The sequence below is a fragment of the Salmo trutta genome, chromosome 11, assembly GCF_901001165.1.
Source record: "Salmo trutta chromosome 11, fSalTru1.1, whole genome shotgun sequence".
NCBI classification, from domain to species: Eukaryota; Metazoa; Chordata; class Actinopteri; order Salmoniformes; family Salmonidae; genus Salmo; species Salmo trutta.
In genome coordinates this window covers 16,273,341-16,345,429 of record NC_042967.1, presented here as the reverse complement: position 1 = coordinate 16,345,429, position 72,089 = coordinate 16,273,341, and the positions used below count along the sequence as shown (strand labels likewise).

At 44.0% G+C, this 72,089-nt stretch overlaps 1 protein-coding gene across 6 annotated transcripts; it reads right to left on the bottom strand.

The window, feature by feature from the left end:
• Window positions 1-28,843: 28,843 nt before the first annotated feature.
• Window positions 28,844-60,431, bottom strand: LOC115202314 (CXXC-type zinc finger protein 4). 6 transcript variants are annotated; one of them, XM_029766390.1, is made up of 4 exons: window positions 59,946-60,431; window positions 56,955-57,950; window positions 54,477-54,554; window positions 28,848-31,722 (listed from the first exon to the last, which is right to left on the bottom strand). In XM_029766390.1, the coding sequence occupies exons 2-4, from the start codon at window positions 57,816-57,818 to the stop codon at window positions 31,678-31,680; spliced, it is 987 nt and encodes a 328-aa protein (XP_029622250.1). In that variant the 5' UTR covers window positions 57,819-57,950; window positions 59,946-60,431; the 3' UTR covers window positions 28,848-31,677. The 6 variants fall into 6 exon arrangements, with proteins under 6 accessions (XP_029622248.1, XP_029622246.1, XP_029622247.1 ...); XM_029766391.1 differs by having other exon boundaries at window positions 59,950-60,431; XM_029766388.1 differs by lacking the exons at window positions 54,477-54,554; window positions 56,955-57,950 and having other exon boundaries at window positions 28,844-29,497; window positions 29,528-31,722.
• Window positions 60,432-72,089: the final 11,658 nt, after the last annotated feature.

Sequence of the window (72,089 nt, the reverse complement as noted above, 5' to 3'; positions counted from 1 at the left end):
AACCCACCCCCTCCCCTCCTCACCCACAGCCCTGCATCCAGCTATTCCCCCCACCTCCCAACCTTCCTCACAGACCCTATCTGAAGTAATGTGGATGCTGGTAGTGCAGAGCAGCAGTGCCTTGCTCTGAGCTCAAAGCCTTCACTGGTCGCCTTGGATGATGCCAACCCCGCCATCCTTCCCCTCCTCCCCCCCAGCCAGTCAGTCGATAAGCAGAAAGCCCATTTAGAATTTCAGGGCAGGCTGGGGATGGACGGCTGGGGAGAACGTTGGACGGCAGCCGGGTCACCTGTGATACAAGTCAGGATTAGACGTCTATCCATGTCTGAGAATGTTGGGAGTTTAGGTAAAAACCAGCCACTAGGGGCATCAGTGCGCAATGCTAGCTTCAAGTAGGTTTTGGTTTTGCTGGGGCATAAGTATCAGCCTCTGGTACAAAAGGTTGCATGTTCGAAATCCAGCAATAGAAAGCTGTTTTTGAGATTTTAGTTTTAAGCCTATCCAACACCTTAACCCTTACGTTATCCTTCCAGAGTTAATGCTTAACCTTAAGAATTCAGAGTTAAGGCCTAAACTTAACCTTAAACACTTCGAAATGTGACTTTGGAAGAACTTCGAAATTTGACGTTTGAGAAACATGGATGAATGTCTAATTCTGACATGACACTGCGAGAGCTGGTTGGGGACAGACAAGTGTGCCAGCAGCAGCCACACTCCAGCTGCCTCCCCAGCCAATCCTAGACCCTGTATTTTCTTAAAGGCCCAGTGCAGTCAAAAATGTGATGTTCATGTGTATTATATTTCCACACACTAGGTTGGAATAGTACTGTGAATTTGTGAAAGTAATGATAATGCCCTTTTAGTGTAAGCGCTGTTTGAAAAGAACACCTGAAATGTCAGCCTGTTGTGGTGGGATGGAGTTTTGGCCTGCTTGGTGACATCACCAGGTGGTACATTTAGTTAATAGACCAATAAGAGAGAGTTTCAAACTCTCTGCCAATAATAGCTCGTTTTCAGTTTTCCCCTCCACACTCAAACCACCCCCGGCAGTCCTAGCTAAGAAGCTATTTTTGTTTTCAATAAAAATGGTCAATATAGAAACAATCACAGTAAGGTACTTAATTGTTACGCAGAAATGATTTGATATTGATATTAAACAATTGCATTGGGCCTTTAATGTTTATTTATTTTTTACATGGGGAGTGATTACTTTAAAGAGCCAATGGCTGAGTATCGTAGGGCTCTGGTCAAAAGTAGAGCACTATAAAGGGAATAGGGTGCCATTTGGTACACAGCCAATAAATTGGAGTGTGTGGTGCCTAACTTGGTGATTTATGCCGCTCATTCCTTTTGGCAGATATTGAAGGCGTCAGCGTTTTAACCTTGTGGCCTCTTAATGTGATTTGATAGGTCAGGCTGCTTTGTTGCCGGGCGCCCCTGCCAGCGCCTCGAGTGCTGTTGCCGTGTACGCTCGCCGCCCGCCGCCTGGTCCCACGGCCGTGACACTTTCCAATTAGTTTATCGGTTTTCACCCTCTGAAAAAAAAACAAAAGAGTGAGAGACAAAACGGTAGAGAAAGAGAGAGACAGAAAGAGAAGGGAGGGACGGAGAGAGAGCGAGAGAGAAAAAGAAGAGAGGGAAGAGGGAGAGAAAGGAGAGGAAAGTGTCACAAGACCCATTTGAGGATATAGAATACACAGGGTGGAGTATTATTGTGAAACAGGGATCTGTCGCCCCCCCCCCCCCCCCCCTCCTGGTTATGTAAGCGGATGGAGAGAGGAGAGGAGGTGGAGAGGAGGTTGACTGAGTGAGAAACACACAATGCTCACTGTGGCTGGCCCAGAGCAGAGAGAGAGAGAGAGACACACACACAGAGAGAGCGAGAGAGAGAGAGAGAGAGAGAGAGAGCAGGACAGAGAGAGACAAACACAGAGAGAGAGAGAGTGAGGAGAGGTTTGGAGAGAGAGAGAGACAGAAAGACAGAGAGAGACTGTCTGTCTTTTTGTATGGACCTGGTTCATGTTACTGTTACCAGGGTCACATTCCAACAAGCTCTCAATAGCGAGAAGCCAGAGAAAAGAAAGCTTGGCCTCCAGCACAGTTATTTCAAAAGAACCACACACATTAAGATTAAGCAACAGCTGAGCTGTCCAGGAAATTCATCCTGTCATTATGTGTGGAGATGTATGATGTCTCGCGGAACAGCTCAGCTATCCTGATCAGTCTGGACTGTGTAGCATTCAGATTTAGTCTGCATTTCACTTCCTGCTTGGATGGATAACTTCGAGACAGATCACCAAAGTTCCTAAAAAGTGATTGCCTGCCTGACAGTATTACCACATAGTAATCACGAGAGATGATAGCCAATTATCTTCCACTACCACCCTTTATACAGCATCTCCTCAAAGAACACTCATCTGACGATTCCCATTGGCCATAGTGTAGGAGTTGCCTTTCAACGCAGAATCAGCCATTGGCCAATAGGTGTTGCCTCAATCAAGCAATAACCCACGTCGCCGCGGTGACTCAACGCTAATCATCTAGTGTCTATCCCAATCATGATACCAAGGTATAGAAGCCTGGGCAATTCTCCAAACGAGCTATCGCCCAAATGCGTGCTGATGGTAATGAAACGATTATTTGCTCATCAGTGGTGTGTGTGTGGGGGGGCCGCCGTCGTCGTCGCTCTGGTCACGTCTCACTATGATAATAAACCCCGGAGCCGTTGTTACCGAATCAGAGGCCTTCTGCGCTTCGGCTTCAAAGTACAGCCTCCCTATTTAAAAGGAGGCTGGAGACATATTACTGGGAGAAAGATGGAGAGAGAGATAGAAGAGAGAGAGAAATAAGGAGAGGGAGAGTGTATATGTGTATCTGATATCTGTGTATCTGATATCAAAAGCGAGACAGAGAGTGAGTGAGAGAGATGGAGAGATGGAGAGAGAGATAGATAGCGAGAGAGAGAGAGAGAGAGAGAGAGAGAGGAAGAGATGGAGCCAGCCAGCAGTGTGGTAGCAGAGGAATTGATTTGAAAAGCTCTGTGGAAAGGCTGTGTTTACTACCCTCCCTGGCCAGCCCCTGACAGCACCACTAGCATCAAAACAACATTTGTTTTTCTTCCCTCCTGAAAAAAGAGAGTGGTTTTAGGAAGGAAGGAAAGGGAGCGAGGTAGTTGTTCGACCGCACAAATAATGGTTTGCCACTCGGGTATGGCCAAATGATTAGTATTTCTGGAAACTAGCTTGTTGCTAGTCGAGTAAGGCTGTGTTATGTTTATCAGATGTTGCTTCTGTCTCCAAAACTCGAAGTAGCCTATCTGTACTCTGGAATGAAAGAGATTTGATTTTCTTATATGGAATAGTATAACATTGAGAGAGACATCTAGATTCTGTCTTACTCCAACAATATATCACCGTGTAATGGAATCGGCTTGAATTGTCCCTAATGGGCTGCAGGAATTTATTAGTGGTGGTTGTTTATGACTTGGACATGACAAGCGCCAGATTGACTGGGGTTTGCAGGTTTCTACCATTACTACGGTTACTAGAGCAGACAGGCCTTTTAACCCTGGTGACATAATGAGGAACTGACAACCAATCAGTAGATGATTAGATAGTGGTATTTCAATTAAACTGACATATACAGTAACGTTATACAGGTTAAGACTACCGTAAGAGAAATGCTTGAGAAGACTGATTTGTTGAAATTGCAAAGTAAGAAAATATGTATTTATTTATTGCCTTTTTTTTATGATTCTGTACAGCAAAGCAGACAAGTTAAAACAATATATAGAAAAGATTAGTTACAGATCCAGGGGCAACAACTGCCCTAATTTGGGCCAATTCTGGACTTAGATCCCCTGTATCCATTAGTGGACTTCTAATAATGTTTTGTGTTAAAGGTCCCGAACAGTGAAAATCAAGTTTTTCATCAAATTGGATGATATTTGGATGAATCCAGTTAATAGTAGGTTGACCGAAGTATGAAACATTTCTGTAGCTGGTAGATTGACAAAGTTGATCATAAAGTTACTGGCCATCTCCCCCCATGTCAAACGCTTCGATTCAGGAGGCAGGCATTGCTACCGGCTTTATGCAACATCACGTAAAGCCGGAAATGTTATACACCAATGGTAGCTTCTTCTAATCGTGACTAATTCAAATATGCAACGCCTTAAAACCGTCATCACATGTGCGCATCATATGGCTTGGTTCACAAACCATAAGATAGCTGAAGCATGTGTCAGAACGGTACTGGTAACTAACACCTTCATCTGTGTGTTGACTTTTAGCTAGCAGACTACTTACCAGCATGCCGGAAAAGCACACTGTTGTGACTGGATGCAATGGTGTTGATTTCACGTTACACTATTTCCCAACACTTGCGAAAAAAGATTGCAGTCAGATTACAGTATAACTGCAGTTAGAGTGCATTATAACCGCAGTATGCTGCAGATACTGCATCCAAAAAAACACATTTTTTTGCAGTGTATCTGCAGTTAGAGAGCAGTATAACTGCAGTTCAACTGCAGTACGCTGCAGTTATTTTGTAATTACTTCATCCAAAATACCACAGTCGGCTGCAGTTACTGCACTTTTACTGCAGTTTCAATACTGCAATCTTTTTTTGTAACGGGAAGAATGATGACATCCTACAGCAGGGGCTGCATTCATTTCGGGTGGACGGGCTGCACCGAAAATTACAGTCATGTCGCGTGTGTGCAGTGCACATTTGGAGCGAAGTTGCTTTACCAATTGGGGAGAACATTCAATGGGTCTTGCCAGGAAACTAATCCCGAAGACGGATGCTGTACCATCACTGACAGTGGATCAGTGGCTCTTGCAAGCGCCGACCATAATATAAGTATCAGAGTTTGATGAGTCAGACACAGTGGCTTTGGCCGTAAGTGAGGCTACTTTGATATGTGAACGGTTGTTGTCCTTCCATCCCTAAGCCCCCTACATTGAGTCTTAGACCACTGCAGCAGGAATGTTGTGATACAAAAATCAGCTTTCCCAAGGCAAGGAAGGGGGGATATGCAGTGAAGCCTGTGAAGACAGACCCAGCATACTGTAAGTCATAGTTATTCATTTTAAACTAATTGAGCATTTCACGCACACCATTTTAACTACAAACATTGAAAAGTTACAACCAAATATTTCATATTTCAAATTGAGTACTTCAAAAACACCAGAAAACACATCGTAGAATGAGTAGATCCCTACATCAATTGAACAGTAAATAAAAGGAAATTAAGTTCCCTACGTATTTTAACAAACATTTCCCTTTTCAAAAACATTACAGGCCACATAGACAGGCTCCTGGATCTCTTCTTCATTGTGGTCACCCTTGATCCAGCACCATATGTGGGGAAGCTGTGCTAGCTGCCCATCCCAGGACCCCTGTCTGCCCAGTGTGAGAGGCCTGACAAGGAAGAGGCCATAGCTGGATTGGTCTCCCGCTTCAATCTTGGGGGTGACTGAAGCCAAGTGGGTAACTGAAGCCTGCTTGATTGAAGTGGGGTACATGACTCCCTGTCCTCTCCCGCTCCCCTCCCCTCCCCGTCAATCTCTGTAGTTGCTTGCATTTCCTAAAGCATAAGTAATTCACTTGTACGTGATATGATATCACTTTGTTACTTTGTATTGTTTTTTTCAAGCATTCGGACTGGAGACGAGTGTTACAAATTGTAAGATTCAATGGGGTCCTGCACACTGTAGGACAATGCAATTGTGTATTGCTGCTGTTTGTCTGATATCCAACAGTCCATGTTTAGCTCTGTTGACCATGATGGATTCTGCAGAGAAAATGGGTTGAGGCATACTACTTAAGCTCGAAATGACATGGCCCATTGTTTACCTTGTTACCTGGCAACGACCACAAGGGAGTTTCAAAGAGCTGCCAGTCAAGGCGAGCTCATGAATTTAAGCTCCCCGCCCACTCAGCCTGTTCTTTTAGGCTTTCTGATAGTTGGAGATTTCTTCAATTCTGAGCATTTTAATAGTGTACAAATATATGGGTGATGTTTGGGTCATTCAAAGGCAATTTTTACTTGGGAAATAGGATGACTGTGCGGGACCTTTAAATTATTTTATTTTATTTACTAGTGAGATAATTCACATTAAGCAGCCCATTCAGAGATCTCTATTACATAAAGCCATACAGTCACCTATTGGCCCAAATTTCCCCTCGCAATGTGAAAGAATCAGCCCTTAAATACTTAACCCAATTTGGAGGGGTGGGAGAAAATTCCTTTTCGTGCCGTGGCCACGCTCATAATTAACGGATTGCGGCTGAGCATTAGGAATGTGATTTATTTTTCAGTGGCAATTTCGATGGGAGGTTTTCACCCTGGCTACGGACGTGTGTGAACTGCACAAGTCTGCGGGTAGGTTGCTGGGAAGAGAGAGAGAGAGAGAGAGAGAGAGAGAGAGAGAAAGAAAGAGAGAAAGAGAGAGGGAGGGAGGGAGCAGAAAGAGACAGGAAAAGAAGAAGAAAGAGAGAGAGAAGAGAGAGCAAAAAGTGACAGGAAAAGAAGAGAAGGGGAGAGAGAGAGAGCCAGGCAAACAAAGCCTGCCAGGGAGACCCCTACGCCACTTGTTAAAGGAAGTTTAGCCTCCCCGTGCCTCCAGCCATGGCGTTAATTATTAACAACATGGCTTCCTCTGAAGCGGTTCAGGAGGCAGCGAGGGACGGGCAGGCGGCTCTCTGAAAAAGCTCTGTGGAGAGCAAGCGAGGGGAGCGAGGGAACAAAAGGAGAGAGGGTACATTCTCTGAGTACAGAGACCCTCAGTAAATGGATGGAGGAAGGGAAAGGGTTGTGAAACTGTGTTTCTGTTGTGTTGTTTTTTCGCTCTCCCCAAGATGAACTTCTGGCTGGCTTGGTAATTGCCCCCCCCCCCGCTGCTTGTAAACACACAGCGACGACTTGACGAGGCCACGTGATTGGATGTCGTTTGCTTTACTCACGTGTAGGGCAATTATCATCATCTATTCAGCTGTCAGCTGATGTCACTGACATTTTGTGTTTTTGGAGAGAAAATCTCGCTTTGAGAAAATTCTAGAATTTCTATCAACATTTACCTAATGGTGGGCTAGAGATTGAGCTCTCTAATCAACATGGTAGCATTGGTTGGATCTTCCTCTAAGAGGAAACAGGAAGTCGTGATCTTCCTGCCCTTGTGGTACACTGTAATGAAGCTGTCTCCAGGTAGCCATGGCCCTGTCCAGAAACAACAGCTAGACCCTATACTCACCTAGACACTAGATCTAAAATAATTGGATAAATGGAAACAATATGGCAAAATCTTCACCCAGCCTATCAGAAGACAAGATGGAACTATTGCCAAAGATGGTGGATAAATGAAGATGTCCCACTGAGGCCGTTTACCATTGAAACAATGGTCAGTTCCGGTCTGCTTAAATGTCTCTCCTATAGTCACCAATGCATTAGCAGGTGGGTCTGGTCTGCTTAGTTCATTTACTGACCAACAGGAAGTGCCTAGGGGAATTCTACATAAGCTACGGTTTCTGGACAGGGCCCATTTGTTCCTACTATAGGTGTTCTGTCAAAAACCTTCCTCCAGGAAGTAACTTGTGTTCCACCATGTTATTCTCAAAACTATAAGCCTAGTCGTGTTGTAGCATCAACAGCTAGCTAATAGAATGGGGGTGCTAAATAGGCTCTGGCATGTAATCAATACATGTCTGTTTTCATTTCAGTTGCATTGTAATTATCTGACAGTCAGTCCACCATAATTATCAATTACAAGATTGAGTTACCGTGATAATTAGCCAATGGGATCGAGTCTACCCCTTGGCGTTAAAGGCACAATCTGGTACATTGTGAAGATTATCTCAATTAATGATATGAACCAAGTGTCTGTGCTGCCGGTGGACTGCTTACTAAACAGACTCAGGATTGTGGCTTTAAAGCAAGATTTGGGTCAAGGTTTCTTAGTTCCTCGACACTAACATAGCAGAATCTATTTTGATCATTATTGTACATATACTACAATGGAAAACTCACAAGGGTCCTTTGGGGAGTAATTGATTGTGATTCAAAGCAGACAGCTGCCCTTTTAAAGGTAATTCCAAATGGAGAGTCTTCTCATTCGCATCAAAAAGAGTTCATCAAGGGCGTACCTTTTATTCAAGGACGTGAAACATGAGCAAGTGCTTGTTCAAATGTTAGATTTTTTTTCAAAGAATTAGTGGCGAAATTGCTATCTTTAAGATTTTCACAGAAGTGATTAACGTACAATGATTAGAGATACATGTTGAACTGAAACAAAAGGTGAAACAGCTAAATCCCTGCAGAACTCCCAATTTGCAGACTGGCTCCCCCCAAGCAGACAGCAAATTACTGGACGGGCAACAACAACAGCTACAAACTGAACACTCCCTTGACACGCACAGGCCACTATCAGAACCCTCCCATTCCATACTTCCCAAACGGATCAATGCACACGCCATATAGCCCAGAGGCTGTAGAAATACCTTTCTCTCAACTCTAAAGATGTATTTTCTAAAGCTGCCACTCCAAACCATGTATTGTTGTTTTGTATATATTGCATATTTTAACATCGTATAATATTTAAAGTGTTTTGCTGGTTTAGGATTTGACTATTTGATAATGATTTATGATTGTTGTTATGATTGTACATTTGTGTATAATTCAGTCTATGACTGCAAGAAACCAATACAACTACTGTTGTAGTCTACTGACGTGCTACCTGTCCCAGACCTGCTGTTTTCAACTCTCTAGAGACAGCAGGAGCGGTAGAGATACTCTCAATGATCGGCTATGAAAAGCCAACTGACATTTTCTCTTGAAGTGCTGACTTGTTACACCCTCGACAACTGTGAATATTATTATTTGACCATGCTGGTCATTTATGAACATTTGAACATCTTGGCCATGTTCTGTTATAATCTCCACCCAGCACAGCCATAAGAGGACTGGCCACCCCTCATAGCCTGGTTCCTCTCTAGATTTCTTCCTAGGTTTTGGCCTTTCTAGGGAGTTTTTCCTAGCCACTGTGCTTCTACACCTGCATTGCTTGCTGTTTGGGGTTTTAGGCTGGGTTTCTGTACAGCACTGAGATATCAGCTGATGTAAGAATACATTTATAAATAAATACATTTGATTTGATTTGAACTACTACAGTTTAGAAATAATCTGATTATTGAGGCCTTAGTTTTATGTTGACTTTTATTTTGGCATATTGTATTGAGTCATTGTTAATAGACTTCTCTTTCATCATCAGGGACTTTAGTTTGGTGTGTCTATAGCCGTCACTTCCTAAATACTAACCCAAATAACTCCAATCCCCACAAGGCATTGCTGATTGGGTGCGGGGCTCTACAATCAGGAAGATTCGATACAGGTGTAATATCCACGCAACAAGAGATGGGGAAGATCTCAATTGCCTACTACTCGTGTCCTCTCTCCTCGTCTTCTTCTCAAAACCTATTTGATGAGAAAGCCAGAGGTCCCACCACTCTGACCTTCTCCTCCAATGGGTTTTGAAAAGGAGACGAGGACCTGAGGAGTATGCAATTGAGATCGTCCCATGGACATGCAGCCAAGATAAAGAAGTCAACACAATGCACATTAGTGATATCTGATGGTTAACAATAAAAAGCAACGTTTGAATATTTGATTTCCACAATAAATAAAAAAATCCTAAGTACATTCGTCAGTGTTTGAAGCAACTTGAAGCAACATGGAATCCAAGAAAGCTCCAGAAGGACAGCGAAAGCAGTGGGATCTCGCATTTTTCAACCCACTGTTTGAAAAACCAAGTTATCAGATGAAGCTTCACATCATTGATCACGTGATAATGTTACTTTGTAATGAGCCAATAAGCTTTTTATTGGCTGCGTTTCAAACTCATAAAAGACACACCCTCGTCCACTTACCCTCGCCTTATGCCCTTGGGGGAATCCCCGTCACCATCTTGGACGTCGGTCCAAATGATTAGCCAAACAAGGGAAGTTTGCAACGTAAGCCCATCAGCCCTAATTTTTGATTGAGTTTGCGAGTTTACAATTATGTTCACTTCGGGGCCTGAAACGCCCCATAATTAAATTCACGATGATTGTACATCCGCTAAGAAAAGTCTGCCAAAAAATAAAACCTCAACGTCAATATGGATAAGTCAACATACAAGTGAAGATAAAAATGTATGTAAAAAGGTTAGAAATTGTGCTACTATTGCACATGACGGCACAAACACATCTCATAAAAGTAATGATGTTTTTGTTTGGTTAACTTTTGGAAATTGTTTAAATAAAAATGTGTCCTTCAGAAGTTCCAGCTAGGCAAGCTAACGTTAGGTAGCTAATTAATTACTAGTTATCATACAGTAGGCAAGCTAACGTTAGTTAGCTAATTAATTACTAGCTATCATACAGTAGGCAGGCTAACGTTAGTTAGCTAATTAATTACTAGCTATCATACAGTAGGCAAGCTAACGTTAGTTAGCTAATTAATTACTAGCTATCATACAGTAGGCGTATATTAATAATTATATAGTTGGAGTGGAGTTGCTGTGTGGGAGATAGAATGATGGTCAAAGATAAAAGTATTATTTTTTTTTTAAAGTCTAAATAAAACAAGAAAAAGTATGTTTGAATGACAGTAAGTGGCAGTGTTTTTACAACTAATGCCGGTTTGCCTGAGGCTGATGCTGTGCAGGCATTTGTACACATGCATATACACACACTCTCATTCAAATAAGCACATACAAGAACACACACATACATGTAATAGTGCCAGACATGCACACAAACATATACAGTTGGCATTGCTGTTATGATTTTAGTTGTCCTTGATGTCCTTTGTTTTAAATGTTGTTTTATAATTTTTTTGCATTGTTTTCTTCTGTCTTCCTTTTTTCTCTTTTGTTCATTCTCTTGGTTGTTGGTGCATTGGGGGGTTCTTGGGGGTGGGGAATGGAATTAATTGTATTTTTTATTTTTCTTCCTGGGGGGACTGTGGGAGGGGTCTCGAATGGTTGAGGGACAGCTATTGGGGAACTGTGGGGGGATCTTGGAGGGATCGGGTTCACGTTTTTTGGCCTGGTGGTAGATCGGTCAACGTGCCCTTGAGCAGGGCATTGACCCTGGATGCTTCTGTGTGTCGCTCTGAATGGTAATCTGTTGGATGACTGGTATGATGTAGTTGTTGAGAAACTTCACTGCAAGTATATTGTATGTTTTGAATATTCAATAAATAAAAATAAATAAATAATAAGAATTGTATAGTTAATATAAGTAGACATGCAATCATAATTGACTGTAGCGCATACAAAGCACCCACAAGCTACCGGTAGCTGAAAACACAATCATTTCCGGTCAAGGACTGTCCATTTAAAAATCATTCCTTCCTCCCTCGCCTCTTACCTTGCAAGTGTATACTCGTCAGACGTCATGATATGAATGATATATCATTAGAAGTGTCCACTTAATCTGAGGTCTGAGGTGATAGGGTGTGTCTTTTAACTGTTTGGAATACAGCCATTGTGTCAGATCAGTTGTGCTTTGAAAACTGCATCGAAGTATCGGAGCTCCGGTATCAATCGTCCCATCACTACTTATGTGTAATGCTATCTTACCAATACCCCTTTTATTTCAGTTATTTAAGTCTTTAGTTGGTGTCCTCGCCCCTTGTCTCTCTAAGTGGTTGTGCCCTGAGTTCCTTCCTGTTCATTGGTGATGTTACGTTTGATACCGGACCTCCAAGGCTTGTGTCGAAATCGCTAAGCAGCTAACTTCGAAGTAGTGTGTGAATGCGTCTATCACTTTATCAGAAGTACGTCATCAATGATGTCCGACGCTTTGTTCACATGCTTTTTCAAACTGTGGGCTGCAAAGTGCGAGATCACACTGATTTTGCGGGGGTTCCAGTGCGTTCTTCGATTCCAAGCTGCGTTCAAACACCAACCTCTACTGGACACCATACGTACAAACATAGTTATAATTTTGTACTAAAAGTTTCACCTGACTGGTAACTTGTCAAGTAGAGTAGGGAGTTAGGTAACATTCAGAAATGTGAAGGTCTGAGGTCAAATCCTGTTGAAAATTGTTTATTTGAAACCACACTTTCTACACTGTTGTTCAAATAGATATTTTAATTTAGTATGGTATAAGCTTCTGTCTTAAGCATCCTAAATAATGCCCTAGATTCAGTTTTTGAAAAATAGTAAACTTGAAGGCAAAAAATGTCCGCAACCTAAAGACTCCAGTTCCAATAGTGCCTTGCTGCTGAGACCAAGCTGCAAATGGTGCCGGAGAAGATGCCAGATGTTTTACGTGCCCACAGCCGATTGTGCTTTTTTGTTTGCTTATTGGCGTTGTTTGTAACTTATTTTTTTACTTATTTTGTTCATAATGTTGCCGCTACTGTCTCTTATGATCAAAAATAACTTCTAGACATCAGGTCTGTGATTACTCAACACGGACTAGCAGAATCCTCTTTTTCCTTTCACGACTCTGACGAGCTCGACGCGAAGAATACGCTGCTTCCTCAGGAACAGGCCCCGATCCCCCTGATCTGCATGAAGAGGAGGCGGGGAAAGAGGGGTCGAAGGTCCGGCTGCCTTCTGAGAATTCGCAGGCGATCGAATAAACCCCCACTTCCCTCCATTCTGCTAGCAAACATGCAATCTTTGGACAATAAAATCGACGAGTTACGCAGAAGATTAAACTACCAATAGGACATTAAAAACTGTAAGATCTTATGCTTCACAGAGTCGTTGCTGAACAACGACAACATCAACATACGGCTGGTTATACGATGTACCGGCAGGATAGAACAGCGGCGTCTGGTAAGACAAGGGGCGGAAGTCTATGTATTTTTGTTAACAACAGCTGGTGCACGATATCTACCTGAGGTAGAGTTTCTCATGATAAGCTGTAAACCACACTACCTACCGAGAGAGTTTTCATCTGTATTCTTTGTAGCTGTTTACATACCACCACAGTCAGAGGCTGGCACTAAGACAGCATTGAATGAGCTGTATTCCGCCATCAGCAAACAGGAAAACGCTCACCCAGAGGCGGCGCTAATAGTAACCGGGGACTTTAATGCAGGGAAACTTAAATCCGTTTTACCAAATTTCTATCAGTATATTAAATTTGCAACCAGAGGAAAAAGAACTCTGGACCACCTATACTTCACACACAGAGAAGCATACAAAGCTCTCACTCGCCCTCCATTTGGCACATCTGACCATAATTCTGTCCTCCGGATTCCTGCTTACAAGCAAAAATTAAAGCAGAAAGCACCAGTGACTAGATCAATAAAAAAGTGGTCAGATGAAACAGATGCTAAGCTACAGGAATGTTTTGCTAGCACAGACTGGAAAATGTGCCGGGATCCTTCCAATGGCATTGAGGAGTACACCACATCAGTCATTGGCTTCATCAATAAGTGCATTGACGATATCGTCCCCACAGTGACTGTACGTACATACCCCAATCAGAAGCCATGGATTACAGGCAGCATCCGCACTGAGCTAAAGGCTAGAGCTGCCGCTTTCAAGGAGCAGGACTCTAACCCAGAAGCTTATAAAAAATTCCGCTATGCCCTCCGACGAACCATCAAACTGGCAATGCATCAATACAGGACTAAGATCGTACAACACCGGCTCTGACGCTCATCGGATGTGGCAGGGTTTGCAAACCATTGCAGACTACAAGGAGAAGTATAGCCAAGAGCTGCCCAGTGACACGAGCCTACCAGACGAGCTAAACTACTTCTATGCTCGCTTCGAGGCAAATAACACTGAAACATGCATGAGAGCACCAGCTGTTCCGGAAGACTGTGTGATCATGCTCTCCGAAGCCGATGTGAGTTGAGAGCATCCTGACCGGTTGCATCACTGCCTGGTACGGCAATTGCAATTGCTCGGCCTCCGACTGCAAGTCACTTCAGAGGGTAGTGCGTACGGCCCAGTACATCACTGGGGCAAAGCTGCCTGCCATCCAGGACCTCTACACCAGGCGGTGCCAGAGGAAGGCCCTAAAAATTGTCAAAGACCCCAGCCATAGACTGTTCTCTCTACTACCCCATGGCAAGTGGTACTGGAGAACAAGTCTAGGACAAAAAGGAATCTCAATAGTTTTTACCCCCAAGCCATAAGACTCCTGAAGAGGTAACCAAATGGTTACCCGGACTATTTGCATTGTGTGCCTCCCCCAACCCCTCTTTTACACTGTTGCTACTCTCTGTTTATCTTATATGCATAGTCACTTTAACTATACGTTCATGTACATACTATCTCAATTGGCTCGACCAACCAGTGCTCCCGCACATTGCCTAACCGGGCTATCTGCATTGTGCCCCACCACCCGCCAGCCCCTCTTTTTACGCTACTGCTAGTCTCTGTTCATCATATATGCATAGTCACTTTAACCATACCTACATGTACATACTACCTCAATAAGCCTGACTAACCGGTGTCTGTATATAGCCTTGCTACTCTTATTTTCAAATGTCTTTTTACTGTTGTTTTATTTCTTTACTTACCTACACACACACACACACACACACACACACACACACACACACACACACACACACACACCTTTTTTCGCACTATTGGTTAGAGCCTATAAGTAAGCATTGCACTGTAAGGTCTACACCTGTTGTATTCAGCACACGTGACAAATAAACTGTGATTTGAGTAAGACCTTTAAACAGGTCAACATTCACAAGGCCACAGGGCCAGATGGATTACCAGGACGTGTACTGCAAGCATTTGCTGACCAACTGGCAAGTGTCTTCACTGACATTTTCAACCTCTCCCTGTCCGAGTCTGTAATACCAACATGTTTAAAGCAGACCACCATAGTCCCTGTGCCCAAGAACACTAAGGTAACCTGCCTAAATGACTACCAACCCGTAGCACTCACGTCTGTACCCATTAAATGCTTTTGAAAGGCTGGTCATGGCTCACATCAACACCATTATCCCAGAAACCCTAGACCCACTCCAATTTGCATACTGCCCTAACAGATCCACAGATGATGCAATCTCCATTGCACTCCACACTGCACTTTCCAACATGGACAAAAGGAACACCTATGTGAGAATGCTATTCATTGACTACAGCTCAGCGTTCAACAACATAGTGCCCTCAAAGCTCATCACTAAGCTATGGAACCTGGGACTAAACACCTTCCTCTGCAACTGCATCCTGGACTTCCTGACGGGCCGCCCCCAGGTGGTAAGGGTAGGTAGCAACACATCCGCCATGCTGATCCTCAACACAGGGGCCCCTCAGGGGTGCGTCCTCAGTCCCGTGCTGTACTCCCTGTTCACTCATGACTGCACGGCTAGGCACGACTCCAACACCATCATTACATTTGCAGATGACACAACAGTGGTAGGCCTGATCACCGACAACGACGAGACAGCCTATAGGGAGGAGGTCAGAGACCTGGCCGTGTGGTGCCAGGACAACAACCTCTCCCTCAACGTGATCAAGACAAAGTTGTTGATTGTGGACTACAGGAAAAAGAGGACCGAGCACGCCCCCATTCTCATCGACGGGGCTGCAGTGGAGCAGGTTGAGAGCTTCAATGTCCTTGGTGTCCACATCATCAACAAACTAACATGGTCCAAGCACACCAAGACAGTCGTGAAGAGGACATGACAAAACCTATTCCCCCTCAGGAGACTGAAAAGATTTGGTATGGGTCCTCAGATCCTCAAAATGTTCTAGAGCTGCACCATCGAGAGCATCCTCACTGGTTGCATCACTGCCTGCTATGGCAACTGCTCAACCTCCGACCGCAAGGCACTACAGAGGTTAGTGCGAACAGCCCAGTACATCACTGGGGCCAAGCTTCCTGCCATCCAGGACCTCTATACCAGGCGGTGTCAAAGGAAGGCCCTAAAAATTGTCAAAGACTCCAGCCACCCTTGTCATAGACTGTTCTCTCTGCTACCGCACGGCAAGCGGTACTGGAGCGCCAAGTCTAGGTTCAAGAGGTTTCTAAACAGCTTCTACCCCCAAGCCATAAGACTCCTGAACATCTAGTCAAATGGCTACCCAGACTATTTGCAGTGCCCCCACCCCCTCTTTACACCACTGCTACTCTCTGTTGTCATCTATGCATAGTCACCTTAATAACTCATATAACCGGTGCCCCCGCACATTGACTCTGTATCGGTACCCCCCTGTATATAGTCTCGCTGTTGTTATTTCACTGCTGCTCTTTAATTACTTGTTACTTTTAACTCTTATTCTTATCTGTATTGTTTGAATCTGCATTGTTGGTTAGGGGCTCATAAGTAAGCATTTCACTGTAAGGTCTACACCTGTTGTATTCAAAGCATGTGACTAATAAAATTTGATTTGATTTGAAAGGTGATGTTCCTGATTTTATTAGCAGTGAAGCCTTTAATTGAACCCACTCAATAAAGGTGTGGGAGCCAGAAGGAAACTACAGCCAAGATAGAGATGGTAACTTTGTACCTCTGCTTTATATGCTGGTTGATCAAGAGCTTTTACGTTTAATTGAATAAAGTCTTCGTTTTTATCTCCATCCTTGTCTCTCTCGGTGTTCATGGTCCATTTGGCCCAATCCTGTGTAGATTTTCTTTTTTCACACTAGCTTATAGAGATTTAGGAGCAACCTTACATTTGGGAAGACATTTTTATTATGGTGCTGATAATGGTGTTTAGATAAAAGTAAGATTTTCTACAGCAATCTGTATGTTCCTTACAGTGAAATGCTTACTTTGTGATAGCTGTAACTGTTTTATCACTACCACGTTTATAACATCTAAAACCACTAAATGTTGTGCAACTTTCATACTGTAGCAGCATATTCCATGTAGATTCCATCTGCAGGTTCACATAGAATGGTTGTATGTTGAAGTAGATACAGTAGTGATGTGTCAACACCAGATAATGGCCTAAATGTAGTTGCTGTAAAAGGAGAGTGGTAAATAAATACAATAGACCAGTGGTAGTGTGGTAGCGTGTGTAGTTATTCATCAGTGGTAGTGTGTATAATTTTAGAGTACAACAGTATGAGACATAATACCCATAAAACCTAGCGGTCAAACAGGGAAATGGTTCCAATCGTTTTGCCACTATAATTTTTTCCCATAGGGGATTTTAGAAACACTTTAAAATAAGGGCTGTGTTTTGTGTAGGCTTACCCTTACCATGTAAATCTCTTTCGGACAAGGTGACTTTATCAATACATAAGCCTGTATTTACCCCCCGAAAACGAAATGCTAATTAGCTGCTAATGTGGCTATGATAAAGAATTACAAATACCATGATGATCTGGACGAGACTGCCGAATTGAGGCAAAGATAGGAATCTCTGGATTAACCTTCTAATGTTAGCTGAATGTAGTAATTAATAAATAGGCTACATTTCTTTAAATGGACAAATGTGAACTGTCTTGTGCAAATTTTAAATTGACACAATACTGTTAGTAAAGGTATCAGCTAGAGATGACGTGCTGGAGCTTGCAGGAATTTGTGGTTTTGCATGCTGTCTATTGTGTTGCTAATTAGCATTTCCGAATCTGAGAGTAATGAGAGACGAATATATTGACAAAAAGTCCCCTTGTCCGAGAGAGATTTACATGGTTATCAAAACGTCATACCAGAGTAAGCCTACACTAAATACAGCCCTTATTTTAAGTGTTTCTAAGGTCCCCTATGGGAAAAATGATTGGAACCATTTCCCTTTTTGACAGCTGGGTTTTATTGGCAAGTTTCATATTACCTCCAACTTCCTTTGTAGAATAGAAACTGCATATTGTCCACTTCTGCCAGCCATTTGTGGGTCCATATTTCTGCACCTCTGGGTCCATATTTCTGCACCTCTGGGACCATATTTCTGCTCCTCTGGGTCCATATTTCTGCGCCTCTGGGTCCATATTTCTGCACCTCTGGGTCCATATTTCTGCACCTCTGGGTCCATATTTCTGCTCTTCTGGGTCCATATTTCTGCGCCTCTGGGTCCATATTTCTGCTCCTCTGGGTCCATATTTTTGCTCCTCTGGGTCCATATTTCTGCTCCTCTGGGTCCATATTTCTGCGCCTCTGGGTCCATATTTCTGCACATAATGTGCACACTAATAAAGCAGCTTGCTGTTTGCATTTTTTTCAGAAGACCAATTAAAAACACAGGGCAGGATCAACAAGGGAGTCACGGTGTAATGTAAGCACCCACGTCCTGGGGTTGAAGATTGACTGAATGATAGATTTGGGATGAGGAAATCAGGAAATGTGAGCAAGTTAAGATCTTAGATTTTTTTGTGTGGTGTATACCCAGCATTACTACATTTACATTTGTCATTTACCAGACGCTCTTAACCAGAGCAACTTACAGTAGTGAATGCATACATTTTCGTACTGGTCTCCCATGGGAACTGTGGTGTTGCCAGCACAGTGATCTACCAACTGAGCCACACAGGACATCAAAGTGAACCAAAGTCCTTTGTTTAAACAAAGTTCCATGGAACTTGGATAGTCTTCAGCTGCTCTCCGTGTGGAAAACCACCAATGCAGCCCAGGTGCTGTTATTTTAAACCATAATGAGGCCACTCAGGCCAGGTGACCTGTAGAGCAGGTGGTTATGGGCCATGTAGTCTTTACCATGGGAGCCATCTTAGGCAGTGGTGTAAAGTACTTAAAAGTATTTTTACTTAAGTACTACTTAAGTTGTTTTTTGGGGTATCTGTACTTTACTATTTTTACTCCTTACATTTACCCTGACACCCAAAAGTACTTGTTACATTTTGAATGCTTAGCAAGAGAGGAAAATAGTCAAATTCACACACTTATCAAGAGAATATCCCTGGTCATCCCTAGTGCCTCTGATCTGGCAGACTCACTAAACACAAGTACTTCATTTGTAAATTATGTCTGAGTATTGAACTGTGCCCCTGGCTATCCGTAAATTAAAAAACCAGAAAATCATGTCATCTGGCTTGCTTAATAAGACATTTTAAATTATTTATACTTAAGTACATTTATAACAAAATACTTTTAGACCTTTTACTCAAGTAGTATTTTACTGGGTGACTTTTACTGGAGTCATTTTATTTTAAAGGCATCTTAACTTTTACACAAGTATGAAAATTGGGTCCTTTTCCACCATTGATCTTAGGGTAGACACCGCCTGTGACAGCACAAGGCTTACTGTGTGGCATGCCCACAGGTGGAGGGGCTAGTCACGTGTGTGTGGTAGTCCAACAGCATGAGACAGACAGGGGTTTAAGCAATAAACATTTTACTTTAATAACAATTTAAATTTGATTTATTAGGATCTCCATTAGCCGACGCCAATGACGACAGCTAGTCTTACTGGGGTCCGACATATATCATTTTTTTTTTTTTAAGATTACAGACAAAATACTTTACAATTTACATACATTTAAAAACATGAAATGTAGTGTGTGTATGCATCTATCAGTTCCACATACATGTCAGTACATTACACACAAGTAGGTCACATGGAGGAGAGGCGTTGTGCTTTATTCGTCTTTTGAAACAAGGAGTAACTCAAAGGTAAAATGCATCTCGGAACGACAACTTTGGGGGAAACTAGGGCAGCTCCCTCTTACCCCACGCAGTCTTCTATACAGGGGGAGCTCCCTCTTACCCCACGCAGTCTTCTATACAGGGGAGATCCCTCTTACCCCACGCAGTCTTCTATACAGGGGGAGCTCCCTCTTACCCCACGCAGTCTTCTATACAGGGGGAGCTCCCTCTTACCCCACGCAGTCTTCTATACAGGGGGAGCTCCCTCTTACCCCACGCAGTCTTCTATACAGGAGAGCTCCCTCTTACCCCACGCAGTCTTCTATACAGGGGAGCTCCCTCTTACCCCACGCAGTCTTCTATACAGGGGGAGCTCCCTCTTACCCCACGCAGTCTTCTATACAGGGGGAGCTCCCTCTTACCCCACGCAGTCTTCTATACAGGGGGAGCTCCCTCTTACCCCACGCAGTCGTCTATACAGGGGGAGCTCCCTCTTACCCCACGCAGTCTTCTATACAGGGGGAGCTCCCTCTTACCCCACGCAGTCTTCTATACAGGGGGAGCTCCCTCTTACCCCACGCAGTCTTCTATACAGGGGGAGCTCCCTCTTACCCCACGCAGTCTTCTATACAGGGGGAGCTCCCTCTTACCCCACGCAGTCTTCTATACAGGGGGAGCTCCCTCTTACCCCACGCAGTCTTCTATACAGGGGGAGCTCCCTCTAACCCCACGCAGTCTTCTATACAGGGGGAGCTCCCTCTTACCCCACGCAGTCTTCTATACAGGGGAGCTCCCTCTTACCCCACGCAGTCTTCTATACAGGGGAGCTCCCTCTTACCCCACGCAGTCTTCTATACAGGGGGAGCTGCCTGTTACCCCACGCAGTCTTCTATACAGGGGGAGCTCCCTCTTACCCCACGCAGTCTTCTATACAGGGGGAGCTGCCTGTTACCCCACACAGTCTTCTCCTATGCAGGGGGAGCTCCCTCTTACCCCACACAGTCTTCTCCTATGCAGGGAAGCTGATGTAGCACATGGGGATGTGTGAAGCCCCAGCCTGAAGTGTCCCCACTTGCGCCGCCGAATAGCTAGCTTTTCGCATGTGGCAACACGCTTCGGGAGAGAGGTCACATGTGCTAGTAAAGCAGAGGTCCTGGGTCCGAGCCTCGGTGTGAGCCAAATCAGGAGGAAGTGGTACTCGCTAAGCACCGTGACATCCATTATACTAACCCCTGTAAAGCTGTTTGTGGCTGCTGGGACAGGAGTCTTCTAAATGTAGCTCACAGCAATAGCACCCACTAGGGCTTTTACTAGCAGTTCCAGTCTTGTGTTGGCAACCCTTGATTGCAGCCAGGTGTCAGGGCTCCACAGCTGCAGTCAATAAGATGATTAATTCACCAGAAAACCACACCCCTGGCTACGTCCCAATTCTCCCAAATAGTGGCTAAGGAGGGTGTGAGAGGCACTTCCCTATCCACACACCCCTCAAGATGCCACAACTGAATGTGGAATAAGGCCAATTCTATTTGATCCGGGAATTAGTGCGCTTGACATTTACAGGTAATTTCAGATTGAGCCGACATATGCAGTGTTTACCATGAATGTGGTCTCCACGAACGCGGGAACATTGCCTGTAAAAGGTGCATAGCCGAAAAGGGGGATATCGGATTAAATACCGGCCTAAATGTATTAACTGAGTCACTATAAATAAGGACATCTACTAAATATTACTGCCGTTATATTTTACCCAACGTTGGGATGTTCCTTCTCTGTGTTATTTTGCTTCTTTTAATACGCTGTCATCCAGCCAATTATCGCGTTAAGACAATGAGACTCTGTGACCTTTACACCCCCCTCTTTTTATTCCCCCTTTTCTTTCTCACTCTTTTTCTTGCCCTCATGCCCCTGGGGAGCCTACGGTTCACCGACGTAAAGCATCCCTCTCTTCTGGATCATCACTCTTTACTTCTGTTCCCCCCACCTACTTATTATCCTCCCCCTCTCCTTCTCTCCCCCTTCTTCTCTTCCTTCCTTCCTTCCCTCCCCCTCCTCTTCTCCCCTACTCTTCCTCCCCTCTCCTCCCCTCTTGTCCCCCTCCCCCTCTCGTCCACCCCCTCTTCTCCCCCTCCACTTCTCTTCCTCCCCGCTTCTCCCCCTCTTCTCCCCACATATCAGGAATTCAGCAGCCTTCCACCTCCAATCACATTTTAATGGGATGCCGATATCCTTTTCCAGAAGAGGGTATCTGGGTCAGATGAGTCTTTCCCACACACACATACAGAGACACACACGCATGCGCACACACACACACACACAGCCCAGTGGAGCTGCCATCAGTCAAAGCGGCACGGTGGGTCTGGGGGCATTTACATAGATAGATGATGGAGCGATTACAGAGCACCAGGGTTATTAATCATGCTGGTGGGGAGAGCGAGAGGCCCACTGTGCTCCTCTATAGGGGTGGATCTCTACCTAGGGTATAGTCTCTACTGTAACTCCTGAGCCTGGGTCTATGTGCCTAACCACTGTGTTTGATATAAGGCCTAGAAATGCCCTGTTTCTTTCACCATTAACCACGTTTCCATCCACAGTTTTATGCCAGTAAAGTCATACCGTATCAAAAGAAAATCATGACAGCTATGATGGAAACAGGAAGTTTCGGTACAATTGTATAAACGGCGACAGATCATTTGTTTGTTCGACATGGTGGGATCTTTTAGTGCCGGTAAAATGAATTACGTGAGAAGTGGTGGTGGAAATGCCTTTATTCCCAAATTTTGATATAAGAGCCATCGTATGGAAGTAAACTTGGAGTCACGCGATGATATGGTGTGTGGTTTTCTCCTAGGGAAACCATGCAGTTTATTAGTCTACATATGAAATCATTTATGATGAACTTCCCAGGGGGGTGAAAGTGCACAGGGATGATCTTGATGGTCCTTTCCAATAAATATTGAGGGTCTGATTCTGGTAACATGATGATAGATGCTTGATAGATGCTATGACTTATCCATAATAATCTCATCATGTAGACTAGCCTTTCAGCACAGCCTAACTGTACTGTATCTGCCAGCTGTTGGCTAGAGCGCACGTGGCAAGACCAGAGTAGGCACATTTGCTATTTAACGTAACAGTTTCTGTGACAAAACTAGAGTTGAAAATGTGATGGAAACATATTTAACTTTAGATTTGTACTCGGTACATGAAAACTTAAGCGAAAAAAAACACATTTTGTGTGCACTACATCTCATCGCACGAGGATTTTTATCCGCAACATATCCGTGTAGAAAATGTGCATATTTTCTTTATGCGAATTCTAGAATATTCACATGAAAATTTGTCGCCAATCAGAGGGAAACCTAACTACTGAAGTACTTAAATGTCAGTTTAATTTAATGTCAGTGACAATTTTTTTATGGACATTCTGAAAATTCTGAAAGTCGTCATATGTAATGTTTTCACATGGAGCGACCCCATGCTTACTGTAAGTGTACTAAAACATGCAATCTTCAGCACTTTAACATTTCATACCACCCTAGTTTCTGGTGGTTTTATGAATTTTGAATCGTGAATATGACGGGCTGGGGGGACGAGGTGATGGCCTAATCTACAGAGACAGGTGAAGTACTCCACTCCTCCTGGCCGTTTGGTGAATGTATCTGCCATCCCGTGACCTCAATGGGACGTGACACATCAACCCCCACCCCCCACCACTATATCCCACCACCATGTTTCTAAGAGGGAGACCAGTGTTTTGGCTATATTGCTCCTGATCATTCTTTAAATGGTCTATGTCTTTATCTCAACCATGTTGTGAAGCCAAAGGCACATTTTCACATGTGGACAATTACGTTATTCAAATTCCAATGTATTGAATCCAATTTATTGTATTCTAATAACTTATTCTATCCAGTCAAAAATGGCTGCTAGGCCATGCCTTAACAGACATTGATAATGTTATGAATATCCAAGAAGGGTTGTCTAATATAGACGGACAGATAGATGGATGGATGATAAACGAGTGGATGAATGGATGCATGGGTAGGTGGATATAGATGGATTGACGTATATCTTGGTAGATCAGTCACAGTGACAACGCTCTGTGGAGAATGATGCATATGGGCTTCTGGAAATGAAAATGTGATGACTCGGAATTTACATTTGATCCAGCTGGCGAGATTATCAGTCAAGGCTGCTGTCACAAACCAGCGTACGGTCTCCCCACAAGCACAGCTGTGTCACGCCACAACAAGTCAACACATTCATATAAACATAGAGGTTTGAGGTGTGTGGGAGTTATGCGGTAGCCGATTTCATTATTTTAAATGAGTCGGATCCACATCCACAGCGAGTTTATCACCACGTTTTAAAAAGATTGCTGTAAATAATTGAATATGTTACTTGGGGAATTTTTCTAATTTGATGAGTGTAGATATGCGACTTGTCACTCTGCCAATCACTCCATTAGCTCTGAGCCTTGGTAGCATTGCCCGATGACATCATTCTGTGTCCTTTTGACACAAGTCAATTTGATTACCCTAGGAGGCTTAAAAAGATTGGAAGCAACACAATGGTCTCAAATGATATTGTTTCAGAACACACAGATGGAACATTAATCTACTTAACACCTGCCTTCCTATTACGTAAGATTAGATTTGAGTGGTTAAAAACAGAAAATCAAAACTGTGTCCAACCTCAAGCAAGGCAACACTTTGTCTTGTCTACAAGATACAATATGAATGCTATATGAGCAGTTCCTTTACTAACTACAGGACATTCAGTAATACAGAAGAAACATAAATACATTTCTTTGCATCCTGCAAGGCTCCTTTCCTGTCTTCCATGATGTCCAGCCCCGGTCTCTATTCCAACGTCCACAGGCCACAATAACATACAAATGAGTATGAAGCCATATATCAGAGATGCATTCTAAACCGCGGACATTGGAACACAGCCTCCGTCTGCATAGCGAGCCTCAGTGCTGCCGCCCTGAAATACACCTCCAGTGAGTGACTTTGATTGGCTAATTCCTCAGTGGTCAGTCTGGGGCCTGCCACCGGGGGGAAAGGAGGGTTTAAATGATGTGGAGAAATGTCAGTGGACGTCAGGAGGCTCACCACCCCGATCAATCAATCAGGCTGGCCTGATCCCCCTGTGGTGTGTGTGTGTGTGTGTGTGTGTGTGTGTGTGTGTGTGTGTGTGTGTGTGTGTGTGTGTGTGTGTGTGTGTGTGTGTGTGTGTGTGTGTGTGTGTGTGTGTGTGTGTGTGTGTGTGTGTGTGTGTGTGTGTGGAGAGATGGTGGGGGGCGTACCCTAAACATATTAACTTTCCCCATTCATCAATTACCCTGGAAACTGGAGTCTGTCAGAGGGATGAGCAGATGGTGTGTGTGTGTGTGTGTGTGCGTGTGCGCGCGGGCAGGAGAGAGAGAGAGACAGCAGGGTTCAGTACGCTCACTCAGGAGGCTGCAGGATAACTAATCAATCTACCTGCCTCAGAGAGCAGGAGAGGAACAGGGAGAGCCGATGAGCAGAGAGCAAGCCAAGGAGGTGCCTGCACATTCTTCAGAAAGGGGGTGAAAATATGATTCCCTGCATCCTTCTCAAAACACATTGGAGAAGGTCTGCGCTTCCTCCCTAATTTTCTCCAATGTGTTAGAAGGAGAGGAGAGAGAATGCAAGGAATTGAGGCAAGACTTTTGAGATTCACTCAGCATCTAAAGAGTCTATTAAATCAAAACAGAATGGGAGCCTTCAGAGGTTAAAACACAACAACATTTCTTCTGACGCTGCATGAGTACACATCAGATTAATTGAATTGATAAAATCATGTTTATTGTGAGCAGCAAATAGTGAACTGAATATTAATTCAATCAATCAATCACACAGCTTGGAAAGAGAACTGAATGGTCTCCCTCCGCAAACATCTGGATATCGGTACTGATTGAATATAGTAGTCCCCAACACTGTAGAATCCCTTTGTCAGTTTCGGCCAAACTCTCTCCACCTATGTCTTGTACAGTAATACAGCTACAAATAATTGAAAATGTTAATGCATTTATGTGTGTGGGCTATAAAACATTTAAGAATTTTGAGGCCTACAATCAAATGCTCAAACATTCAGGCAAATGGGTAGGACCAGAAGTAAGTAGTCTCTCCAAGTGCCTGATTTCAATCACTATGGTAAGCAGGAAATTAACTGGCCTTCGAAAGTCCTACCTTGACCTTCTAAGGTCTTTCCTGTTACACCTGCATACGGGTAGCTGAATCTTGTCTTGAGGAGACTTCATAACCTTAGAAAATATGAGCCCAGGTGATTTTTCCTCCCCCCCAAAAAACGTTTTGAAGTTCCTTAAAAACACTTCTCACCCTGAAGACTAAACTACAAACTCCTTTCAGAGGGCAGATGTGTTTTCTCTCTCTCTCTCCCTCCTCCTCTCCTCCTACCTGCTCTTAAATGTGTACCGGCGGGTCTAGGCCTGTCATATAGCATCAGCGCTCCGCTGATTACTTCCACCTTGTCTCCCTCGTCAGGGAATGATTCTGACACGCACTCACACCCTGCTTTCTCCGCATCAATATGCGTGCGACGGAATAACTGCAGACAGTAAATAAATAATGAAAGAGGAGAGAGAGAGAGAAAGAGAGAGAGAGAGGGAGGGTGGGAGAGTGACACATCGAGCTTCCCTCTCTTTTCTCTCTGTCTCGCTTTCCTCTCCTGTGTGGTGTGACTCACCCAGAGTGGCCAAGTGTTATGTCGTGCACTGGGGAAGGCGCGCACACGTGTGTGCGCACTGTGCATACATGAACGATCGCCTCACAGACGGAGTTGGATGTGAGGGTGTAGGTTTGATGGGTTTTGTTTGGAGAAAGAGCCCATTTAGAAAACACATTAGGATTAACATAAAACGGGTAGAAAACACAGCAGCTGCATACTTTGAAATGAATAGCTAGCTAGGCCCATCCGTGTACATACAGTACATTAGAATGATCACATGACCTGGTCAGGAAAAACTCTTGGCCCTAAACCACAGCCTGTAGTGATAAACAAATGTCTGGTCAGATCACGTGATGAGGAAAAACACCTGGCCCTAAACTAAAACATTATTTTAGATGAGGTTGCAGTTAAAGATGCACTATGCAGAAATCACTACGCCAATTTCTGGTTGCTAAAATTAATAGTTTGCCTAATTTCTGTTTATGTGAAAAAAGTAAGTATAGTGTAGAGAATCATTGTACCATCTAACCGCTGTGAAATATATTTTCTATAACCAACAATATAGCATTTTCAGCTGTTTGAGGCTGGTGAACAAAACCGAAAGTAAAAGATGCAAAAATATTACTTAAGAACGGGAAGCATAGAAATAACGCATATAGAACAGCTCTACTGCTTCTTATGCATGCTTTCAATGAGAATGAATTATCTATAAATCGTATTTCTATGTGAATTTGGTCAGGTCGCCCAAAAAGTGACATATTGCAGCTTTAAAGGATGAAAAAACCTGTACTGACGCATCACTTCCGCCCAACTAGAAACTCCATATTTCCCATCAACAACATTCCCATTCCCTGAGCAGCGTTCCAGTATTCATTCATTCCAAGAAAGTGACTGTGCGTTTTCCCTGTGCTAGTCCTGTGTGCCAGGGATAACTCCTTAATGGTGTGAGCATCCCTCCCTCCCCTGCAGTCAGAAATCCCTAAAGGGATTACCAGGAGGACCACAAGGACTCCAAATCTCAGTGAAGGGCATGGTTGGGGGTAAGCATCTAATCTCCTGGATGTATTCCCCCTGGAAGATAAAATGGCATCACCATAGAAATAGAATCCATAGAAAGGGCTTGCAACGTCCACTCATTATGCCATCATGGATTTAAATGGAGAAGCCTGTTCTATATTCTGTTTCTATGGGCATCACACAGTAAGGCAACTCACTAATTATAACAGTGTACAGTTAGGTGGTGTAGGTTTGTTGTTTAGGTCTGGTTTCCTAGACACAAATTAAGTTTGTATTCTGGACTAAATTACATACTCAATTTGGAACGGAATGTCTTTTGTGTATGTTTTTGGGCCATAGGTCTAGGTTTAATTTTGGTCCGGGAAAACGGACGTTAGAGTTTCCATCCTATGACCCAACTACCCTAATGAAATCCTATGAAGGGGGATGGAAATTATTTTGAACTTTCTAAAACCAGATAGAAAGTATTTAGAAATGATAATCAACCTACATATTTTTAAACACCTGCACTTTTTTCTGGCACCCAAATTGCTTTTGACAAACAAACCGGTCCGGAAAAAATGTGTGGCCCTCTGCTGATTTTTAAAAAATCCCCATGTGGCCCTCGAGTCAAAATGATTCCCCACCCCTGCTGTATAGAGTCCTCCTGGCACAGCCTGTCCCACCAAGTCCCCCTCCCCAGCTCCATCCCCAGCTCCATCCCCAGCCCCATCCCCAGCCCCATCCCCAGCTCCATTCCCATCTCCATCCAGATGAGATGAGCGCTGCACACATTTCATGGGAGAATACTCAGCTCATACATCTTCATCCCCGTTTACCATTTTTCTCCTTTACCCTCTCCCTCCCACTCTCAGTGCAGGAGGGGGAAAACGTTACCACAGGGGCCCGAGGACTTTAAATCCCAGTTTCCAGACTGATCCAGGAGAGGAGAGGGAGGAGAAGAGGGGGGATTAGAAGAAGCCAATCTCTGATATGGTTTAATCTCAGCGGCCAAGCAAACGCCGGCGCTCCCGATGCACGTTATTTATCACCTTCCCATCACCGGCGGTGGCGGGGATTTGCCACACAGACGCATCTGCCGCGGAATGCACGCAGAACCATTTCTAATGTAGCTCTCCTCTCTCAGGCCTTTTGCCGCCAGCAGCTCAAGACGCAGGTTACGGCTGCGTGGGTTTCGTTACCGAGGAGGAAAAAGTCGGTCCCGGATGATTTCATCTTCCTCCGTCTCCTCAGCGACCCCAGTAATCCACAGCAAACCCAAATGCACCCGTCTATCCCCTTCTCCACTGTCCCCCTCACTACTCTCGCCAAACCCCCCCCCAGACCTGGAAATCATTCGGGCTGCACAAGCCATCTCAGCCCCCACCCCATCCTCCTACCAGTGTGACAAACCACATGGGATTTCACTAGTTCTTTAAAACCTGCTGCCTCTGGGAATGACTCTTTTCCACCATGCGACATTTTAGTATTCCGGGGGAGACGTGACTAGGGATGCAACCAATGCCGTTTATATATCCTCTCCTCGTTGTTGTTTGAGTGATGCTTCGCAGCAGCAGCAAATGAGAGAGGGAAAAACATTGCAGGTGAATCAGAATCCAATATTTAATTGTACAATGTGAGGATAAAAATGTTGCGTTATTCGTCGACATTCAAAATATATTTTTTTTGTCCTTTTGTTTTATTTTAACACATAAAAGCATCACAACAACAATATACAAATTCTTGTTAATCTTTAAAACCAAAACACATTTACACATGCAACAATAGGGTTTTGAAGACAATGAGTAATTTATTGAATAATTGTGTCGTTTTTGGAATGTGTTCACTTTTTGCTTCAGCTCAAGAGCCTACTGCATTTGTTGTTATTGTGGTCTCTGCAGGAGAAAGGTATGGAAAGTCCCGTACTTCCAGAATAGCTGTAGTCAGACATACTCACAGTGAACATATATCAGTTATATTGTATATAACCGTTGTCAGATATGTAAACTGTACTGTTGACTTAATATTACATTTTAATGTTGATTTAACCTCAGAATTACTTGACTAGTATTATTAATAACTACCTTTAGACAGCTTGGGTGTAATAACGGTAACACTTTACTTAGTCTGCAAGTATATATCATAAACCTCAAGACAGTGTAATGGATATTACATGCTTATAACAAGTAATAAAGCATTATACCTGCTAATAACAAGTAATAAAGCATTATACCTGCTTATAACAATGAAGCATTATACCTGCAGGATATAAGTAATGAAGCGTTATACCTGCAGGATATAAGTAATGAAGCGTTATACCTGCAGGATATAAGTAATGAAGCGTTATACCTGCAGGATATAAGTAATGAAGCGTTATACCTGCAGGATATAAGTAATGAAGCGTTATACCTGCAGGATATAAGTAATGAAGCATTATACCTGCAGGATATAAGTAATGAAGTGTTATACCTGCAGGATATAAGTAATGAAACATTATACCTGCAGGATATAAGTAATGAAACATTATACCTGCAGGATATAAGTAATGAAGCGTTATACCTGCAGGATATAAGTAATGAAGCATTATACCTGCAGGATATAAGTAATGAAGCATTATACCTGCAGGATATAAGTAATGAAGCATTATACCTGCAGGATATAAGTAATGAAGCGTTATACCTGCAGGATATAAGTAATGAAACATTATACCTGCAGGATATAAGTAATGAAACATTATACCTGCAGGATATAAGTAATGAAGCATTATACCTGCAGGATATAAGTAATGAAGCATTATACCTGCAGGATATAAGTAATGAAGCATTATACCTGCAGGATATAAGTAATGAAACATTATACCTGCAGGATATAAGTAATGAAGCGTTATACCTGCAGGATATAAGTAATGAAGCATTATACCTGCAGGATATAAGTAATGAAGCATTATACCTGCAGGATATAAGTAATGAAGCATTATACCTGCAGGATATAAGTAATGAAGCATTATACCTGCAGGATATAAGTAATGAAGTGTTATACCTGCAGGATATAAGTAATGAAACATTATACCTGCAGGATATAAGTAATGAAACATTATACCTGCAGGATATAAGTAATGAAGCGTTATACCTGCAGGATATAAGTAATGAAGCATTATACCTGCAGGATATAAGTAATGAAGCATTATACCTGCAGGATATAAGTAATGAAGCATTATACCTGCAGGATATAAGTAATGAAGCGTTATACCTGCAGGATATAAGTAATGAAACATTATACCTGCAGGATATAAGTAATGAAGCATTATACCTGCAGGATATAAGTAATGAAGCGTTATACCTGCAGGATATAAGTAATGAAACATTATACCTGCAGGATATAAGCAATGAAGCGTTATACCTGCAGGATATAAGTAATGAAACATTATACCTGCAGGATATAAGTAATGAAACATTATACCTGCAGGATATAAGTAATGAAGCATTATACCTGCAGGATATAAGTAATGAAGCATTACACCTGCAGGATATAAGTATAGTGTTACCTATAAGATGACCTTTTCTATTTCAAACAAAAACCAGAAGATGGTCAGGAGGTGGCCGAACAGTTACATGAAAAAGCTAATCATAACACCATCTTTGAAGCGTATCAAAGCCACAGAGAAACACAGTCTGGCTCGCAACCACCACTTTGTGCAGTAACTGTAACACAACGACGCTCCTTTTTGTTTTCCAAAAAAGTACAACTCGCTACACAAGACAATGTGCCCTGTTTCGTAACGTGCTGGACAAAAACTGAAAGAAACCCCAAATGAAAGCATCTAAATAATAAAGCTGTTCTCTCTGGCATTGTGTCACTTATATGATACATCACATTTACCAAAGAGGACCTTATAGTTTCCCTCAGTCAGAGGCACACACACAAACAGGGAATGCAAGCATTAAACAAAAATGACATATTTAATAAAAAATAATTCAGCTTTGATATAATAATTTGAAAACGGAAATAAAAAGGGAAAACACAAGCAAAATAATCAACGTTAAAGATTATTGCGCCAAGGTTGTGTGTGACGATCACATGATCAATCCCAGCAGCGGCCATCTTTGTTGTTGACGTATTGGCGATGATTGTCTACTGAGTCCTTTACATAAGATTGACTGTAAACTTTACAGCCAAACGACACTGAAACACATTCATATACACTGAAAATAGACATTATGATACTGTCAAAAGGTACAATAATTACACAGGAAAGGAAATTACAGAGTTAAACCAACACCATAATGTTTATCGCTTCATCTTTTTAGAGTTTCTTCCTCCTGGTTTAAAAACTGGGAGGTTGTTTGGGATCTCTGAGCCCCCAGTGCTTCCTGCAGTGATGTCATCAGAGTTCTAACTGGACCTCTGACTGCATGTTGATGTCACTAAGGTCGGGCACTCTAAAAGAACCACCGGAATGCCTCGCCATTGTTGACTGGTGTCCTCTGTAGGAGAAACGAAAAGAGCAAAGGCAAAAGGTTAGCAACAGTTACCAAGGCGAAAGGAAAAGTGCTACATTTCTCTTTTTCTTCTTTTGAGCATTTTAAAACCAAGGAAAAAAATGTGAGTACAGTATAGAAGGCCACTGGGGCACCAGGAGGCCTACTGTATGTTGTCTAAGGTGGCCCGGGTTTCACCTTAGAATCTTAATTTTCTCTCACAAAGAACACTTTGTTTGTAAAAAGACCACAACAGCTGAGCAGTCAAACCACTCACTCACTCAACCCAAACATACCTTAGATATCCCCACGTCTAATTTCCTCTAAGAGCGTCCCAAGGTTAAAGACACCTCCAGTACCTACCACCCACCTCCCTACCAAACACCCACCTACATCCAAATAACCACTACACCATGATGAAATATTCACCAGAAAATTCCCATGATGCAACAATGAGGCGTTTAATTACGGGAAGCTCCAGCCGAAGTGAGGGGGAACCAGCGTGTCACTTCAATTTGGGGCCGCGCCAGCCCCACTACACTGGAGTGACAGCCACTTCCTTTTTGGAAACCAACTATCATTTATAATTCACAACATAAAAAATATTCCCCAGAAATCCCCATAACCAATTAGCTGTTTTTTTTGTGTTTTTTTTTTCAGCTCGACAGAAACGGTGGTGTCTGATTGAAACCAAAAATCACTTTACTCTGAGCAGAGAGGAGTGGAAGAGAGAGGAGGGGAAATGTGATATTTCAATATGAGTATAATCACTGACTCTTCACAGAGGAAGTGGATGAGTGTCTTAGAGCTAGGTACTCTGAAATAACCAAGATGTGGGCTGCATTAAAAACAAGTAGCTAGCCAATTCTGGTGCTATGATACAGTATGTCATATAATCCTATGTGGGATGAGCTTAAATATTGGTACGCAAATTCTGTATTCATTCAATCACCCGTTCATGTATATAACAAAAGATCCAGCAACATACCATTTATTCAACTTTCCTTCTGTATTTTGTCAGCAAAACTGCCATGTGAGATATACCAGGTACACAACATATTGCAACAATACAACATTATATTGCAACATTATATTGCAACAACACAACGTTATATTGCAAGATTACAACAATACATCATATTGAAACAACATAGTGAAACAATACAACATTATATTGAAACAATACAACATATTGCAACAATATATTGCAAAAATAAACAAGGATGCAAATGCACATTTTCCCACCACAAAACAGGTGTTTCACTAGAAAGTCACACAGATCTGACCTCAAGAGGGAATATGGGTAGAGATCCAGCACTGTGTTAGTGAACCAGGTGATGGGTTAGCGGCCAAGCATACTGCTAAGCACTTGTGTAACAACAACCAACTAATTGATGTACCAGCGAGTCAGTCAGTGAACCAATGACGCAGAGGGAGGGAGGCTACAATTCTATCAATACGGCCAAACACTAACATCACTGAATACATTTACATTTACAGGCCTACTCATTACAGGCCTACTCATCCAAATATGGAATTACAATACCCCCCCCATCGCCTACATAGTAGAACAGCTTCTAATATATTCTGAGAGAAGCTCACTAATACAGTACGTTGTCTTAGAGGCCACAATAACAGGAGGATTGACGTCCTGTAAACGCTAATACTAGAGCAACCGAGGCAATCAAAATGGGTTACAAGTGCACAATGATTTCATCATAACCTCTCTGGTCCGTTATGTCACCCGCCCCTTTCCACTCTACAAAACCCACACAAACACAGTAATGTCTCAACTAATTAGACGGAAAGCATTCATACATTAACTTCACTAGGGTAGGGGGCAGCATTCGGAATTCTGGATGAAAAGCATGCCCAACTTCAACTTTCTGCTATTCGGGCCCAGAAGGTAGGATATGCATATCATTAGTATATTTGGATAGACAACACTCTGAAGTTTCTAAAACTGTTTGAATGATGTCTGTGAGTATAACAGAACTCATATGGCAGGCAAAAACCTAAGAAAAATCCAATCAGGAAGTGGGAAATCTGAGGCGTGTAGTTTTTTCAAGTGGTTGCCTTTACAGTATAGTAACTTAGGGTTCATTTTGCACTTCCTAAGGCTTCCACTAGATGTCAACAGTCTTTAGAAAGTTGTTTCCGGCCTTTACAGTGAACAGAGAGCGGACGAGAAGGCCGGGAAGTTGGTGACTCAGAAAATAATATGAGTTCAGTGGCGCGCGTTCACGTGAGAGGTAGCTGTGTTCCATTACATTTTTGAAGACATTGGAATCGTCCGGTTGGAATATTATTGAAGATTTATGTTAAAAAGGCCCTAAAGATTGATGCTATACATCGTTTGACATGTTTCTACGAACGTAAATATAACTTTTTTTGACTTTTCGTCGTGACATTTTGCGCACGCTTCCTGCATTTGGAGTAGTGGACTAAACGTGCGAACAAAAAGGAGGTATTTGGACATAAATGATGGACTTTATCGAACAAAACAAACATTTATTGTGGACCTGGGATTCCTGGGAGTGCATAATGATGAAGATCAAAGGTAAGTGAATATTTCTAATGCTATTTATGATTTTAGATGACTCCAAAATGGCGGGTATCTGTATTGCCTGATGTTGTTTTCTGAGCGCCGTACTCAGATTATTGCAAAGTATGCTTTCCCCGTGAAGCTTTTTTGAAATCTGTCACAGCAGTTGCATTAAGGAGATGTTTATCTATAATTCTTTGAATAACAGTTTAATATTTTATCAAAGTTTATGATGAGTATTTCTATAAATTGATGTGTTCATTCACTGGAAGTTTTTGAAGAAAAAACATTTCTGAACATTACAGGCCAATGTAAAATGGGGTTTTTGGATATAAATATGAACTTTATCGAGCAAAACATACATGGATTGTGTAACATGAAGTCCTATGAGTGCCATCTGATGAAGATCAAAGGTTAGTGCTTAATTTTAGCTGTATTTCTGGTTTTTGTGACGCTTCTCCTTGCTTGGAAAATGGCTGTGTGGTTTTTCTTGTCAAGGTGATGTGCTAACATAATCTAATGCTATGCTTTCTCCGTAAAGCCTTTTTGAAATCGGACAATGTGGTTGGATTAACGAGAATCCTATCTTTAAAATGGGATATAATAGTTCTATGTTTGAGAAATTTGAATTATGAGATTTTTGTCGTTTTGAATTTGGTGCCCTGCTATTTCACTGGCTGTTGAATAGTGTGTCCCGCAGGTGGGACGGTCACGTCCCACCTACCCAAGAGAGGTTAAACCGCGAGACACCACTTTCCTACAGTATGAATTCCTATAGTATATAGAGAAATTAAGCAGTTGTACAATTAGAAAATACATATTTCATTCCTACAGTATTTAGCTGGCTAATTGAAAAAATGCCACTTTAACACTTTAGTAATGTAGGTTAATTTACAGGCCCAGTTAATGGAATTTACAGACTACCACCCCCTCAGTGTAACCGTCAGCCAACCAGGAAAGCATTTAAAGTACAACTTATGGCAACATTATTCAATTAGTAAGGTTCAACACAACCAGGTATTTATTTAACCAATTAACACACTTTTTAGATGTTTTTTTTCTCTGCTCTTTGCTTGAGTGCTCTGTTTATCATTATTTCAAGTGGGCTAAAACGCAGGATAACCCCACACTTACAGGAACCTATTCCCCCACATCTACTTCCCACTATCTCTATACTAGCAAGCTAACGCTACTGTCACCTGTTGGCTATACAAAAAAAAGCTCAATGAAATACTGGACATCACAACATGGAAATGACTGAATGTCCTCAAAGCTTCTCCTCTGGATGGAATAGAGGTGGGAATGGAAGTCAGGACGTGGCACAGCAGAATTCAGGAGAATGGACCAGGTCCAGAGGCAGGTAGCAGAGAGTTAGCCAACATCATAACGTATCATGCTATAACAAATATTGAAGTAACATATTGAAAGAGAATATAGCAAGGTTGTGAAGGTTACACACACACACACACACACATGGTTCTACAAACGTCTCAAACTATCTATGAATGAAGGCGAGTGTCAGAATAATGTCGGCTAATACAAACTGAAAGAGTGAAAATGTGTGAAATTTGGAGTGAAACGTGGAGAAAGGGAGACAGAGATTCTTGGCAACAGAAAGAGCTACAGAGCTGAAGCAGACAGCTAGAGTGTGAGCGAGAGAGAGAGAGAGAGAGAGGAGTGGGAGAGGAGCCTAAAACTAATCTGCAGTACGAGACGCATTTCCATGTTCACACGTAATTAAGAAGCGGCCCAGCCATGGGAAAGAACCTCCACCAGGAGCAGATCCTTGAAATTAAACCCCAAAATGAGAATGTGAAAGAAATAGATGGGAGTGCCGCACTGTATTAGCCCAATAACCAGGATCTACATTCTAAGAGCCAGAAAAAACAATACGCAACATGGAACCCTGTGCTGAAGCTCACTCCACCACATGATACTTTAACAGAGGGAATTTCACATGACAGAGCCCAACGAGCCATGCCAAACCATGCTGTACTGAGCTAGCCGGGGTTACACATCCACCAAAGTCGCTTGAACCGTGCTAAAAAAAGGACACTGCTAAAATAAATGACCGAGCCAACACAGTTTGCTTTGAGCCGGCACGATAGTGTGCAAAAGGTAGAAGCTTCCCTAGTCCAGAAACATGACAGTTTGTTCGGTAGAAGGCTGAGGCGGTGAGAGAAAGGAGAGTAAAGGGAGGATGTTTATGTTGATCCATATATTCGGTCATTGATCAGTCCCTGGATGGAAGTGTGATGCTCCACTCTCCACAATAATGACCCTGATGTGGGCGCTCGCCATGTCTCCGTTTTGTTAAGTCCTGCGCTATCGATCTATTTGGCGGTGGGGACTCTTGAGTGCTGCTTGCATTGTGTGTCTGAGACAGAGTGCGTGTGTGTGTGTGTGTGTGTGTGTGTTCTCAGATTCCCTCGTTCTCCCTGGTCCCTTGCCTTGGCTCACTGCAGTGACCAGGTACAAAGGCAGCTCAATTAGCACAGCTCCACGTCTCCTCGCTCCCCCGCCTGCTTCCGCAGCATCCCATCGAAATCACTCCATCAACCCACCGCCAGAGAGAAAGGAGGCAGAGAGAGGGGGGGAGAGTAGATAAATGGAGAAAGATAAGAGAAATAAGATGAGGGAGGGAGAGAAAGAGAAACGAAACAGAATGACACAGCGTGTGAGAGAGCAGAGAGACAGAAGAGAGAAGAGTAGAGAGAGAGGGAAAAGGAGGGCTGATAGTGTTGCTCCCCAGTCCCTGGCGTAACACTGAGGTTTCACCTCATGAAGTCAGGGTAACGCAGCTGCTCAGCCTCACGTCAACACCACTGGCACTCTGATGCCGCAAGCGTAGCATGCATAACTACCTAGCTACAGAGACACACAGGTAAGGAACACAATGCGAGCCACTACTGGGTTAGTGTTTAACCGAGTGAAGAGATTCACAACTCCCCTGAAAAATCCAAATGACTCCAACCCCACAAACTGGAAAGGCCCTGACATTTAAAGCAGAGCGACAGAGTTCAGGTAAATATCTTTAAAAAGGGACATGGGGGAGACAGGAAGTCAGAGATCACATGGACTGGGATATGTTCCGGGTTGCCTCAGAATAACATTGAGTTCATTAGGAAGTGTCTGGGGAATGTTGTTCCCATTGTGACTATTAAAACCTACCCTAAACTGTGGATAGATTCGCACAAGCTGAAAGCGTGAACCACCGCATTTAACCATGGCAAGGTGACTGGGAAGATGGTTGAGTACAAACAGTCCAGTTATGCCCTCCATAAGGCAATCAAACAAGCAAAACGTCAGAAAAAGTGAAGTCAAAGTGAGACAAAGAGAAGTCGCAATTCAACGGCACAGAAACAAGACGTATGTGGCAGGGACTCCAGACAATCACGGATTATAAAAGGGAAAACCAGCCACGTCGCAGACACTGACGTCTTGCTCCCAGACAAGCTAAACACAGTCACCCGCTTCAAGGAAAACACAGTGCCGGGTCACCACCACTCCCAAGGATTGTGAGCTCTCCATCTCAATGGCCGATGTGAGTAAGTCATTTAAGCGTGTGAACCCTCGCAAGGCTGCCGTCCCAAACAGCATCCCTTGACGCGTCCTCAGAGCATGCGCAGACCAGCAGGCTGGAGTGTTTACGGACATATTCAATCTCTCCCTATCCCAGTCTGCTGTCCCCACTTGCTTCAAGATGTCCACCATTGTTCCTGTACCCAAGAAAGCAAAGGTAACTGAACTAAATGTCTATCACCCCGTAGCACTCACTTCTGTCATCATGAAGTGCTTTGAGAGACTAGTTAAGGATCATATCACCTCGACCTTACCTGACACCCTAGACCCACTGCAATTTGCATACCGCACCAATAGATCCATAGATGAAGCAATCACCATCACACTGCCCTATCCCATCTGGACAAGAGAGGAATACCTGTGGAAGAATGCTGTTCACTGACTACAGCTCAACCTTCAACACCATAGTACCCTCCAAGCTCATCATTAAGTTTTGGGCCCTGGGTCTGAACCCCGCCCTGTGCAAATGGGTCCTGGACTTCCTGACAGGCCGTCCCCAGGTGGTGAAGGTAAACAGCAACTCCACTGATCCTCAACACAGGGGACCCCCACAAGGGTGCATGCTCAGCCCCCTCCTGTACTCCTTGTTTACACATGATTACGTGGCCATGCATGTCTCCAACTCAATCATCAAGTTTGCAGAGGATACAACAGTGGTAGGCCTGACTACTAACAACAACAACGAGACAGCCTACAGGGAGGAGGTAAGGGCCTCCCCCTCAACAAAACGAAGGAGCTGATCATGGACTTCACGAGGCTGAAGAAATTTGGCTTGGCCCCTAAGACCCTCAAACTTTTACAGATGCACCACTGAAAGCACTCTGTCGGGCTGTATCACCACGTGGTAGAGCAACTGCACCGTCCGCAACCACAGGGCTCTACAGAGGGCAGTGTGGTCAGCCCAACGCATCACCGGGGGCACACTGCCTGCCCTCCAGGACATCTACAGCACCCGGTGTGTCACAGGAAGGCCAAGAAGATCAGCAAGGGACTCCGCCACCCGAGTCCCGGCCTGTTTACCCTGCTACCATCCAGAAGGCAAGGTCAATACAGTTGCATTAAAGCTGGGACAAAGAGACTGGAAAAACAGCTTCCATCTCAAGGCCATCACACTGTTAAATAGTCACCACTAGCCGGCCTCCGCCCAGTACAGTACCCTGAAATTTAGTCACTGGCACTAGCTGGCTACCACCCGGCACTCAACCCTGCACCTTAGAGACTGCTGTCCTATGTACATAGTCATGGACCACTGGTCACTTTAATAATGTTTACATACTGTTTTACTCATTTCATATGTATATACTGTATTCTAGTGAAGGCTCATCCTATTCAACTATTGAATAGGATGTAGCTCAGTTGGTAGAGCATGGTGTTTGCAACGCCAGGGTTGTGGGTTCGATTCCCACGGGGGACCAGTACGGAGAGAAAAAAAAAATGTATGAAATGTATGCATTCACCACTGTAAGTCGCTCTGGATAAGAGCATCTGCTAAATAACTAAAATGTAAATGTATTGCTGTACATATACCATTCAATCCTACAGATTTACTACATATTCTATCCATAATGTCTATACATCCCATGCCATACATGTAAGGGATAAAGGCTGAAGTTCTGGACATTACCTTGGAAATATTGGATGACGCAGGGCCTCGTCCCTTTACAGAGTTCATTTTTCCAAGGTAATGTGGAGAACGGAGGAGTTTATCCCGTTTATACCACAGTTGCCCAAGAAAACAATATGAAAGCACACATTTACCGGTAGAAATACAAATGTATACTTTTTCATCTTTTGGTTGCTAGAAACGTTTGCCTTCTCGTCAGGACACTCGTCAACACTGATGTTACTTACGGGGAGACCGTATTGCATATCAAAGACTACGCTAAAAGCTAGCTAAATAGTTTGTTGGTAGCAAACTTGCCAATATGACAATCGAATTCAAAAATATCAGTTGCTGAAAACAGCTGGTGAAACTAGAAACATGTGGGAGGATTTGACACCTTTAGTGGCGGAGAGGACCAGAGAAATTAACTCATGTTCATCAGATGCTCCAAAAAATGTGTCTTTAAAAACAGATCAATGCTAGCTAGCTAACTTTTTTCCTCGTTGGACCTGCGTTTACAATGTAGTTTTATGTAGTTGTTGGTTTAGCTTTCTGTGACTTTGTAGCAAGTATGGTCTGAATGGGTAAGTGCATATTGCATCATGATTTAAAGGTGTCCCGTTATCTGGTTTTAATGTCCATACTAGAATACCCTTCTAGCCAATCAGAAACAAGTATTCAACAATGCTGTGGTAATAATATATGTATACTCCAGACTCTTCCTAATATTTCTTTATTTCTAATTTCCATTATTTTACTTTTTAGATATGTGTATTGTTAGATATTATTGCACTGTTGGAGCTAGGAACACAAGCACTTCGCTAGCAATACAATGCAATACAATTAGTTAAATATATGTATGCGACCAATAGAATTAGATTTGCACTAGTCTGGCCTTCCTCTCCTAGAAGGATACCGTGAGGTCCTGACGACAGCTGAAGCTGATTGGCCATGGCAGTGTAGTTAATGGTGGGGGTCTGGCGTGTCCTGATTGAGGGTTAGGGTTAGGGGTGAGGGCGAGAGGAGGATGGTTGAAAAGGGGGTGAGAGGGAGGAAGAGAGGGGGGTGAGAGGGGGAGGGGGGAGAAAGGTGGGATGAGGAGGAGAGGGCTGCTGACTCATAATCAACCCCCCTGATCTGATAGTCTGTCAGGGCTGTTGTGATAACACAGATAGCACCCAAACACATCCCTCCTCCCTTTCTCTGTCGCATTTCTCTTTCTCACATTCACAGTCTAATGCATCCCTCCCCCCCCCAGGCAGGCAGGCTGGCGTCACGCAGAGCGTAGCATTGGTAGCGTCCAGAGATAAACCACTCAAGACGATGAGGACGATAATGGGCCACGCCACAGCACCTCAAATTCAATCAACGCCCGCACGTCAATACGAATGAGCGTAAAAGTGAAATATGCTCGCCGGCGTGCGCTAAAAGACGCCACCCAGGGCCGGGCTTGAAACAACAACAACAACAACAACAACATCTAGGAGAGCCGAACAGAGGGGGGAAAAAAGGAGAGAGAAAATGAAAATACTGTCTATTCCGCCTCTCCCGCCCTCCCACTCTACACGGCTCAGCAGCGGCGGCTGCTTCCAGGAGGAAGAATCCCACTGGCATTCAGACCAGCCCTACTTTAACCACAGACGGTGAATAAATTACCCTTTTGAACTTGGGGTGATTGGAAATGTGCCCTGGTTCCCTTGAGACATGTCTGGTACTAATCTTCTCTTACAATCTCCCCTTCTCTTCCCCAAACACACACGCACACACACACACACTTTTCCCCACCGCTACGGTCATGAAACTTAATTCAGCCGTAATTACGCCAGACAATTTCTGAGCAGTACCAACTCCCTGCTCGGCCATACACTCTCTTTATGCTTCTGACTGAACAGAATATTCAAGGAACTTTACTACTTTCTCTCCCTCCCTCTCGCTCAAAGAAAAAGGGATGAAAAAAAAGGTGTCTGGGAAAAATGTGTGAAGTGTCAGAGCAGAGCAGAAATCAGAGCAGAGGGAGAGAGACAGACATAGACACAGAGAGAGACACACACAGAGACACAGCGAGACAGACACAGAGAGAGAGAGACAGACAGACAGACAGACAGACAGAGAGAAGCTTCTTAGGAGACACACATAGTTCATTGTCACTGGGCAGACCTCCTTCCCCTCCACACTCTCACCAGGGGAGGCTGAACTGAATAGCAGTCTGGGGAGAGTGGTGTTCTGCTAGGCTGCCTGATGTGCTCTGCTCCAGAACGCCTCATTATAAACACACAGCCCCATCCATACGTTATCCTGACACAGCCATTACTTATTAACGGCTAGACTGACTGGGAACCAGGCCACCTTCCAACAACTGCTGCAATCCTTTGGAGGAGTCAATCCTGACAGCCCTGGTGTTCTGCTAATAAAATACAACACACACAAAGCTATGGATACACACGTGGGGACACACACACGCACCCTCTCGTTGACACTAGGCTAGTCTCTCCCAACGCGCTGCCTCTCAAATGTAATTAAAAACACATTCCACACGCCGTAACAACTGCAACCCAAACTGAAACTCAAGTACAAGCTAAGGTCAAACAATTTGTTTTGCTTTTTTTCCCCTCCCCAAAGTTCCTGCTGCCACAAAACACGGCAACGCCACATCAAGGCAAAGCAGGCTGCTACTGTCTAGATAGGCCCCTTCATCATGTCGTAACATCTTGAAATTAAACGGTTAAAAGGGAGAAAAAATTACCTTGATGAATTTCTTTAAACTCTTAAGTGGAGGCAGACAAAAAGGTAAGGAGGAGGGATGTGAAGAACAAACAAAAAAGGAAAGAAACTCAAGCTGTCAGAACCAACCAAAGTGTAGCCTAGTCACAGATTCTGGGCCACTCTCCACTGCTGTGTCCCAAATGGCAACCTATCCTCTGTATAGTACATCACTTTTGAACAGGGCCAATTGGCTTCTAGTCAAAAGTAGTGCACCAAGTAGGGAATAAGGTGCATTTGGGACACAGCCCAGTTTTCCCTGCCTGGAAAAAGAAAGTTTCAGCAGCGGTGCAGTCAGCCTTAACTGATGGGTTATATATTGCCTGTCACGTCATTCTGAGGGAATATTGGGGCGTTGCAGAGGCTCACACCTGGAAGGTACGGCAATCCATCACCACCTGCACTCTGAGGGGTGTGGGTGTGTGAGTGAGACGTGTGTGTTTACGTGCGTGCTTGAGATCTCATCCACACTTCTAGCCAATAATCCAGCCACCCAAAGCCTGCTTATAACCCTCCTCCTCCATCCATCCAAGGCCGCCATCACGGACAGACCACTCACCTATTCACCCACACGCCATTGCTCCCCTCCCAACACACACACACACACACACACACACACACAACCTCGGCCGCCTTCCCTGCGTCAAACGTCAGCCATAACGCAAACACCCCCCTTCTACATCCATCTTCAGCCAGAGAGAATATTACCTATACAACGATAACCATCAAAAGGTGTTGGGTTGGTCTGTTGGTACTACTGGAGATAAGGTAAAGGGGGAGGAGGGGCTGGGAGCTGAGACGTAGCAAAGGGAATAAACCATTTGCGCTGAGATGAAATCCTCCTCTTCCTCTCCAGTATCAGATGCGTCGCTCTTCCTCGTGGATTAGCAGTATGTTTTGTGGCCGAGCCCGTTTGCAGATGAACTAGTGTTAGCCAGAACGGCTGTGCAGCAGCAATAGTCACAGTGCAGCAGCAATATTCTGCCAGGTTTATCAAAGACAATTAGGCTTTTACTTAGAAATCTATGAATCATACCAAAATAATGCTCTAACATGTAAATTAACAAAACCACAATGACTTATCCTATATTATAAACTGGGCGGTTCGAGCCCTGAATGCTGATTGGCTGACAGCCATGGTATACCACAGGTATGACAAAACATGGATTTTTACATTGGTGACCAGTTTAATAATAGCAATAAGTCACCTTGGGGGTTTGTGGTATATGGACAATATACCACGGCTAAGGGCTGTATCCAGGCACTCGGCGTTGCGTCGTGCCTAAGAACAGTCCTTAGCCGTGGTATAATTGACCGAATACCACACCACCTCGGGCCTTATTGCTTAAATAACATTCTTAATTCTAAGAGGTGTATGTTTCTGCTAACCCATCTACTAGTAAGGGCATAAGGGCAGTAAAATCCTTGTCGAGTGCAGCCCAGCTATGGGAATGAAAAAGTCGGGCCAAGCCTATAGATAAACTCTTCTCTTTTCACTAGGCATGAGTCCTAGGCCTATCAGTACAGATAGCTATCAGGATATCAACCCCCATATTTCCTCGACACCCACGATGACTAAGTGTAGCAATACAACTGTAAAGGGCAGTCAGATAGATATATCCCCCGAGTAACAAAAACCTTTTAAGATCTTTATTTCAAATCAAATAAAAAGACTCATAAAATGGTAAATAAATATTAACAGGTCATGAATATTTAAACAATTAAGAGCTCTTGAACTTGAAGCAGTCGAGATTTAAAGCCTCCAGGCAGGTCTTAAAATGGCTGCAGACCGTACAGGAGGTGAACACACACACTGTTATGTAACGTTGTACTTCTATAATGATCCTGTAAGTGCTATAGTCAAACCCCTATAGGACACCTTTAACAAGCCTTTTGAGAGAAGTGTCTCATAAATGTCCTTGAAATGACTTTAGCCTCTTATTAAAACAGCTGATAAAGATGATTGCAATATAATAAAAAAAACTGCAAAGCGAGACGCATCAAATAGAATATTAATAAATGACAGGTATGCAAGTGTCAAACTATTCTATTGGCCCTTGAATAGGCCTATCCCAAAGCAGCATGTACAGGAAGCAAAACGTTGAAATAAACCGTGTTATTTTCACCTGAGCCAGATCTTTCTTCCACACCATCTGTCTTCCAATGAGAACGCACGACAGACACCACCTCAAAAAGACATCAACCAACCAGTCTGCAACACTGCACTAATACGAGCAGACAGAGAACCCGAGTTACCTAAGTCACTCCTCTAATAGTATAACAGTGGGTTAAAGGTGCCCCGGCGCGCACCGGTCGAGTGCGCACGTCCCACGCTCCGACTGACCATGCATCCTTGGAGCATATCAAGCTAAGTGTATTGCGGATGTTTCGTGAGTAATGAGGAATTTGGGAGGTTTTTGCTGACTGCTCGATACGGAGTGGAGGGGCAGGGGTGTATGTTGGTGTGCTTAAGAGAGCTGGTGCTCGGAGGGGGGGGAGTGGTCACAGGAGAGGGATTGAGAGAACAGATAAGCGATTGTGCGAAGGAAGAGAGTATGAGAAACAGAAGGGGAGAGAGAGAGAGAGCGAGAGAAGGAGGGCAATTAGCATAGATGCAATACTGGCGCGGTCCTCCGGCTTGATATTTGACCTTCTGCAAGAGCCTTGCCAAATATCGCCCTGAGAGACCCAGACAACCATATGGCAAAGTGCCGCCGGAGGCCCTGCTCAGTTTGACTCTCCTGGGCCACCGTATGCTAATGTGAGGGAACGTAATTACACTACAGTATTCCTATAGGAGCTGTACTTTTCGGCGTCACCATAGCAGCAGATTTACATTGAGATAGCCATTGGGACTAATGTCGTCTTGGGGGACGAGTGGAGTGGAAATGTACAGTTTTATCCAGTTTAGCATTGGGCTGGCAATGGAATGGAGGTGGAAACATTGAGTTAGAATGACAAGAACAGACATTCCCATGAGTGTACCAGTCAAATTGCCAAGGTCTAATTTTTTTTTTTTTACCATTCTAGGGATTCTATTTTTATCAAGTGATCAAGTAAGAGTAAAACCTGGTCTAAACATGGAAAGGGAGTCCTATTCTTTATGCTATATGTTTCACAGTATAGCTCTACTGTCAATGCTATAGTCAGTCACACTTCACTGCCATAATGTGTTAACGTCCGTAATATCAAAATAGGTATTATTTCAAATGAAAATAGCCTAGTGTAAAATAAAAATCAAACACTCACAGTCCAACATTGATTACCAATGTATTGAGCTGTATCAATGTATTGAGCTGTATTATATCTGGAGTATTTCTCCTGTCTTATCCGGTGTCCTGGGTGAATTTAAGTATGATCTCTCTAATTCTCTCTTTCGGAGGACCTGAGCCCTAGGACCATGCCTCAGGACTACCTGACATGATGACTCCTTGCTGTCCCCAGTCCACCTGGCCGTGCTGCTGCTCCAGTTTCAACTGTTCTGCCTGCGGCTATGGAACCCTGACCTGTTCACCGGACGTGCTACCTGTCCCAGACCTGCTGTTTTCAACTCTCTAGAGACAGCAGGAGCGGAAGAGATACTCTCAATGATCGGCTATGAAAAGCCAACTGACATTTACTCTTGAGGTGCTGACTTGTTGCACCCTCGACAACTGTGATTATTATTATTTGACCATGCTGGTCATTTATGAACATTTGAACATCTTGGTCATGTTCTGTTATAATCTCCACCCGGCAAAGCCAGAAGAGGACTGGCCACCCCTCATAGCCTGGTTCCTCTCTAGGTTTCGGCCTTTCTAGGGAGTTTTTCCTAGCCACCATGCTTCTACACCTGCATTGCTTGCTGTTTGGGGTTTTAGGCTGGGTTTCTGTACAGCACTTTGAGATATCAGCTGATGTAAGAAGGGCTATATAAATACATTTGATTTGATTTCAACCTAGAAACACCACTCGTCATCAAAATCCAATACAATGAAGGGACAGAAACCTTTGAAAGCAGGATTTGTACATATTTTATTCCTTTTTAGTATGAAGAATGTATTATTTTGAGCCCTGTAAAGAAACTAATTCAATATAAAAAGTACTCGCTATTCAGCCTCCCTGACAAAGAACGAACGAATCACACAGAATCAAACTGCTCCCACTGTTTAAAAAGGCACTCACCGTCTGTGATACATTAGAAAGATATTTAGGTTCAAATTAAAAAAGTCCTTGATGCTCTCGAACGCTGCTCAGACAACCACCCCCATTTATCACGGATGGTAAATCCCAACACATACAGTCAGAAGGGGCTGACCCTACTACAGAGGGTGTGGGGGGAGGGGGGGGGGGTTAGGCCCCTGGGTCAGTCAGACCTTTACGTCTGCAGCCCTACAGAAGATCACATTGGCTGTGTTCAGTATGGAGAAAACATTTGGAAACAGAGAAGTGCTAGTCTGGAATTGTCCAATAAGAAACTCAATATGTTTGTTTCACAGACCAAAACATTTCTAATACTTTGTACCCTACTACTGACCACGACCCCGTCATACAGCCACAGCAGCACAGGACTCCATTTAAATTAGCCTAATTAACCTAATTCCCCTTGTGAAACTAGCAGTCCGGCCCAGCCTTTCTGCAGAGAGCTATCCAACACTCCACTGGGAGAAAACCCTATCTGGGGTACTTTGGGGCGACAGAGGTTTCCAGAAAACAAAACAAAGACAGAGAGAGAGGGTGAGGTCAGTGGCGTTCTAAAATGGGAAAAACAGACAGACAGAGAGAGAGAGAGTGAGAGAAAGCAAACAGGGGGAGGCTAGATGGGAAGGAAACCGAAAACTAAACTCCGGGACACACGTCAAGTGTGCAGGCGCAGGGCACCTGAGGGATCTGGAGTATAGGAAACTTCCAGCCCTTTGAACGAGCGATGTCAGTGAGCGCCTGTTGGCGTGGCGGCCAGAAGAAGCCATGTGTAGCTGGTGGAAAGAGGGCCTAAGGGAGGCAACATATTGCCAGCTCCTCTGAAATGTTAAATCAAAATGCAAAGTAGGAGAGCTGTGTGTGTGTGTGTGCGCGTGTTGAGGGAGAGCAGCTCTTCGGAGCAGATTCTCCACAGCAGAGGACTGGCTCCAACATACAGGTCTGTACTGGGGGGTGGGGGGGTTTGGGGAGGGGGGGTGCTGAATTAGGAGGCAGGGATATTTATGGACAAAAAATCTACATATGATAAAGCGTACCGCATCACAAACAGTACAGTTTTAGTTGTGAAAACCCTGATGAAGACTATGGGCAGACAGCTGAATAGCCGCTTCACGGTAGTTGAGATGTGAATTATACTGCAGAACCAGGTACTGTAACACCACACATTAGAGAGGAGGAATATTCTGGGAAAATTAACCAATTAAAATTAGACAATTTACAAAAGCCAAAAATGTGATAGCCATTAACTCTCAATTATGTGTTCAACTATTACCACTAGTTAGCAGACACTATGACCATACAAAACGACAACAACATTGGACCTTACAAGCATTAACACATTCCCGGGTGTCAAGGACGTGGATGTCGATTAAGGCAGCCCCCTGCACCTCTCTGATTCAGAGGGGTTGGGTTAAATGCAGAAGACACATTTCAGTTGAATACATTCAGTTGGACAACTGACTAGGTATCCCCCCTTTCCCTTTCACATGTATGTGTAACCCAACACGTGGCTAACACACGCTAAGCCACTATTAGTATAGCCCATGGCTAATTAACACAGAATCCTTCAGTACGTTTAATTATTTAATAGTATTAATATATTGATACATTATCAAATTCAAGACTGAAACCAGAAGACATTTAGACCGTAGACTACAGTACAGACCAGGGTTACTCAACTCTCACCCTACGAGATCCTGAACCTTCAGGTTCTGTTCCACCTGATAATTAATTGCACCCACCTGGTGTTCCAGGTCTAAATCAGTCCCTGATTAGAGGGGAACAATGAAAAAAAATGCAGTGGAACTGGCCTCGAGGTCCAGAGTTGAGTTTGAGGGGTGTAGAGACTAAAAATACAACAAAAAACATTGAACTATATAGATACACATTCACAGTGTAGCCAGCCAACAAGACACGGTGATACACTAACGGCATGATATAGGAGAAGCGGTTCAAAACGGACACATTTCGATTGACAAGACAGGCAAACTACTAAAACAGACACAGTCGCAGCGTAGCCAAAAAACAGCCAGCCAACGGTGCAACGTGATACGCTGAAGGCAAAGCGTTTAAAACAGAACTAATCTGAGCAGACGAACCCCCTGCTCGGTCATCCAACTCCACACCGATCAGACACAGAAAGTGGTCACACCACGTCAAAATAAACCAGCTACTATCCAGATCGTCCCACTGCTCTTCACAGTGGAACTACTCCAACCAGCTCTCTCAAAGTGTGACAACCATAGAAGAATTAATGATATAGTTCTATGGTGGATTCTAGTTCTATGGTGACAAAAACTACTTCCTTTTAGAATATGAACAACATTCTATAGTTCTATGGTGGATTCTAGTTCTACAACCATAGATATACAATACGTTTCTCATTGAATGTAAACAGCAAAAGTGCCAACGGCTCTATATTTCAATGGACAAGGTACTTCCTGGTTTGTGAATGGAAAATACGCCACCTGATGTCATCAACAGAGGCACCATACATTCTATCCTCTTTGCTCGGGGGGGCAGAGATTGACTTCACTCCTCTAGTGACATTCTCTAACCCCGAGGGGTTCTATCACAACAACAACAAAAAAAAAGCCTTAAAATGTCTCGCTGCACACGGTATCAGATGCTTGGCATGAAATATTCATATTTGAAAGCAGACCCGGAGTAAAGGGAGGTGGTGGTGATAGGCGTGGATCTGACTTGCAGAAATTGAGACGCTTTAACCGCACTGACCGATTTCTATATCCACCACAAATAGATGTCAGAAGCTCACTTCCTTGTCAATTCCCTTGGATGAGAGAGAGAGAGAGAGAGAGAGAGAGAGAGAGGCAGAGGGATATTGGAAAGTGTTTTGTCAATGGCTGTGTTTGAAATGGCCCCCTATCCTCTACAGTATATAGTGCCCTACTGGTAAATAAGGAATAGGGGTCAATTATAGTGCACTACATTGAGAATAGGAAGCCATTTCAGACCCAGACAAACAGGTTTTCTCCTGATTCTTCCTGAAAACAAGACACCTCATCATTGCACCTACCGTATTATAAATGATTAACTATCTGCAATGATAGCTGAGAAACACTATATTACGGTTAGATTAATATCCCTCTGTCAAGCCATGTGCTAAGATCTAAACTGCCATGGTTGACGCAGTGGCCTCGTTGCACTTACTAACATCCGCTCTTCTTCGCTCTTCCCCCCCCCCCTCACACAGGTTCCCAGTAATGTCGAGATACCTTCAAGTTCTCTGCCAGAGCCGACCATCCATAATTTACCATCTGTTTAAAATTTAAAGGTGCCACACATTAACGTCTTCAGCACCTGCACTTTCACGCTGTCCACCCGGCACGCTCCGTTGCGCTCCCTCCCCCACCTTCTTCCCCGCTCCCTCATCCCTCCTCTCCTATTATTCCGGCCAATGACAACGAGTTCCCCCTCTCCACCGAGCCGTGGGATGTTAAATCAAAACGGGGGCAGAGGGAGGGGACGGGCCGCGGGCTGTAAGGGCACCTCCGATTACACCCCAGACTTAATTGGTGGCAGTGGCAAAACTATCAATTCTTTAAGAGCTTTTGTGCTAGCTGCTGGCAGGACTGGGAGTATAGCCTAGCAGTGTTGCAAATGAAAGCTGACAGAGGCACCGCTGCTGCAAGACAATTCTTGATAAAACATTTTTTTTTAAAGACAAGAAGGGAACAAAGACAGAGAGACCCTGGCTTCTCATGAGTAGCCCAGGGTAGAGGGTAGCATGCAGGAATGCTGCAGGAAGGAGAAGAGAGGCTAGATATGTAGAATTAAGCGGTCTGCGTGGCAGCTCGGTTGGCAAAATCCTATTGTCTTGACAGAAGCTTAAGGTTGCCCTTCAGGTTGAGACCACATGCTTGTGAGGGTTAGGGTTAGGGCCTCATCTTTTATCCCCTCGCTCAGACCTCCGTCAAATTAAAATCGGTGGTTTAAAAACTCAAATAAATCCAACAAGATTGAAGATCCGCCGATCTAAAAGGCCGTCTGTCCCTCAGGGTTATTTTATTCTCGCCACCCTCCACTCCACCTCGCTACTCTCTGCCTGAAGAGATTGGCTGGGAGGGGAGGGAAGGGGGGGGGGGCGACTCTTCGTTATCTCCAGGGAGGCAAAGGTTGGGGGAGAGGGAGAGGGAAGAAAAGGCCACAGATTGGTCCTTATCTATTCTGAGCACACCTTAAACAAATTAGACTCGGGGCGCAGTCCCGCCGACGCGTCCGGCGATTATTTGGCGCGGCCTCTCTCTCATTAAGAGGCTTGAGATGGATCCCTGGCTTTATTTTCTTCAAGGTCCTGCCTCCCACCATTTTAGGGTGTCTTATCACAATAAAAATGTCATTTTTTTTATGCCAGAGGATGTTGTGCCGCTGCTAACCGCCGCCGTTTCATCTTGCCATTTCATGTATTTCACAACACGCCACAAAGAGAGAGGAGGACGAGAGAGAGCGCTGCATGCACGCCATTTTCCGGGGCACTCTGTTTTTCCTGGGGCCGATGCCATGGCGGTGGCCTTTCAGATTCGCTAATTGAGAAGCGGTTTTCTGTTCAATGGGATTGTGCTACATTTCTCTCTCTCTCCTGCTTGTTAAGACAACCCACGGTATCAGAGATGGCCTGTAAACACCTTTCAGTATATAGTGTCGCGGTGAACAGTGACTCTGTTTACAAAATACAAGGATACATTGGAAGTCTCAGAAACCTCAATCAATAAGATATTACTTGAAATGTCTGAGGAATTGTCAACCTGTCACTCAAGCAGGCTAGGAAGACATGCTCTTGCTGTTGACATCTTGCAGTAAACGTGAGCCTTTAACATCGTGTACAAATCTCAGATGTATTGAATCATTCTAAATGGGATAATATTTAATTATTGGCAAGATGGTAGAGGTTAGATTGTACGACAGAGCACTCATTTGTCAAGTGAAGAACTAGCAGAGAAACTGGGAATAAAGGAAAACGCAGCAGACCGTCGGCCTCCGAATTTGTTTGACTGAAAAGGATACGCTATAGATCTGTACCAAGTACTACAATCTGAATGGGGAGTCTTAGGGCCTCACCCTGTACTGAACAGAAAAAGATGCTGTTGAACATTTCTCTGGTCTGTGACGTCGCAAAGCACCACGATACACCAACTCACTCAGGGGGAAGAGAGTCACGCACGATGCCTTACTTACCAGTGCACAACACAGCAGCCATCTTTAAAACCATCAAGCCAACCATCCATAATCACAGTTTGTCGTCGTCCTAACTCACGTATTGTACTCGTATGAATTTGTGAAGATCGCTCAATGAGCAATTGTAGCTTTAGCACGCGGGGGAAATAGAGTATCTCCTTCCCTCTGACAGCCCCTAGCGATCTTTCAATAATTCATGGTGCATTTAAACTGCATCTCTCTCACACTTTTAAACTGTTTATGAATACAACCTCTGAATCGGGCTGGTAGAGAAATGGATACACATTAGTCCTGGACTCTGAGTCCTTCCCTAAAATCAACTATAGTGGAACAGTGTGACTGCGCTCCACAAACTAAGCAGTAAAACTCAAGTAAAAGAAGGGAAGAAATGAAAAATAACATATGGGTTCAGGAAACACTTCAGTAGGAAGGTGGCATCCTAAAGACGCTACAACAGATTCATAACCAGTACTGTACGCGTTCAGAAGCAGGACATAAGCATTTGGGGTATACTCAGAAACGGTCTGAGTCACAGCCCTGGTGAGACCTGGTCTGCAGTGCCAGTGCTACAATAACATTGTGTGTAACTGTAGGACGCAGGGCTCCCTTGTGGAGGAGACTTTGGTCTCAATGGGACTCCCTGTTGACATAAAGAGGTGTATAGGTTCTCTCAGACACACGAACACCGACTACACCTAGAACCCTGGAGTAACACCAGGCAGAGTTAGCTGCTGGGGAAATGTTAGGTTGGATGAGATGCCTCCTCTACACCACACTATTCCATTATGGGGTCAGACACACACACACAGACACACACAGACACACACAGACACACACAGACACACACAGACACACACAGACACACACAGACACACACAGACAGAGAGAGAGAGAGAGAGAGAGAGAGAGAGAGAGAGAGAGAGAAATATGGAAGGGATGAAAGAGAGAGAGAGAGAGAGACAGATGGAAGAGATGGAGAGAGAGACAGATGGAAGAGATGGAGAGAGAGAGAGAATGAGAGATTGCATTGCTTGCTGTTTTAGGCTGGGTGTCTGTACAGCACTTTAACATCTGCTGATGTAAAAAGGGCGTTATAAATACATTTGATTGATTGATTGATTGATTGATTGATTGATTGATTGATTGATTGATTGATTTAGAGAAGGAGTAAGAGAGAGGGAAAGAGAAAGAGAGAGAATGAGGGAATGACAGATTGAGAGAGCAAGAGAAGCAGACAGACTGCTGCAGAACAGAACAGCACAGCGGTGACACGGGGCAATCCTCCAGGGTCTTGCATTAGTGCGCTAAATTAAAGGGGGTATTAGATTAAATTGGCTCTCCGATTTCAGGGGTGTGAGTAAAATTCTGATTTGCATTTATCCAGCGCTACTTAAGATATAATTAGTTCAGGGTGATTCCCATGTGGAAACACTGACAACCAAATCTAACTGGCTTCTGCCACTAGCTTATAGTCTCTTCCTCCCTTCCTAGGTGAGAGGTACAAGCTGCTAATGTTTACGTGTGTGGAGTGGGGGACTGTGAGTGTGACTGTGTGAATGAGACTGTTTGAGTGTCCCTGCGTGCGTGCGACTGCGTGCGTGCGACTGAGTGTGTGAAACCCCGTGCCTGCGTGCGTGTGACTGTGCGACTGCGTGCGTGCGCGTGACTGTGCGTAACTGCGTGCGACGCCGTGCGTGTGTGTGTGCGACTGCGTGACTGTGTGTGACTGCGTGCGACCCCGTGCCTGCGTGCGACCCCGTGACTGTGTGTGTGCGACTGCGTGACTGTGTGCGACCCCGTGACTGCGTGCGACCCCGTGACTGTGTGTGTGTGACTGCGTGACTGTGTGTGACTGTGTGCGACCCCGTGACTGTGTGCGACCCCGTGACTGCGTGCGTGCCTGTGCTGAAGTCTATACAAACTCGCTCGAGTGCTGAATATTTTCACCACATTTACGTCTCAACATGGAACCATGCAGGATTGTTTACAGCACCGAGATGTGGTGAAAAATGACTGAATCTGAACATATCAAAAATACATCCAAACCAAGTGGGTATGTAACTAACTTCACACCTTCTACAATGCCTTTGAACCCCAACACACACACAGCCTCCTCGGCACAACCTGATTCTATAATTACAGGTACCGAGACAAAAATAATAATTACCGGTAGAAGAGGAACCCCATAATCTGAATGACAGAACTCACAATTCAAGTACCTATCTCTTTTTTAAAAGCAAGTTTGGATTTGTTTTTGTTTTTCACACCCTCCCTTCCTTCCATGGTAATTCCAACGGTCTTAGTTGGCAAATGGATGTTTTTCCCGAACCCAGCCAAACCATCCATCAGGCATGAAAGGGCGTCTTCCTGAACACCTGTTTGAGAACACCTCGTTTGAGAACACCTGTTAGGACCTGGGGATGTGGAGTCAACATCAAATGAGCCTCTATGGGACACCTGTAACCTCCAGCATTTAACGACATCCTGCAGTGATTTTTTTGGTTGTTGTACTTTTCCTGTTGAAAAACTAAGTAAACACACGTGCTAAAGGATACAAAAAAAAAATTGCTACGCTAAAGAGTGTATATTAGACAACTTCAAACTTCCAAGGAGTAGGGCATTCAAAGAGTTGATCTGGTAGTGACTGTGATGTCATCAGCCTCCCCCTTGCTTGAGGAGCCCCCCTCCCCCAGGACCACCTATTGAGATCTGCCTTTTGTTAAGTCAACCGAGTGTTAAATGAGGTGAAAAGGAGACTGCGTGCGGAGTAGGACTTTAAAACCCACAACAGACAGGTTTCAGAGGGTGGTTGTGTCTCTTGTGGTTAAAGGAGTTATATGGCGTAAAGCTGATGTTGATGTACTGGTAATCAAGCCAAGTATCAATAACACTAACCTGGTCCCAGGCTGTATAGCCAACGCCTAAGGTCTTTGTCAACAGATCAGGGACCAGTCTAGGAAAACACGGGCCTACCTGTAACACGGGTAACAAGGATTGTGTGGTTTAATGGAGGTTGCAAAGTGATCAATATTTTACCACATGCACCATACAGTCAACACTGAATGCAAGCCTGATGTAGTCACTGCACGCTAGAAATATGGGACCAAATAATTAACTTGACTAAATTATAAATTCATCCAAATATGACACCTTCAAATGGGGGACTAGATACATAAAGTGCTTTCATTTCTAAATGGTAAAACTGTTGTGCATGAAAACACCCACAAATAAAAGGTGACATTTTGTACTATCCCCTCGTAAAATATTTGATCTCAAATCCAAAATACTGGAGTATAGAGCCAAATTAAAATGTTTATCTTCACTGTCCCTATGTATTTATTTGGTAGTATATGCGTGTACCATACAGTCAGAACTGAATCCAAAATTTGAGATAAACAATAAACTAAACTTCCATAGTGTACCTTTAACACAGAAACCATTAACTCACAACCCTTCAGACGGATCTAGAAGACAGTTCAGAACAGTATCATTACTAATTCCATGATAACATTCAGTCTGAAGCATGGAACCAGCAAATTATCTCACTTTCTTATACACAGTCTGTTGGAACCAAACAGAATCCTGAACAAATAGGTGGTATGATGAGTAAATAATAAAAAGATGTCCTGGGCCATTACTTCACTAGATCCACAACATGCCTCCATCTGCATATTCACTCAGATCCTGTGCATATTCACGCAGATCCTGTGCATATTCACGCAGATCCTGTGCATTATTTAGGAGTTATGAATCAATGTTTCCATTCTTTTCGATAAGGTAGGCAAGAAACATCAAGGGAAGCAATCCAGCAATAAGAAAACAGTCTAACAAGGAGCAACATGCTTTCTTTAACCTGTCCCCTCCCTTTCATCTACACTGATTGAAGTGGATTTAACAAGTGACATCAATAAGGGATCATAGCTTTCACCTGGATTCAGCCTACGTCATGGAAAGAGCAGGTGTTCCTAATGTTTTGTCCACTCAGTGTACGTCTGTATCTCCAAAGGAACAACAAGCTTTCAACACATTCATAACTACGACCAAGTTCTGAAAAATGTACGGGGGAAATAAAGTAAACAATGACTATTAAACGTTGAAGAGAGACGTACTGTTACAGTAAGTTATTCAACATTAGACCAAGTGATATTATATTAGGACCCTTTTTTTAAAACTCGGCTCTACCTGCCACTTAACTATTGAACCAATCCCTGGGCCACGCTGGCCTACTGCGCCATAGTGTGTTGTGGTGGTGTACCACAATAGAAACCTGTGTTGTCTCAGAGGAAGTCAGAACCATGAACACAATCTTACATTTTACAACTATCTGTATTCCACCACAGTCCTTTAGAAACAAAATGTCAGGCGCCAAATAAATCAATTAAAATACAGCAATTAAAAATAAAAAAACAGCCCTGCCCTCTGAATGTAGAGGGCACTGAAACTAAATGCTCTCGCTAGCTGTCAATTATGTTTGTCCATTTTCTCTACTTCCTTCCTTGGTCTAAAAACCAAAAACACACCCATACTAGTTTCTCCAGCACTATCCCATTACTGTAAGTGCATCATCCCAAAAACTTCCAGACATCTTTGCATCACAATTGCTTTCTAGGGCCCACCATTACTGTATTCAAGTATGTGCAAAGTATCAACCCCTAAAAGATTGATCCACATTCCGTCATAATGGCCTCAAATAGAATAGAAAATGATTTCACCTCAAAAACCCGCTATCCTCAATCAATTCCTATAGGATCAGGCGAACAGAATGTGTCTGGGGGGGATTTTATTTCATTACACCCCTCCCTCCGTATTAAACTAGGGGAGTGTTATGAGACGGACGCCATCAGCGGGCCCTGCCATCACTCTCACGGTGGTCGGCCCTGGTGCTTTGTGGGTAATCGGCCTTCGCCGTACAGAGACGGTCTCCGTAATTGGTTAAAATGACCGGGGTGCAGAGAGGGATGACTCTCTCACCCCCTCTCTCGCTCTCTCTGCTGAAAACCATTTCCCAGCTCCGGCTTGGAGCCGAGCCAAGCCCGGGGTTGTTCGGATGCGTTCCAGCCCCAGCCCGACTGGCAGCAATTACGGGGTGTCTGAGCCAAGCTCAGCTTGCGCTCCGCACAAACACCCCTAATTACTGCCAATTAGGCTAGGCGGGTAGGCAGATTGGAGAAGCTGGGGGGATGTTCAGGCATGGGTGGGCATGGAAACTATTTTCAAGGGCTTAGAAAACGTGACTGGATGAAAAGGTTAATACTTTGGAGTGCGGGGAGGGAGGGAGGACGGTGAAGGAGGGGAGAGAAGGATAATAACAAAAGAAAGGAAAAGGGGGAGGGAGTGAAAGCCCCTCCTGGTTTCCTGGTTCTATTTTCTCACCTCCAGCGACGAGCCGGGTTTCTTTTTCAGCTCCTCACATTTCCTGAACTTGCAGATCTGGTGGCCCGTTTTACGGTTCCGACAACTGCTACACACGCCGCAGTTGATTAGCCGCCGGCAGGGCGCGCACACCCCGCACCGCTTCCTTTTCTTCTTCGCCGGGTTCCCGCCGGACGCAGAGGAATTATTCTGTGGGCAGTCTGCCAGATTGGCAATTTGAAACGCACTGTCTGTAACGGCTGCCGAGGCTGCGGGGGAGTGAAGGGCTGTCATGACGATGACCCCGGGAGGTAATGAGATGCCCCCTAAAGCCGGAATGGCGGAAAAAGTTCCGACACGTTCCTGGAGATTCATTATCTCTGCTTCGCCGGCGCCGCATTTCAGCTTGTTCATGCATTCTCCCGCTAAAGGTCTGCAGTGTTCGGGGGATAAGGTAGAGAGGAAATTATTATTTGCCATTTGCTGTAGCGTTTCTGGCGGCACGCCATGCTTCCCCGGCCTCTGGGAGTCATTCCTGTGCATGCTGGTCCTATTAGGGTTTATTGTCGCCGATTTCCTCCCCCAGAGCATGGCGTTATCGCAGTTCCACGGGGACATGCCTATCCGGGCACTGGGGAAAATGGGTGTTGTGATGCGGGCGATCTTGGCCGTCTGGCCGAACGCGCCGTTGGTTTTGTAAAAGTTTGCGAAAGAGCGGTACCGTTCCATCTCTGCGTTATAATCCAAAAGCTGGCTTAATCCACCATCCTGGAGGTTCTGCAAGTTCTGCAGGTTCTGCAGGTTCTGAAGGTTATCCTTTTGTAAGAGAGAAACGTCTGCGTTCTGTCCATTCTCAATGCAGAGAGCATTGTTTATATTAGACATGGCTGGAGGACGGTTGAGCAGGGTTCACTGGGGAAGAGTCCGGGGTCGCCGTCAACGGTGGCCTTCGTCAAACTAGAAGCTGCTGGTTACCACCAACAATATGTTACCATCCTGCTTCTGTCTCCTCCAGCACTAGAACACAAAGAACAAACAATTACAGATACAACAGGAAAACAACATCCTCAGCCTAATCAATTTCCATTCTCGCTCCAAGTTTTTCCATGAGATAAAAGCTGATAAAAGACGTTTGACAAATCAGCTGGCATGTCGTTCATTTTCTTCTTTCGGACTATTTTATAATGAAACGCATCTCAAACTATTGCGAGCAGATCCTTATCTGGTGACAATAGTATAATAGCTGTGACATACCAACATGTCATAACAGGATACAGGAATTAGCATGCTCAAGAGGACAGCACTAGCTTCGTGTCAGAAGAGACTTTCAAGAGATTTTTTTAATACGGTTGTCAAAGGATTCCTGGATATATTTTAAATAAGTCTCATCAATTATGTATTTGATGGTATATTCTTGCAAAGGACAAACAAATACACATGGATGGGATATAAATGACACCAGTCACTTAAATAATATAAGCACAATATTCAGCCAAAAAATATCATCCATGCTCACTGAAACTAACTACTCTGGAACGTCAACACAAAACCAACCTGACATTATCCTGGTGCTCTACAGTCTCCAAAACACTATGCACATTGAACACCTCACGAGGGACAACAATGTATATTATTTTCACCATCACTGATGTTCTTCTAAAGCGATAAGGTCTCTTCCATGTAAACCCACTCCCGTTCGCTCTCGTAATAGCACCTGGTATTCATTCATGGATCCCGGGTTCTATTACAATGACAGCGGAGAGAGACCACCACTGGTGAATTTCAATCCAACCCACGAAGCCACAGACAGACCTCCACGGACAGACCTCCACTGACAACTGTAGTATCAAGTGCCTTAGGGGGGGAGACTCCATTTCCTATCTTCCCTCCCTCTCCTTTCCCCCAGTCTGTCTGGAATTGGTTTCCACTGATAAAAGCCCGATTAGACACTTCTCTCCCCCCCCTCCCTGCATTAACTTTTGCAGGCTCTTTCAGTCTTTGTTTAATTGCCAAAGCCAATCCATTACAGGTAAACACTAAGGGATTTTGAGTCACTTCCATGGTACAACCCAACAGCTAGCTTTCAAAATGAATGAGAAATATCCACACAGGAACAGTGGAACCCCAGAGAGAGAACATATTGGGTGTTCTTAAGGCACAGCCAGAATAGTAAAGCACATGCCCACTCTCAATACAACTGCCCAGCAAGCAGTAATTGTGCTTACATCTCCTCTACCACAAAATTAAATTCCTGAATGATGAAATCCATGCCAAATAATCGATTAACCGTTTTTGTTTTATTAATATTCAACTTGAGGACAAAGCTAAAATAGATCATTCTTCTAAAATCACAATATTAAACAAATGTAATAGTATCTGTTTGAATACAATGACAGCCTACCTGATAATATGAAGCAAATATTATCCATACAAATGCATAATATAGATATAGATAGATAAGATAGATAGTAGGTGGAAACAAAAACATGCCATGGTGTGCCATCCCAACAGCACCCCACCGCCACCAGTAAACAAAACCGTCCATGCCTCAATGATCGGTCCGGCTCGCAGTCATTATTACTTAATCAATTCACCCCAGGAGCAAAATACGCAGCCCAAAGGCAATCAAGTCAGGGCTATCGATTCTCAGCCTGTAAACAAACTTTAGAAAGACAGAAATGTTCGATACTTAGAGAAAGAGAGGGAGGGCGAGAGAGGGAGACAGAGAGAGGACCACAGTAGTGTACGTCCGATGACGACTGGCGAGCCCTTGTGTGGCTGCTGTGGCTTCCATTAATTATCGCTAGTCTGGTCTGTCGGAGACCAAAGGTCATGCAGAAACAATCCATAGAGGGCTCTTGACAGTACAAATAAACCGTTACAATCAATCCGACAGCGCCTGGATCACTTTACCGCCAGCTTTAGCCGACATAAATCGGGGGGTCTGAGAAAAGCATGAGAAATATCATATGACGCTGCCTGTACTGGGTAAAATGGAAGAGCTTCACCTACCTACCAGGTTCCTGGCGAGAAGAGATTCCAGACGCCTAGCAGTCTGCTGCCAACACAGAGCGGCACATTACCGCAAGGCGCGATGGAGATAAAAATAACGCGAGGATGTGGGAAGAGCACAGCCACACTGAAAAAGAGCGCTCAAAACAAAAGGAGCATTTTTACAGACTTATTTTCCTGGCATGAGAAAAAAGTAGGAAAAATAGCAAACTTAAAGCGATAGCCTATCGAGCTTTTAGAAGAAAAGAAAAAGCGGTTTATTATTATAAAACCACGGCGCTGTAGGGGGGGTGGGGGGAAATAACGGTGCGTTGTGGGTGTTTCCTCTCCTTGGTCCGAGGTGTATTGTGTGTGGCTGCCTACTGTTAGCTCCGTGCTGTCTCCTGTCGCTGTGTGTGGCTGATTGGTGCTGAGGTGAGGACGCTAGGATGTGGACACCTACTGATCATTGGTTAGAAATGACTATAGAAACACTAGGCGCACTCGGGAGGGGGCTGGCTTAGGGCCAATGACTGTGGCTTAGGGCGCTCTGCCGGGAAATAACTCTGGGGAAGCTGCGTCTTAACCTTTTGTCGTTCCCTTTCTCTCCTCTTCTATTTCATTCGGACACGCGAAGCGTTTAGAGGGTTGTCATTTACAGTATGCGTCTTTTAATAGGGATTTGCGCTTCGCGTGAGGGAAATCTTGTCAAATTAATTGGAATTGAGCGGTCCAGTGATGAAGATAAAATGCCTCCTATCAGGGTGGTTTTTTTCTTCTTCTCCCATCTCGGTTAGAACGACTGCCATAATTACGAAGACCTGCGCGTGCCACCACGGGGATTCATCACGATTAGGCTGTAAATCCCTCCCGATGGCCACAAACACACGGCTCCCGCGTAGAAACACAGGCATGCACGGCACCTTTATTCTATGTGCCCATGTGAGATGCACTCCATTCACAATATTATGGAATATCATTTCTCGCTAATGCACGTGAAATATGGTAATGTAATTGAATAATGAAATTATGGCGCCAATCAATTACCGAGCCAATCATTCAACCAACACAAATTAGGCCTATAGATGTGCAATTGGTGGCGTAGGCTAGCCTGAAATTATTAAACATCCCTCAAACTCAAGATAATTAATTTCATGAATAGACTCTGCATGAAAAGTGCCAACACAATGCGATTTTAATAGATCTGGGCTATTTGCCCAAATAGAAGTTGATTCCCAATTTGACCGAAATGTACCTTTTTAGTTATAATTAGTGACAAAGCTGTCAGATCACTTGTCAACTTAAAATGGCTTGAAAATAAACTTATAGAAGTAGCCTATTTTAAAACGGCGAACTTTAAAGTAAAAATTGCTTGCGGCTAAAACAATGGCTCTCCCAAACAGACAGCAACACACACACACACCCCTGATTACAAATGACAGGCACCTGTGTGGAAATGAGCCAAATCAGCCAAGACAATGAGCGGAGCAACTAACAGAACGTCTGGAGCGATCTGCCACATTCACAACAACTGGGAACTCGGAAAATACGAGGTCAAATCATGACGTCAGTGATCTTCAGGTCGGAAAGTCGGAGCTCTAGAAAGACGCTCGAGTTCCGGTGTTGGAATTCCGAGTTGGATGACCGTTCAAATCGATTTTCCCCAGTCAGAGCAAATTGTTTTCCGGAGTTCGCAGAGATAGTGGCAATAGTAAGCACTGATTATGGAGAATGATTGAATGGGTAAATTACGTACATGATTGTATACACATATGCTTCATAAATCTATAGTTTAAAAAGTAAAATACGTTTAAATACTCTAAAAATATAAATGTATTCCATTGTGAAGGACTACCCTTCACAGTTATACACTATATATACAAACGTTTGTGGACACCCCTTCAAATGAGTGGATTCAGCTATTTCAGCCACACCAGTTCTTCACATTTCTGCCCTGCTAGAGCTGCCCGGTCAACTGTAAGTGCTATTATTGTGAAGTGGAAACTTCTAAGCGCATCAACGGCTCAGCCGCGAAGTGGTAGGCCACACAAGCTCAGAGAACAGGACCGCCAAGTGCTGAAGTGTATAGCTCATAAATATCGCATGTCCTTGGTTGCAACACTCAACACCGAGTTACAAACTGCCTCTGGAAGCAACGTCAGCACAAGAACTGTTCCTCGGGAGCTTCATGAAATGGGTTTCCATAGCTGAGCAGCCGCACACAAGCCTAAGATCACCATGCGCAATGCCAAGCGTCGGCTGGAGTGGTGTAAAGCTCGCCGCCATTGGATCTGTAATGTTTGGTGGAGGAGGAATAATGGTCTCGGGCTGTTTTTCATGATTTGGACTAGGCCCCTTAGTTCCAGTGAAGGAAAATCTTAACGCCAAAGCATACAATGACATTCTAGACGATTATGTGCTTCCAACTTTGTGGCAAGAGTTTGGGGAAGACCCTTTCCTGTTTCAACATGATAGTGCCCCCAAACACAAAGCGAGGTCCATACAGAAATGGTTTGTCGAGATTGGTGTGGAAGAACTTGACTAGCCTGCAGAGCCCTGACCTCAAATATCATCAAACACCTTTGGGATGAATTGGAATGCTGACGGTGAGCCAAGCCTAATTGCCCAACATCAGTGCCTGACCTCACTAATGATCTTGTGGCTGAATGGAAGCAAGTTGCCACAGCAATGTTGGAACATCTAGAAAGCCTTCCCAGAAGAGTGGAGGCTGTTATAGCAAAGGGGTTACCAACTCCATATATATGCCCATGATTTTGGAATGAGATGTTCAATGAGCAGGTGTCCACTGGCTCCCGAGTGGCGCAGCGGTCTACGGCACTGCATCTCAGTGCTTGAGGCGTCACTACAGACACCCTGGTTCGATTCCAGGCTGTATCACAACTGGCTGTGATTGGGAGTCCCATAGGGCGGCGCACAATTGTCCCAGCGTCATCAGGGTTTGTCCGGTGTAGGCCTTGTAAATATGAATTTGTTCTTAACTGACCTGCCTAGTTAAATAAAGGTTAAAACAAATAAAAATATATATACTTTTGGTCAAGTAGCGTACCTAAAAACGGTCAAATACATTGGCCCATATTAATGAAATGTCTCAGAGGAGGAGTGCTGATCTAAGATCAGTTTATCCTTTTAGATCATAATGAATACGATTGTATGGACAGGGTGGATCTGATCCTAGATCCGCACTCCTGAATAAGTTGTCTGCCTGAGCCAGTGGGATGCCAGTGTGGCCTCTTCTATGAAAGGTATCGGGTACTAATGGTTTGCCATCATTTTAATTTATAGTGTTGGCACTCACCAGTGTAAGGGACAAGCCAAATTGGCAATTCATTCAAGAAGGCCTATCTGTAGTTATATGTAGAAAGTTAATTATATTTGTGTAGTAGGCTAATGCTGTAATTACACTATAGCGACAACATTGTATAGATGGCAGTGTAGCCGTTCCCTTTAGCCTATACAGAAAACCATGCAACCTATACTCAAAATAATCTTTAGATGATGCATACATTAATATTGCCAAGTCATGCATCCTACTATGAGCTTACATTTCGCAGAGACACCCCCCCCCCCCCCCCCCATGAACTATTATGAATAGAAACAACAGCAGTCCTTGTCATTGGACACAGTGAAACCATGTGGTGGTTAGCTATAACTCCTCAACATTACTCGTATGCTCTTATTTCTGCCTCAAATTAGGGCTGGATTCAATCCATATTGCCGAAGTATCGCGGAAGACAAGAGGTCAAATTAAAAGGTCATTTCCGATTGAGCCGACATATGCAGCGTTTACCGTGAGCGAATTGAGTCTCCGCGACCGCGGGAACGTTGCCATTTAATTGTCAATCGCACTATAAAGCGGATCTTCAATGCTACGGATTGAATAGAGCCCTTAGTCCTTTGGGAGTGTTTCTTGGTTAACCCTTCTATTACATGTAAACCATCAGTATAAGCCCGCTGCACATTTACACATCACATCTGTGTCTACGTAGCCTAACCATCAACGACTGAAAATCATTTAATCTTACCAGCGTCCACACCTCCCTGGGGAAATCTGCCTAGGTGGTCCTAACCTCTGTCGAGCTAAGCCACGCAGGGCATTAGGAAGCAGGGTCTCGACTGGGGCGGCTGGGTCTCTAGGCTAGTTGTGGGAGGAATGGGCTCCACGTGGCAGGCCTTTGTTCCTGGCTGTGTGCCCCAGAATCCCCCCCACCACACACACACTCTGGATTTTAAGTGAACTCCAAGGAGTAATTAATAATGCCGATGCCAGATTTAAGTGTAGCCAGCGTTTAGTCGATGGAAATGGGATCCAGGAGGAGTAAGGTCATGGTATGTGAGACACGGGCGGCTGGGCCAGGCGGCCTGGGAGTGTGTGTGTGTGTGTGTGAGTGTGTGAGAGAAAGAGCATATGGAGTTGGTACCTCCTTTGCTATCATCTTTCTTGTTCTCCAAGTCCTCATATCTGTTGTCAGAGCCCCTTTAAATGAATTAAATTAGTGAGTATATAAATGGCAATTCAACAAAATCATCAAACTATGGACATAAATTACACTCCAGGTTAAACAATACATGTGAAATTATTCCTAATATTGGTTAATGAATCCTATAAAAATAGAATGGCACAGTTTTATCATTGGATCTGTTTCTCAATGGAATGATGAAAACAAGAGATGGAAAGGGGGAAGAGGAGGAGCAATGTTATAGTGCTATTCATCCTGGAGGTGCATCTGATGAGCTCATCCAGTTTGCCTGTTATGGAGACTAGCATCCCCCTGAGCCCCCTAGAGCATGAGGAGAGAGAGGTAGAGCGGGCGAGAGACAGAGGTAGAGCGAGAGAGAAAGGGGGAGAGATCGAAAGGGGAAAAAGAAAGAAAGAAAGAGGGGAGAGAGAGAAAGGGATGAGAGAGAAAGTGTAGAGTAAAAAGAGAGTGATAAAGAGAGAATGTGAGGGAAAAAGAGAGAATGTGAGAGAGAGAGAGTGATTGACTGCAGGCAGGGAAGGGAATAAACAGTGTGAGGAGATTACTGCACGGCAGTAGCGTCGGCAGTGATGCGCCTCCTCAGCACGCCAGCGACCTTGGCTGGTGTTTATTTAGAAACCTGCCTCATTTCCCCCTCCCCTCTGAGGTAATGTATGGCGCTGTCTCACCTCACGCACATTATCCCTCCATCTGTGGCAACATGATGCAGATCACCTGTATTCACCCTGGCTATCTCTCTCTGATATACTGGGGCGCACAATGCACACACACACACACACACTGCTCTACCATTTCCCGGCTTAATTGGAGTGTGTAGAGCACCCTTAATTATCTAACATGCAGCTTTGCTGACAGTGACACCGTGACCTGACCAACTATGACTCCTGGCACGTAGGCTGTGTCTCAATCCATAAGCAGCATGTTAAGATACCTTGGAAATGGGACTTTAAAAGGGCTATTTTAACTGCCTCAAAAGACAACGTCCTGGTGTATTGAGACACAGCTGTAGTCTGCATGGAAACGATGACTCCATCTAACTTCAAGTGGTTGGAAAATACGTTGTTGGAGGGCTAGTGTGTAAACAAGAACAAAACATTACCAGCCACACAGATGTAAACAATAGGACAATGCAACAACGATGAGCTTCCTTAGACGCCAGAAGGTGATTAACCTGACCAAAGATAACAAACAGGAAGCTTATTGAGGTAGAAAGGGTTAGATGTGTTTGTATGAAGAAGGGTGAGAGAGTCTAGACCAATGCCAGGTTTGGAAACTACACGGCACATTACACAGCGGGCAGAATTTGGCATGAGACGTCATAATGACGTCATGATCGGGTTCAAAGCTGGTTTTGGGATTGTAAAGACGTAAACCACATTACAACCAGGTGAAGACTTCCTATTTCTTGATGATGTCATAAAGACACCGTTGAAAGTCATATTTTAGTTGTTATCTGGTCATACAATCAGTGAAATATGAATCTAAAAACGTCCTTTTACAACCAGTATACAACCTGACCATCATTTAACATTCACAAGAGATGTCGTAATTCCAGTTTTACCCGCTGAGTAGGTGTTCCCTCTGTGTAGATCAGATTTTTGGACAATATCTGTTGCGTGCTTACTGTCATCTGATCCAAATATCACTAAACTAGTATTACGCAACAGTTTACCTGTCTCCTTTACTAACATCAGTGTATTAAAATGTCATCATTCTTGGAGTTGAGCTATCATTTTTACCTAATCATTTTCTTACAAGTGCCAGCTGTTGGCATTTGGCATTGTATAGACATCCACCTCAAACCAAGACGCTCTCTCAAACAACATCTGACTTCATTAAACAAGGGTCAGTGCTATCCGGGTTCCTTGGGACGTCCCTACCCTAAACCCTTACCCTAAACATAACCCTTACCTTACCATTTTACATTTCAACTTCAATGGGGTAGGGACGTCCCAAGGATCCCGGCTAGCACAGACCATTAAACAAGTGACTGCCACGTGTAACGGCCAAAGGTCCCTCTTTGCAATAGAACAGGGGCGTAATCATTAGTCCGAAACATTGGAAATGAGAGTTTCTATTTGACAAATTCATCTAGGTCCCTCCCCGTTTCGTTCCATTTGGTTCTGCTTGGTTCCTAGTGAACACACTGCGGGAGAATGGGAAAGTGCTCTCGCTTTGCCTCCGTGCCAATATCAGCAAACACTGAGGCGTCGTGCTCATCTGAGGAAGCAGGTGAGAAAGCAGCCTTGGCAAATACAAAGACTTTGGAGACGCGATGCTAAGCCAACCAGTCACAGCCAGAATGTGGCTCAGGAGGGCAAAGCTTCAAATGTGTATATTTTACACACCTTCTGCTCTCAGGAAGTGTTTACACACAGGGCTTTTGCTCTTAGAAGGTATTTTCTTACTATCTACCACTATGTTATGTTTCACATCCGTACAGAACCATCTTTCTGTGCTCTGTCAGAGCTGTGGAGTGACAGAGAGGCTGTGGTGTAGTGTAATGTCTGATGATTTAACCTGAAGGTTTGCTATAGGTAGTTTAAGACAGGAAAGGCACTACCTGAACACTGGTCTATCTGTAAAGGGAAATAAATGTTAAGAGAAAAGAGCAGGTCATCTCATTCTGTCCCAAAAACTGGCAATGTTTTGAACCTGAACTTAGGTAAAAAGACAGTACTGTCAACACATTTGACATCTGTGTCTGTCCCTCATTTTATGTCATAGAGATGGACAGGCTGGCAATATTCCATCATGCTGTCCCACTAGACGGCGGGTCAACGGTGTCTTCCATAAAACGGAGAAAACAGATCATCATAAAAAGCCTGCCAGCTAGATCAGGAAGAGGTTCAAAGAGAAGATTGGAAATGAACACATAAAACGTTATGAGTGCTCTACAGGCTGCAGGAGCCGAGCCACAAACATTCTGGATCAGCTGAAAAATGTAGCACACGAACACACACACTTTCACAAACACGTGCACACCTGCAAGCATGAACACACGTGCATACCTGCACGCCCAAACACACACACACACACACACACACACACACACACACACACACAAATACAATGAATCATCATCAAGCAACATGAACACAACTTTTGATTCCTCTCCGTCAGAACGTTCAACCATAACTAGCTTCTATTTATCTGACTGGATTCCTGCATTGAAGTCTCGGACAGACAAAGTCGACAATGGCAGACTCAGTATAAATCGGTACCGAGCACAATGGTGAGAGAAAAGAAAATCGATGTAATAGAGGAAAACAGTCTAAAAGCACCGCTCCTACAATGAGTGGGCTCCGAGAGACGCAGTTTACTGCCACCACTGTAACCTGCATAGCATGTCTGAGCAGCAGTGTTCTCTGAGATGCAGTTTATCCCTGCACGTTGTCAGCTTCCGTTTTATTTGGATTCGGATGCATCTGGGAGTTTGAGGTTGGAGACTTTGTGATATTGTCCCATTTTTTACTTAGGAAGTGAATGCAAGTAGGCCTACACACCAGAGCACAGCCAGACATCATTTCCTCATGGTTTGTGGTTGTTGGAGAATCCCATGTAGAACTAGAGAGGACAGTGTTGAAATGATTTAAACGAGAACAATTTCTTATCTGTTTTTTCGCACTAATTGTTGGATGGAGTTTGTAGCAAAAGTGTAGAAGCCTAGTCTAATTGTAAAAACACCAGTGTGTGTGTGGGTGTGTGTATTGGGGGTTTTGGCCCGGGGCTAGCAGTAAAGAACAACATCAAACAGGTAGCTATCAACAGTGAATAAGTAATAATCTCCACGCATCAAAAAGTTCAAAAACACAAGCTAAGTAGAAACATCTCAACTAGGCCAGCTGGGTGGGAACTGCACCTCTGGCTCTGAGGTGTCAGTCAGTCCGTCTGCATTGGTGAGAGTTGATGATATGATACACACACACACACACACCACCCTGTCATAGTACATACACACATGCACACACACTTCTCCCCTCAAAATCATGGATGGATGAAGCATCTCTGAAGCAGACATGTCGGCAGCCCAGCCCATAAAACAAACATGGGCAAAATAGGGGAGAGACTTGCTTGCTGCTCACGCTCACTGCCGCATGTCACAGTTCTCTAATGAGAGGGCCTCCCTTTCCCCTCTTTGGAGAGCGCCGAGCGAGGTGCGAGGCGAAGCGGGAATTAATTGTGAGGGGCGATGCTGGCAAGCGAGGAGCAGATCATTACCACACGCCTCCTACCGGAGCGCCGCGGGCAGAGCGCACAATTCCCATGATTCTACAGGAGGGATAGGATAGGGGGAGAGAGGGGGGGAGGGAGAGAGACAGGGGGAGGAAGGGAAAGAGAGAGAAATATACTGAACAAAAATATAAAAGCAACACACAACAATTTGAAAGATTTTTCTGAGTTACAATTCATATAAGGAAATCAGTCAATTGAAATAAATAAATTAGGCCCTAATCTATGGATTTCACATGACTGGGAATACAGATATGCGTTTGTTGGTCACAGATACCTTTAAGAAAAGGTAGGGGTGTGGATCAGAAAACCAGTCAGTATCTGTTGTGACCACCATTTGCCTCATGCAGCGCGACACATCTCCTTCGCATAGAGTTGATCAGGCTGTTGATTGTAGCCCGTGGAATGTTGTCCCACTCCTCTTCAACGGCTGTGCGAAGTTGCTGGATATTTTGGCGGGAACTGGAACACGCTGACGTACACGTCGATCAAGAGCATCCCAAACATGCTCAATGGGTGACATGCAGGCCATTTTCAGCTTTGTGTACAGATCCTTGCGACATGGGGCCATGCATTATCATGCAGAAACATCAGGTGATGGCACGACAATGGGCCTCAGGATCTCATCACAGTATCTCTGTGCATTCAAATGACCATCAATAAGATGCAATTATGTCTGATATCTGTCCGGTACAGCTAAAACCGGGATTCATCCGTGAAGAGCACACTTCTCCAGCGTGCCAGTGGCCATCGAAGGTGAGCATTTGCCCACTGAAGTCGGTTACAACGCCGAACTGCAGTCAGGTCAAGACCCTGGTGAGGACGACAAAAACGCAGATGAGCTTCCCTGAGACGTTTCTGACAGTTTGTTTTGTATAGAAATGATTTGGTTGTGCAAACCCACAGTTTCATCAGCTGTCCGAGTGGCAGGTCTCAGACAATCCCACAGGTGAAGAAGCCGGATGTGGAGGTCCTGGGCTGGTGTGGTTACACGTGGTCTGTGGTTGTGAGGCCGGTTGGACGTACTGACACATTCTCTAAAACAGCTTATGGTAGAGAAATGAAAATGTAATTCTCTGGCAACAGCTCTCATGGACATTCATTCAGTCAGCATGCCAATTGCACACCCCCTCAAAACCTGAGACATCTGTGACACTGTGTTGTGGGACAAAACTGCACATTTTAGAATGGCCTTTTATTGTATTGTCCTCAGCACAAGGTGCACCTTTGTAATGATCATGCTGTTTAGTCAGCTTCTTGATATAAGACACATGTCAGGTGGATGAGTTATCTTGGCAAGGGCGTAATGCTCACTAACAGGGATTTAAACATATTTGTGTACATCACTTGAGAGAAATACGCTTTTTTGTTGCTTATGGAACATTTCTGCAATCTTTTATTTAATCTCATGAAACCAACACTTTACCTGTTGCGTTTCTATTTTTGTTCAGTGTAGATAGACAGAGCAATTAATGCAATACTTCTTCTGATGAAATGGAGATAATAGTTAAACCACACTCCCCTTCCCCTAGAGCTACAGTATTAGACATGAGGACACCCTGTCATTATACCCTCCTTTGGACATGGAGAGAAGGTCCTAGAGCTACAGTATTAGACATGAGGACACCCTGTCATTATACCCTCCTTTGGACATGGAGAGAAGGTCCTAGAGCTACAGTATTAGACATGAGGACACCCTGTCATTATACCCTCCTTTGGACATGGAGAGAAGGTCCTAGAGCTACAGTATTAGACATTAGGACACCCTGTCATTATACCCTCCTTTGGACATGGAGAGAAGGTCCTAGAGCTACAGTATTAGACATGAGGACACCCTGTCATTATACTCTCCTTTGGACACGGAGAGAAGGTCCTAGAGCTACAGTATTAGACATGAGGACACCCTGTCATTATACTCTCCTTTGGACACGGAGAGAAGGTCCTAGAGCTACAGTATTAGACATTAGGACACCCTGTCATTATACCCTCCTTTGGACATGGAGAGAAGGTCCTAGAGCTACAGTATTAGACATTAGGACACCCTGTCATTATACCCTCCTTTGGACATGGAGAGAAGGTCCTAGAGCTACAGTATTAGACATGAGGACACCCTGTCATTATACTCTCCTTTGGACATGGAGAGAAGGTCCTAGAGCTACAGTATTAGACATGAGGACACCCTGTCATTATACCCTCCTTTGGACATGGAGAGAAGGTCCTAGAGCTACAGTATTAGACATGAGGACACCCTGTCATTATACCCTCCTTTGGACATGGAGAGAAGGTCCTAGAGCTACAGTATTAGACATTAGGACACCCTGTCATTATACCCTCCTTTGGACATGGAGAGAAGGTCCTGGTGGTCGTGTATTAGTGGTTCTGGGCTGCTTATGAAACTACAGGAACAGACTATTAGATGACGGTGGATATGAGGCTGGATATTGGATTTGAACACTGTAATGGAGATGTAATACGCTATTAAGGAACACACACGCACACATTTTTCCTGCGTGGTTGAGTTTCATGGATGACCCTTAAAAAACCTCTCGGTATGTGACATCAGGTTGAATACATTGGACACATTGCCCTCTGGTGGCGTTTTGACACATTACTAATACCTACACAACAGGATTAGGGAGCAGTTCCTATTCATTGTGTAATTGCAAAAAACACTCAACTCTATTCCCATGCAATGGAAATGCAATTGACTAATGTACAATGCAGCATGTTGTTACTAGTGTAATACCAGTGTTATTACATACAGCATGTTGTTACTAGTGTAATACCAGTGTTATTACATACAGTATGTTGTTACTATTGTAATATCAGTGATACTACATACAGCATGTTGTTGCTAGTGTAATACCAGTGTTATTACATACAGCATGTTGTTACTATTGTAATACCAGTGTTACTACATACAGCATGTTGTTACTAGTGTAATACCAGTGTTACTACATACAGCATGTTGTTACTAGTGTAATACCAGTGTTATTACATACAGCATGTTGTTACTAGTGTAATACCAGTGTTACTACATACAGCATGTTGTTACTAGTGTAATACCAGTGTTACTACATACAGCATGTTGTTACTAGTGTAATACCAGTGTTATTACATACAGCATGTTGTTACTAGTGTAATACCAGTGTTATTACATACAGCATGTTGTTACTAGTGTAATACCAGTGTTACTACATACAGCATGTTGTTACTAGTGTAATACCAGTGTTACTACATACAGTATGTTGTTACTATTGTAATACCAGTGATACTACATACAGCATGTTGTTACTAGTGTAATACCAGTGTTATTACATACAGCATGTTATTACTAGTGTAATACCAGTGTTACTACATACAGCATGTTGTTACTAGTGTAATACCAGTGTTACTACATACAGCATGTTGTTACTAGTGTAATACCAGTGTT

What these genes read in the sequence shown, in the direction of transcription:
- LOC115202314 (XM_029766386.1), bottom strand. Translation starts at nt 30,752, where the DNA reads ATGCTTCATTACTTATATCCTGCAGGTATAATGCTTCATTACTTATAT.